The 72,089-nt window shown below is 37.3% G+C and overlaps 1 protein-coding gene across 2 annotated transcripts; it reads left to right on the forward strand.

Moving 5' to 3' along the window:
* The first annotated feature begins 7,838 nt into the window (after window positions 1-7,838).
* Window positions 7,839-30,326, forward strand: LOC114262741 (serine carboxypeptidase II-2). Of its 2 annotated transcripts, XM_082920362.1 has the most exons (9): window positions 7,839-8,652; window positions 9,504-9,611; window positions 11,192-11,287; window positions 13,844-13,936; window positions 14,774-14,862; window positions 15,529-15,911; window positions 17,113-17,205; window positions 28,163-28,271; window positions 30,046-30,326. In XM_082920362.1, the coding sequence occupies exons 1-9, from the start codon at window positions 8,172-8,174 to the stop codon at window positions 30,175-30,177; spliced, it is 1,584 nt and encodes a 527-aa protein (XP_082776488.1). In that variant the 5' UTR covers window positions 7,839-8,171; the 3' UTR covers window positions 30,178-30,326. The 2 variants fall into 2 exon arrangements, with proteins under 2 accessions (XP_082776488.1, XP_082776489.1); XM_082920363.1 differs by lacking the exon at window positions 13,844-13,936.
* Window positions 30,327-72,089: the final 41,763 nt, after the last annotated feature.

The raw sequence follows: 72,089 nt of genomic DNA on the forward strand, positions 1-72,089 counted from the left end.
AGATAATCCAACCATATTATATGAAGATAATGCTGCATGTATCACACAGATCAAAGGCCGCTATAAAAGATATGCTTAAGTGATAATCTAGCGGATCTATTTACCAAAGCACTACCGACTACAACATTCAAAAATCAGGTGCATAATATTGGGATGCGTCGACATAAAAATCTATTATGCAATATTGAAGGAGAGTCATCTATTTAAGTAGATTTGTGGATTGTACTTGTTTCCTTTCGTCTAAGGTTTTTTCCCATTGGGTTTTCCTTAACAAAGTTTTAATGAGGCAATCTAAACAACTTACATACAAGAATATTGTACTCTTTTTCTTTCAATACTGGTTTTTTCCCACTGGGTTTTACTTGGTAAGGTTTTAATGAGGCATATTCTTAATATATGGTTATCCAAGGAGGAGTATTATGAAATATTTGGAGGACCATTAAAAGTGATATTATTTTTATTCAAGATAAGAAGATGAGAGTAATGAAACATGGTGGAATTTAGTAGATGAGGTTGTGCTAATTTACCCATCTCTCTAACCTCCACAACTCCTCCAACCTTACCATTTTCACTTACTTCACCAACCTCTTATCTCTACGAACTTCTCCAAATTCACATGTTGTATCTATCAAAATTTTGCCTATATAAGAAAATGTTTGCTTGATGTTTTGAGATGCATAAGATTGAACGAGAAGTAATATTTACTCTTTTGATTCTAATTCTTTGCTATTCTCTTTCGATCTCATTTTCTCTTCTATTGCTTTAATTTTTTTAACAAATTTTGAGTTGTTCATTTGCTCAGCCAGGCCTTGATTGGCTGAACAAAATTCAAACACAAAAATTCTTTTTCCAAAAATGCCATCTTTGATACTAGTGTATGAGGAGGGCGTGGGCAGGGAGGGGCTAAGATAGGATGGTGTTGATAGTGGGTGTGAGTTAGAGCTTAAAAGATTAAGGAAGAGAAGATGAAGGTTTTGAATGATATTATTTTTGAAATTATAAATAAGATAAAGAGACGTAATAAAAATTTTAAAATTTTGAAATGAGTGTAAAAAGGAAAAAAAAGTGTAAGGAGATTTTGTGGTGTAAATAGTAACTACTACTATAAGTGGGGTTCAAAGTAGTAGGTCACATTTTTTTGATAGCTAACAAAAGAAAAATTTTATTAAAGAAAAAGAAAAAAAAAAAAAAAAAAAGAAGAAGAAAATACAAAACGTGGAGGGTCCACTAAAAAGAAAAAGACAAAATACAAAAGAAAAACTTACAAATGGTTATACAACTCTATAATTTCTACAATAGTTAAAAAAAAAAAAAAAAGTATCTTTTTAAAAGTAGCCAAGACCGACACCCAAAAAGAGGAAAGAGTAATAGGATAATGTTTACTCTCCTTTATTGAGTGAATGAATTGAAAATTGGGGAGCCCAAGTAAAGAATAAAACCATTTTTGTGGGTTTTCCCCTCAAAAGTGAAATTGTGTGCAACACATTGACTCAATCGGATACGGGGATGTTGTTGTGTCTTATGACACGGTAGTTCTGCTGTAAGGTTTATTGGAAGTTTTTTCAGACATACTTTTATAATCTGAATCGTTCATATTATAAGATTTGTTAAATATAGTATCTATAAAAAAAAATTAAATTAATCGAATACCAGTGGTTTCATGATCAAGTCCTCATTGTTTTTTAAAAAATTATCAAAATATGTTAACTATTTATTTTTTAAAAAACAAATATAGTCTTGTTATAGGGTTATAGAAATTCAATTAACCTGATTTTTATCTGGGTGATCTACTTGACGAATCTACAATCTAAACGGTTTAGATTATCACAATATACCTAGGAAAAGCTCTCAATGAGCCTCACAACAGGATGCTGTGCCATAAGGCACAACAATATCCCCAATTCCGCCTTGATCCCAAGAAGGTTCGATCCCATTCCAATTGCCCACAGTTTTTATTTGTGAAAATCTCTCTATCAATAAAGAATAGAAATTGTTGAGAATTATTTTGTGTAATAGAGATCAAACAGATGAAGTATGGAGTTTACAAGTAAAATGAATTTTAACTATTGATTGTTATTTTTAGATAGATTTTGAATAAAAAATTCTAAATTTATAGTCCCTCACATAAAAGATACATTGAGAAAATAAAGATTAATATTACTTATTTTATTATATTATCAATTCAATATTGAAATGAAGTTCAATGAACTATAATCTAATGAATAAATTATACTTTACTCCCTTTATGTTTGGTCATTTTTTTACTTCAAGCTTTGAAGGTTTTTTTTTTTTTTTTTTTTGGTGACCTTTCATGATTCAAATTTTTTACAATTTACTCCTAAAATTAAATTCTATTTAACATTAGATAAAAAAGTCATGTTAGCTATCATATGACATAGAAAATATATTATTATATTAAGATTTGAGTTTGTGTCAGATGTGTGAGTTGTGTATAATAAAATATTTTATGCCACATGATTGACAATGTGTTATTATTATTATGTTTTTTTTAATCTAATTTTGGACATAACTTTGCTTTTAGAGTAAATTAAAAAAAAAAACTTAAAATATGAAAAAAAAATAACACTCAATTAATACACATTTATATGTGTTTGAGAGAAAAAAAATTGGGTACATGAAAGGGTAAAGTAAAATGAAAAAAAAAAAATTAACTACCAAAGTAAAAAAATAATTAAATATAAATGGGGCAAAGTATAATTTATCCCACATAATTAATTTAAAGACTTTTAAAATGTAATAGAGAAAATCACACAAATACACGAAAAATTATACTTATAACTAAGTTTAGAGATTCAAATCACTAATTTTCTATTTTGGGCAAATTACACAAATAGTCCCTATAGTTTGGGACTTGTATCACTTTAGTCTCTAACTTTTCAATTGTGACATTTTACTCTGAATTTTGAATGTTGTTCTAAATAAGGACAATTAAAAATATCATTGTTTAATTTCAAGGGTAAAATCGTCAATTTGATAAAATATAAACTAATTTGACAAAAATAAATGTCAAGAAAATATTTTTAAATTTTAAAAAATTATTTCTACCCACTAAAGATAAAATTATGTAAAATTAATAAACCTCTTAGATATTTTTTTTATTATTTACTTTTACTAAATTAATTTTTATTATGTGTTTGGATGATGATCATGTAATGAGTGGTTATTTTTATTTTCATTAAATTAGTTTCTATTTTTTCAAAAGTCAAATATAATGATAACTTTGATATTACTATTAAACCAATCCATTAAATCAAAAAATTCAAAACTAAAAATATTTCATATATTAAATATATCGATTACACATTAAAATCCTAACAACCATCCATTACATGATCATTATTTAAACACATAATAAAAATTAATTTGGTAAAAAAATAAATAAATAAATGTCTAAAAGATTTATTAATTTTACATAATTTTATCTTTAGTTGATAGAAATAATTTTTTAAAATTTTAAAATATTTTTTCGATATTTATTTTTGTAAAATTAATTTATATTTTATTAATTTGATAATTTTACCCTTAAAATTAAGCAATGATATTTTTAATTGTCTTTATTTGAAATAAGATTTAAAATTCATAGTCAAATATGTTACAATTGAAAAGTCATGGATCAAAATGACACGAATCTCAAATTATAAAAACTATTGGTGTAATTCGTCCTTCTATTTTCTTAGTAAGGTGTAAGGACTGTGACCAATCAATTAACCATTACAACCAGGATTAATCGAGGTAAGTCTGAAAACAACCACAAAAGAGAGAAAGAAAGAAAGAAAAAAGGTTAAGGTTGAAAGAAAAATGAATAATATTTGATGCAGCTATAATGATGTGGAGAGTGGTCAAGTGAGGCCATACTCCTCTTTCTATCTCTCTCTATTCTCTCTTTCTTTCTTTTATCCCGCTAGAGTTTTATTTAAAATTTTAGTATTAAAACTATATATCATTACTAAAAAAAAGAAGAAGAAAAGATTGGTAATTTGAATATTCAATGGGCTACTCAAGTAGTGTCGTGACATTTGTCATCACATATCATTACTTTTATGGCGGGTTTGGTTAGAGGATTTGAGGAGGGATTTGGAAAGGGAAAGGAAAAAAGTGTGTAAAATTATGTGAAATTTAGGCATTTTTATTCATATTTCACCTACCTTTTCCATTTTCCTTTCCAAATCCCTCCTCAAATCCCTCAACCAAACACAACATTAGAGGTGAAATAACATATAAAGAATAGTTCCGTTCCAAAAAAAAAAAAAAATCGATATAAAGCAAAGCGTTTCTGAAACGGCAATAAAGAAGATGCCAAACACGGCACCAACAGGACAGGCACTGTGGCTCTTTCCTGTACTTTATGTTTATTTTATTTTACAAAATTATTTATATTTATAACTTATAAAATAAAAATAGTTTAAATAAGTTTACTATTGCAAAGTAGAAAATACCAAACAAACTCTATCGACCTATTTTCTAGCATTTATGTTTATAATTATTTATTTATATTTATATTTATAAAAAAATTAAAATTTTTAAATAAAAACTCATTTTGTATTTAATTTTGCTTATAGTAATTTATAAGTTGCTTAAATTTTGTAATATTCTTTTTATTTTTATTTTTATTTCTTCAGTCTTCTCATCCGTTTTCCGTCACGATCTAGCACTCATCACAAGGCGTCCCCCTTGCCTCTCTATCCACCATCATCGATAATCACATCTCATAGTCGATAACTATTTTTGGCCAGTACCGACGACCTAAAGGTGACTGAAGCCTACTTGAGATCCAAGATGAAAAATTTAAATGGGGCATTAATAAATTTTTTATATTGTATTTTTTTTATACTACCGAAAAAAAAAAAAAGAAGAGGAAGAGGAAAATGCATACTAGGGGTGTAACTTGGACATGCTCAACCCAAGCAACCCGAACTTAGTCCAAATGTTTTTAGGAATTAAATTTAGACGGACTTGGGTAAAGATATCAAATAACTTGAATAACCCGAATTATACGTATATAAAATATAAAAAATATATATAAATTATTAGTCATTACATGATATTAAAGTAATTTAAATTATTAAATCATATTGAATATATATTATATATACAAATAACATCTTTTTTTTTTTTTTTCCACTTATAAATTGTAAAGACTATTATAGCGGTATCTCTCTTACATTATATAAATTATTTGTTTTGATAGTATTAATGATTTTCTATATATAAAAAAAATGTAAATAGAGTCAAATTTTAATAATTTAATAATGTAACTGAAAAAAAAAAAATTTACAATTTGGGCAACTCGGGCAATTCGGGCTTAACTCGGATCAGGGTTGGGCATGCAATCTTGGCTTACAATTCGGGCTTGGATGGGCCTGAGCAGATCTCAGCACAAGTTGGGATGGACTTGGACAACCTCCCAACCCGACCAAATTTGCCTGAGTTGCACCCCTAATGCATACAGTGAGAATGGCTGTTTTGTTGTAATTTTCTTAATAAGAGAGGGTACAAACTCACATTTTTATATGTATAAATATAATGGCACAGAAAAATATATATTCTAAAATATCAATTATATAATATTCGTAACAATTTTTCTTTTAACTGGATTGCGAGAGAAGAGCGAACTTTTTATTTAGTGAGAGTGATTCCATTTTGAGAGTACAACATAAATTTGTTTTTTGATATGCCAAGAATTTGTAATTTGGTTGTAATGTAGAGAGAACTTGCCTCAGAGAGAGATAAATCATTTTCGTTTTGACTTAAAAGAATGAAAGATGTATAGATGAGTGATGACAGATGGTAATGACCCTCAGTTATCACCTCTTGGAGGAAATTATCTCATGCTATCATCTCGGCCCGTTTGCAATGACTTTTAACCATCACCTCTTATTGAAAATTATCCTTGTTCAATCATTTTTTGATAACAGATTCTCATCTCCAATTATCGACAATCACTTTTGACTGTCACTTTTTTCGTCCAACAGCCACCTCTATCAATCAATAATTAGCTTTGGCCATCATTTATAACCGCCGACAATTATTTTCAGTCACAAATCACTTATTATCAAACAAGTTTTTTTTGTTGTTGGTAAGATTGGATCAAACAAGCTTTTAAAATAGGTATGTCTTACATATTTTTTGTTTTTATTAGAAATAATATAAATATATTTAATATGTTTTATAAATAAAAGGAAAATGAGTGGGAGCACTAATTAGTGCTACCACTAATGATGTGGCAGTAGGCCCCACTATGAATGATTTGATATTTTGGCCTTGGTGTTATATTTTTTTTCTTTTTTTATTGAGTGCCATGTCATTAGTGGTCTTTTTAGAGTTCCAAAATTAGTGGTCTCTATCATTGTTGTAAATAAAAAACTAAAAATGACTGTGAACTTTAGTGGCACCTATATGCCCCTCTTTTTGGCAGAGGCTATTTTTTGATTTTTTGAGTTAAAATTCACAAAAAAAAGAAGAAGATAAAATAAGTTAAAATAATTAATAAGACAAAATATCATATCAAATCCATAATCATTTTACTTTTTTTCACAGAAACATTACATTTAGTTACAAAAAAATCTAACTATTTTCTCAAATATAAAAATTTTAACCTATTAAAATAGTCAAAAACTAAAATAATATATTAAGACACTAATTTCCCAAACACTCACTGTATAGTGCGCTTCTGCTCAGCAAATGTTACTCATGTTGGGTGGGCACGCTAACCACAAGATGAAAAACGTTCTAGCTTATTTTGTACTGTCGTGTTTGGAATGAATTCAAATAAAATAGAATCGTTATTCGTTATATAAATATATATTTTTATAGAATGATCAATTTTTTTTTTTTGAAAACAGTAAAGATGATTATATTTATAATATATTTGTCATTATTATTTTTAGTTTAATTATACATGAAAATATACATTTTGATAGAATGTTTATTTTATTCTACTTCATTTTAATGAATCAAATATTACCTTAAAATAATAAAAGTGCTTTTGAAATTAATAATTGAGTAAATAATACTCATCTTTCTTATAGATTCAAAAAAATATAATTAGTTTTATACTTTTAATATAATTATATTAGTTTCTCTTAAAATTTTAATTCACATTAAAATTAGATTATTTTTATTAATAATTTGTTAGCCGTATGAATGAAAAAAATAATATTATCATTTATTTTTACCTAAAATATATATTTGTCTTTATTTAGTTTAGTATCTATTTATTATTAATATTAATTTTAATTTTTTTTAAAAAAATCATAATAATTATAAAAAAAATATGAAATTAATTATATATATTAGAAAGGAGTATATTTCCCGGTTGCAGTGTGAACTAACAGCACTGGTTTTAGGTGGAACCCAAACAGCGCATGAAACATACTTGATTGAATTCCCCTAGAGCACGCTTTTGATTGAACTTTATATCCTCTCTAAAATGGTCAATTGACCTTACCCTCAATCACTTTGTATATGTATGTAGTACCTTTTTTTTTTTTTTTAATTTTTTTTGAGAAACCAAAAAAAAAAAAAAAAAAAGCACATTAAAGAGCTTCTAAACACTAATCAAAATTTCTTTTCACACTTGCAAGTATTTTTTTTTGAGGTCACAAGATTAATGCAAGTAATAAATGTAAGCAAAATTAAAGTGAGTGTATTTAGAAGTTCCCTACATACCAAATGACAGTACTACCCTCTAATTTATGTTGGAACAAAGGATAGTCATTGGAAAAGCTAGAAAATTTATCCAATAAAAAATGCTATATATTTATAAAAAAATACCAAAAAAGCTGGTAATTTAAAATAAAGAAATGATATTTGATGATATCAATAAATGAGCACCATTTGTCATTACTCATCTATCTTTTTCATTCTCTCAGTCAAGATGAAAATTAGACCAATATTTCAAACACAATGATGTGATAATTTATTAGAATATCTAAAATAACTCTCTTGCTCTTTCATATTTTCTTTAGTTATTAACCATTCATCTCACTTATGCATTATTAAGTTTAAAAAACGGACTTATTTATCAATTTTCTTAAATTTATGCCTTAAATTTAAAGTACGATTGTAATTCACATATTTCAAATTGTGAATTCTTTTTTAATTTTAAACTTTTTTGGGGGTCTACTCTTAACTGTTTATCATTTAATAGAATGATTGAGATAAAGAGATTACTAGAAACTATAAAAGAAAAAGTAAATATGATCGACTCCAACACACATTTCTGGCAATTATCAACAACAATGGGGAAGAAGAATGCAAGCCTCAACCTGTTAATGCTGTTGATGACTGTCATGGTGATGTTCCAGGCCTGCATTAGCCATGGCTATCCGGCCAACCAAGCGGGTCGACTCAGGGCCTTGTGGAGGGATAAGAAGAAGCAAACTGATCAGAATCTTGATAGTTCGGATGATGTGTGGTCGAGTATAGGAGGAGGTGGTGGTGGTGAAGTTGGAAAGATGGAAAATGATGAAATTAAAGGTGGGCTTCCAGGGCAGCCAACAGAGGTGATGTTTAAGCAGTATGCAGGGTATGTAAATGTGGATGAATTCAAAGGAAGAAGACTTTTCTATTATTTTGCTGAAGCTGTCCATAATCCATCTTCTAAGCCTCTTGTTCTATGGCTCAATGGAGGTGATCTCTCTCTCTCTCTCTCTCTCTCTCCCACTCTCTCTATACAAATTAATGTGATGTGTTTTGAATGTAAACTTTTAGATGATGATTGAATTTGAAAACCATTTAGCTTATTTACTAGAGGTAGAGTTTTAAATTAACCAAATTATAATTAAAAAAAAAAGAGGTGTGAGCAGTTAACAATTTTGTAAGCATTTTTAAAAGAAAATAAAACGTGATGGAGTTTAAAAAAATGTTCATATCATATCAAATGAGCTGTACACTTCATATATAATAGAACGGATATGTATGTGTCTAACTGTGTTTGATGGTTCTTAATATCAACAATGATAGCAACCGAATTTTTCTTGAGGAAGAGCTCAATATTTAAAACATATCAATCAAATTTATCTCTACTCTGTCCCATATCACACCAATTTAAATCTACATATGAGACCTTCAAGGATAGAATTTTCGGATTCCTACCATTTCTCTTAAAATATGCCAATATAGAACATTTATTTTTGGGCATCCTGATAACGATATACTATACTCAGGTATATCGGTAAGAATGAAAATAACATTCATATTGGGTGACTTTTGGTAAGTATAGGTTTATAATCAATTCACCATTAGATTCACAATTGATATTATCAATTCTATTACTATGAAAGTTAATTTCGCAATTGATAATTTTTAAAATATTATGTTTTTCAGTATATATTGCTCAATACTTTTAATACCCACCACACCATAACTAATACCGATTTGTCTCCCAATAATACCATTTAAAATCATGGTGCATTTGAAAGTTGTTAATAAATATATAAGGTGGTAAAAAGACTAATATTATTTATGAATGCACAAAACAGGGCCAGGTTGTTCATCATTTGGGGTGGGAGCCATGGGAGAGATTGGACCTTTTGGTGTAAATTCAGACTGTAAAACCCTTTATCCAAGAAAGCATGCCTGGAACAAAGGTTGGTCAAATTCTTATTCTGCTATTACTCATTACAAAGACCAAATCACTCTGTTTGATTTTTTATTTTTAAAAATACTTTTTGGGTTATTTTTAATTTTTTATGTTTTGTTGTCTTTAGTGAATTTTTAAAAATATTTTTTTAGTTATTTATTTTTTTAAAAAGTACAATATTTGTGAAGAAATTTAAAAGGAATTCAACATATACATAAAAATATGAAAATATATTGATTTATATATATATATATATATTTTGTATTTAGTGAATTTTTTAAATATTTTTTTCACAAATTTTATACTTTTTAAGTGTATCCAGATTAAATGAATTTAAAAAGTAAAGGAAAAAAATTGAAATATTAAAAATATTTATTTAAAACTGAAAAATAATTCTGTTATATATATATACACATCTTCTAAATTATGTATCATTATTTATGGAGCTAGTTGGCATAATTTTTCCGGAAAGATAATCAAGTTTTTGTTTAATAAATTTATTTATCATTTAACTGTTTACCTTTCCCTCTAGTCCAGTAATTGCACTAAAAGGTTCAAATGGAGAGTTGAGCTCATTCCGAATTCATCTCCTTAATTTAAATTATTCAGCTGTTAATTTTTTTTTTGGGTGTGAATTGTTTATACAAAAAATTAAGTTGATCGGATATTAACAATAATTTAATTGAATTATGTTTGACTTTAAAAAAGGACAATAAGAATGATTTCGAGAATAAACTATATATTTTTTAAAAACATGTGATTATAGATATTTGTTTAATTTTATTTTTTATATAGAAATCTAATATTAAACTGAGTATTAAAATATAAATGATTTGAATCACCTAGTGGGCCTAGTATGAGCTCATAAAACAACCCCTTCAACTAATCCCTCCATTCCAAGGGGTGTTTGTTTTACCTTTTCAAAACTAACTTATAATTTTTAGCTTTAAAAAAGTTATTTTGGACTGTTTGGTTAAACTTATTTCAATCAGTTTCTGATTCTAGCAGCTTATTTTAATTCAAAAAAGTTGATTCTGAGAAGCTGCTTACCCCTTACTTCTGATTATCAACTTCTGCTGTGGACATGTTAATATATGGTTATACTCTTAGATTTTTTTATTTTTTATTTTTTTAAAAATAGAAAAAGACCCAAATGGACTATAGATTATTATTATTATTTTTTATGAGAAATGTAGACAAGTAGTAAATAACAAAAAATAAAAATTAATTGAAAAAGCTATTTTACAACTTATTTAACAAATACTGCTCAGCAACTTAAATCTATAATCCAACAACTACACCAAACAGATTAACAACTTCTGATTAAAGTTATAATCTATAATCTGTTAAGCTATAATCTATACGCCCGTTTTAACAGCCACACCAAACAGAGAAATGTCTGACAGTAGGAAAGGCTGTTCCGTTTTTTTATATGTGGCTCTCAATGTAGTAGTAACACTTTGAAATAATAAGTAAATTTAATAAAAAAATTTGATAATTATTACATTAATTATCGAATTACTTATTTATCAATGCATGTATACTTATTTCACTGAATTAGATTCTTCGTGCTCGTACATTTTGCAGTTACAAATATATTATTTCTGGAGTCCCCAGCAGGCGTTGGATTCTCCTACTCAAACACTACATCTGATTACGACATGTCAGGAGATAAAAGGACTGGTAAAATTACAAACAAACCTTCCGCCATTCCCACACCTAGCCATGCATGCACTCACACAAACACACGGGAGAAATTATTCATTGCTACATGCAACAATATCGAAAAAGGCATTCACACAATCAATTAGTGTTATTATAATCTCTAATGAAAAGTATAATTGCAAAAACTCAAAAAGTGTTGTCTAGTCGAAATTGAAGCTCTCTAGAGTCATTCCTAGCAAAATGTCTCGTTTTGCCTTTAACAATTTATGGAGTAATGAATCGGGAAAAACCTTTTGATTGTAGGCGTGAATGCCCTCTGTAATATTGGTGCATGAAGCAAGAATAATTTTTGCGTTATATGATCTCATTTGAACTGTAAAGATAAATTGATAGAGAGAGATACAGAGAGAATGAATTATGTATTGATTGATATTATTGATGTATTGTATGTACATTATATAGGAGATGTGAAGTGGAAGTGGAGTGGTGGAGTAGGTGAAGTGGAGTGTGTAGTGGAGTAGGTGAAGTGGAGGTGGAGTGGTGTAGGTGAAGTGGAGGTGGTAGGTGGAGAGTAGGTATGTTTACAATTTACATTAACAGCCCCCCTCAAACTCAAGGAGGATAGGTACTAGCTAACTTGAGTTTGGAGAGAGTAACAAAACAGAAAAATAAGCTGACAAATAAAATTAAAATAGGTAGGAGACACTGTATGGTCGTGTCAGACCGTTGTTGAAGACACGGTATGGTCGTGTCGGACCGTTGTAGCAGGACAGTTTACGAGGTCATGCCGGACCGATGTAGCAGACACTGTGTGGTCGTGTCAGACCGTTGTTGTAGAAGCTAACCGGAATCAATGTCGGGACAGTTTATGGGGTCATGCCGGATCGTTGTAGAAGCTGACCGGAATCAATGTCGGGACAGTTTACGGGGTCATGCCGGACCGATGTAGAAGCTAATATCAATCAATGTCGGGACAGTTTACGGGGTCATGCCGGACCGATGTAGAAGCTGACTGGAATCAATGTCGGGACAGTTTACGGGGTCATGCCGGACCGATGTAGAAGCTTGTGGTGGTGCACCAAGGGGGCGACTTAGGGAGTGCGCCATGGGGTGGCTTGGGTGGTTCGCAGGGTGTGCAACCGTGCTCACCATGATATATGTATAACCCCCCCTCAAACTCAAATAGGTGTGAAGATAGAAACCTATTTGATGTTGAAACAAAGGGATTGATAAAGTGGAGCAAAACAGCTCAACACAGAGTGAAATGTGCAAGCAGGATGGCAAGAATGGTACAAGGTTGTTAGAGCAGAAAAATCAGTGAGGTGGTGTTGAATTTGTGTTTTGTTTTGTGCGCTTTTTTTTTTTTTTTTTTTTTTTGTGGTTGGTTTGGTTTTTGTGGAGAAGAAAATAAAATAAAGATAAAAAAAAAATCAGAAGTGATTTCTGAGGCCTGGTGGGGTAGGATAATATATAAATATATATATATAAAATAAAATAAAGTAAAAAGCAGAGGAGGCTGGGTGTGTTGGGAGCTGTGTGTGTGGGGAGAATGGAATAAAAAAAAAAAGAGTGGTTTTGTGTTTAAAGAAAAGAAGAGTCGGTGGGCAATATTAAAATAAAAAGAAAGGAAAAGAGTGGGTGTAAAGTGAGAGAGAGAGTCATTGGATGCATGTCTCAATGTGTGCTGTCCGTGTGTATGGTGATGTCCCATGTACCTGTGTGTGTATGGCAGCCTTTTTTTTTTTTTTTTTTGGTACTCCAACCCTCTGCCGAGAGAGAGAGCTAGAGAGAGGGAGTTGCTGCCATGCATATGTGTGTGTAAGTGCTCTGTCTGTCCTCCCCCGACCCCAAAGAGAAGTGTATGTCTGTGTATCAGTGTGTATGCATCTGCTGGGTGTCCCTCTTGGTGTGTATGGATCTTGAGAGAGAAGAGTGTGAATGGTGTCTATGTGTGGCTGGTCTGTGTTGGGTGTGTCTCGTGAGAGACCCAGCTAGAGAGAGGAAGAGAAGAGAGCTAGTGTATGCATGTATCTGTGTGTGATCAGGGAGAGGATTGAGCTGCGGCTATGTGCAGAGGATTGAAACCAGACGCAAGGAAGGCCGGTGTCGCGACGGAGCTTCGGCAAAGGGACATCGACGTGCAAGCTGCGGCGGTCTCCGGCGACTGAACAGTAGTGCACTCGGCAGGTTGAAGAAAGGAAATTTCAAGGTATGTGTAGAAAATTCGAGCGGACTAGGTTGAGGTCCGGCGGGCGACCAAGGCGAGGTTGCCGCCGCCCGCTGGAAGGCGAAGAACACCAAGATCTTTAACCTATAGCTCTGATACCATGTAAAGATAAATTGATAGAGAGAGATACAGAGAGAATGAATTATGTATTGATTGATATTATTGATGTATTGTATGTACATTATATAGGAGATGTGAAGTGGAGGTGGAGTGGTGGAGTAGGTGAAGTGGAGTGTGTAGTGGAGTAGGTGAAGTGGAGGTGGAGTGGTGTAGGTGAAGTGGAGGTGGTAGGTGGAGAGTAGGTATATTTACAATTTACATTAACATGAACACTGTTTGTTTTTCAGCTCGCGATGCATATGTCTTCCTCATAAATTGGTTTAAAAGATACCCGCATTACAAGGCCAGAGACTTCTATATAACCGGTGAAAGCTATGCAGGTACTTACAAGCATGATTACAAGGAATTAGAATAAAACAAACATATAAAAAATTTGGGTTAATTAAATTTTTTGTCCCAAAAGTATGAGTCTTATTTTAGTTCCCAACGTTTAAATTATGCCAATTTGGTCCTAATGTATAAAATATTTCAATTTGGTTTCTAATGTTAAAAAATTGTGTCAATCTGGTCCCAATGTATTGAAAGTGTTTCAATTTTAGTGCTTCAAATGTTTAAATTACGTCTATTAATAGAATTAGATTGGGATTTGGGAGGACTAAATTGAAATTGAATTTTTTTTTATATATTGAGGATCAAATTGACACAAATATTAAGTGAAACATTTTTATACATTAAAAATCAAATTGATATAAATTAAATATTGGAGAGTAAAACGCCATAAGACTCGTAGTTAGAGAATCACAAATAAAATTAACCTAAAGAAATATGAATTGTCCTCTAATTGGGCCTACTTTGAGTATTATTGTATTTGGACAACAGGGCCTACTATGTGTATTGTTGTATAGGGACAACATGATTTGGTCTTTCAATACGTTTAACATGGCATGGGCATACATGCCACTTTAATCAAGGGTCCCCTTGTTATCATCATTATGTGTTTTTTTTTTTTTTGTTGCTGCCATCCAACTCATGAATAATTTTCTTACAATAATGTTAGCAACTTGGAAAATTTCCTGGAATTGATGCATGAAGTAAATTGTGGACCCATTCAAGCTAAAAGCAGTGTTAGTAACACATTAATCCAAAATAAAAATAAAAATTATGTTCCTATATTTTGATATTGTTAAGATTTTTTTTTAATATATTTTTTTTTATAGGATTTTACATTCCAGAATTGGCAGATACCATTATCAAGCGAAACAAAGAGGCAGACTCTACCTCCACCATCAAACTCAAGGGAATAATGGTAAAGAGTCTCATTACCTAGTAATACAATCTCTTGATAATTAGCAAATGGTGTAGGGGTATGGAAAGTGGTTGTTGTGCATTTCGCACAATAGGTATGTAGCTATTGAAACTCATTTTGGGTTCTATTTTAATAATTTGAACTATTCATTTTTTAAGATACATTGAGTATAATATATTTGTCAAAAATTAAATTAATCAAACATTGATAGTTATTTCATCAAACCACATTTGTATATGAAAAAATAAATAATAAATATGATTTTAAGAATAAAACTGAACACAAATATAATCAATAATTATTTTTCATGTTGCATTAATGCTAATAATCAATAAGTCTAAGGCACACAAATAAGATAGTGGTCACAAATATTATGATCCGTCACAAAAGACAATTTCAATTAAGTTGTTTCATCTATATTTTGTGTGATTGGTTGTGTGGTTTGTATTGTATTGGTAGATTTATTAAGCTTATAATTAACCATTTGTTTTTGAGGAAACTACATATCAGTGTAATTTAAAAAAAAAAAATTCAAATCAATGAAAAATCTTATAAATATTAATAATTAAATTTACAAACTTTTTCATTATTATGTAAATATTTTGTAAAATTTCCACTTATATGTAATTTTCCCTTTGTTTTTTCTGGTGGCATATGTATATGTAGATAGGAAATGGGATAATGAATGATGAAACAGATGCTAGAGGAACGTACGATTACATATGGAGCCATGCATTGATATCAGACGAAACTCATAGCGGACTCATGCACCACTGCATGTCTTCCTCCAATTACACCCCACAATGTGAAGACTATGCACAAAAAATGAACTCAGAGATTGGTAACATAGATTATTACAACATCTATGCCCCACTGTGTTTGGACATTATTACCTCAAACTCATCCAAAAAAAATAGTAAACGCAACAGAGGAGGAAGGCATGATCCCTGTGAAGAAGCTTATGTTCAGAGATATCTCAATCTTCCTCAAGTTCAGAAAGCTTTGCATGCCAACACTACTCAACTCCCCTACACTTGGGAAACTTGCAGGTCCACATTCAACTTTTTTATTTTTATTTTTATTTTTTATAACTGTGTATGTGTATCTGACTCAATAGATCGACTAATCCAAACCTGTTTGATTTTGAAACTCATTAACTATTTTTGATTTTTTGTTTTTTTTTTTGTTTTTAGTATTATAATTATATTTTAAATTTAGTATTTTTTTTTTAATTTTTTAATCTACTTCATCTATATGCACTTAAAATTTAAAATATTTGTGATGGAATTTAAATAAGAAAAAATCACTAAATATGAAAAAGTACAAAAATAAAATAAAAAAAATACAAAAGAATCAGTAAATTTTGATATTTTGTTATATTTAGTTAAAAAAAAAAGTAGAGATTTTCAACTATTTTACTTTTTAAGTGCATCTAAATTAGGTGCATTTAAAAAGTAAAGATATCTGATTAAAATATGATTTTTTTTTTTACTAAAGACAGAAAATAATTCACTATCTATTTGTTGAAATGTGGCACCTGTTAATCATTCAACATACTGTCGGTTAAATATTATACATTTCTTTTTCTCACTATTATCGTCAGTTGCTGAGCGACTTGTCTAACGATTTTTTCGACATATCCTTGTCACCAAATAAGATTTTACCCTCTTTAAATTAAACTTTTCACCAATTTTCTCTTTGTCTAATTTATTATTATTTTTATATTATAATTTTTTTTAAACATTTGTTTTTATTGGAAATCAACTTGAGTAATTAAGATAGGCTTTTCCACCTTTATCTACTGGCAAGAAGAGTTTTTATTTTGTTAGACATTTGGACAAAGAAATTGTTTTTGATAGGTATTTGAAAAAAGTACTTTTAATATTTAAATTTTTTGATGTCTTGGGTAATTTTAATTTTTTTGAACTCTTAGATAAGAAATTTATTTATTTATTTTATTGGATCTTATACAAATATTAAAGAGAATAAAATTTTTAGAGTTTTGAAAAATTAAGATTCTTAAGTGAGCGCCTAACTTGCTTAAACAACGGTTAACCTTGTATTCTTTGTAATTTTAAAAAATGACAATTTTTTCAAGATTTGCAGTATTAGAATATTTTAATTAGCTTGGCTAATAATTTTATACTTTTTATCATCACACATTACAAAGTATATAATTTAACAGTTTGAATTAAAATTAAATGACATTAAAATACACGTTCACTGATTGATTCTATCTCTCACACACAGTTTGGTGATTAGTGATTGGAAGGATAGACCGTCAAGCATGTTCCCCATATATAAAAGGCTCATTGCATCTGGGCTTCATATTCTTCTTTTCAGGTAGGTACTTCAACCTCTTTTTTCTTACATTAGTGGTCTAACAATTATCAACACTAATTTGCATTTCCATGCTAAGCTTAAATTGTTAACTGCTCCAGCCCACGTGGAGGAGTAGTTAGAGGTTGGCTGGTTTGCTCCAAGTCAAGAAGTAGGAGGGGAGATGGCAGGTGGCAGCTAGCCCAATAATTCCCTTTCCTTGACTTTGTTTCCTTCTTTTTTCTATATAAATTGAGGTGAGGAGGAAGGGAAACATAACACACAGATAGAGGCAACAAACACAGAGTGTATAATCTATATAAAAGAGTGAGAGTGCTATAGAGAGAGTGATGTGTGAGTGTTGTAAACTCCCTCCGGGATAATTCTGCAGTGATATCTCTTCCGTGGATGTAGGTTATTGCCGAACCACGTAAATCTCTTGTGTTATTGTGTGTGATTGATTTCTGGTGTGCCTTAATCCTAACAAGTGGTATCAGAGCCGCGTTGGTCGATTTTCGAAAAAACAGGGTGTGTTTTTCAGAATTGCCCAAAAATCGAGTTGCTTAAAATTCATTTTTGAGCATACTGAGAGGAAGTTCTCGACGAGAGAAGGCATAACTGTAAAGCAGAGCCCCTGATGAGCCACAATGCGCCTTCACGCGCCACCTGAAGAAGACGCGTGAGTCCCAGTCTTAGACACGCGCCACACGCGCCGTTTAGTATATCGGCACGTCATTCCAGTCGCATACACGCGACCCATACGTGGAGGAAGGAAGAAGGCGACTGATCCGCGCGTGATAATGATGTCATCGCCATGCCAGCGATACATCGCTGACACATCATCGACATGTGTCTGCCAAGTTAGCGCCACGTGTCTGCTACGTCAGTGATACATGTTTTCCACTTGTCGGGTTGACCCGACCCAGAGACAGAGAAGTTGCGGCTATAGTACATCTGCAGATCTGAACCGTTGAACATATTTTGGCTAGATCTAAGCCATTTGAAATCTGATTTTGGTGATCCAATAGTGGTTTCCAACTATTTGGAGTATTCCAGAGTGATCCGTACGGTCAAATTTTTGAATCAGAGTTTTTGTAAAAAGTAAGAAGATGATAGAGGTATTCACATCAACTTTAGGATCCATGATCAAGTTGAATCCTTCCAATTATGCAATTTGAAAGTTGCGGATGAAAGACATCCTATATTATAAAGACATGTTTTACGTTATTGCTCTAAAAGGGGTTAAACCGGTGGAAGTGAAGGATGAAGACTGGATAAAGATGAACTGGAAGACTGTCGGCTGTATTGGACAATGGATAGACCACAGTGTGTTCCACCGTGTCACCCATGAGACAGACATATATGTCATTTGGACAATGTTAGAAGGAATGTACTAGTCAAAGACTGCCAGAACAAAGCCTTAGTGATGAGAATGCTTGTAAATCTGAAGTTGAAAGAATGGTGTGTCTGTTGTCGAGCATACCAGTGAATTCAAGAATCAGGTGAATCAACTTGCAACCGTCAAGATGCCATTGGATGATGAATTGCAAGCCGTTCTACTGCTCAGTTCTTTACTAGATAGTTGGGAGACGTTAGTGGTTTCTCTCAGCAACTTTACACCAGAGGAGAAGCTGACCATGAGCATGGTCACAGACGCCATGTACAATGAAGAGACAAAGGAGAAAGACATGGGAGGTAATCAGTCCTATGCTCTTGTCACAAAAGATAGAGACAGAGACAGAAGTAGAGGCAGAGGCAGAGGAAGAAGCAAGAGTAGAGGTAGATGGAACAACAGGAGTAAATCCAGAGACAGTAAAAGTCAAGGTAACTCTAGCTTTACTTGCTTTCACTGTGGCCAGAAGGGTCACATAAAGAGGAATTGTCCAAGCCGGAAAGATAAAGGCCAAAGTAGTAAGTCAAAGGGAGATGCAAAACACGACAGCCACTACAACTGATGAAATACTTCTTGTAGTTGGTGAAGAGAAGGATTGTGTTCGCGTGGTTGACCACCACTATACAAAGCGGGTGATAGACACAGGTGCATCTTATCACGCTACTTCCTACAGAGAACTCTTCAGTTCGTACAACGTCGGAGATTTTGGCACTGTTCAAATGGAAAATTCTAGCTATTCCAAGATTGTGGGCATTAGAGACATTAGCATTCAGACTAATGTCGGACACAAGCTAGTTCTCAAAGATATAAGGCATGTTCCAGATTTGCGCCTCAATCTTATCTCTGGAAGTGCCCTGGACCGACAGGGCTATACAAGTACATTTAGAAATGGCTGTTGGAAGTTGATAGGAGGAGCTTTGACAATCGCCAGAGGTGAGATGTCTTCAATACTGTACAAGAATCAAACGGAGATCTGTCTAGGAAGTCTTAATGCAACAGAAGACAAGGAGACACCAAACTTATGGCACAGAAGACTGGCTCACATAAGTGAAAAGGGATTGCATCTGTTGGCAAACAATCCAAGATACCCTAATTCAAAGGGAGTGCCCTGAAGCCTTGTGATCATTGCCTTTATGGCGAGTAGCATCGAGTATCATTCAGTTTAACGAGCAAGAGGAAAATAGAAGTGCTCAGTATGGTATACTTAGATGTTTGTGGCTCAATTAAAGTGGAGTCACTTGGCAGACGCAAGTATTTTCTGACCTTCATTGATGATGCATCAAGGAAGTTGTGGGTATATTTCCTGAAGACGAAGGATGAGGTATTCCAGCACTTTCAAGAGTTCTATGCAATGGTGGAAAGAAAGACCGCGAAGAAGTTGAAGTGTCTTCGCACAAACAATAGTGGTGAGTACACTTCCAATACTTTTGAAGCATATTATGCTAGCAGAGATATCCGGCGTGAGACAATATTTCCCAATACCCCACAACACAATGGTGTGGCAGAGAGGATGAACCGCACTATTATTGAAAGAGTCAGATGTATGCTCAGAATGGCAAAGTTGCCAAAGTCATTTTGGGCCAAAGTTGCCCGTACATCCTGTTATCTCATCAATAGGTCGCCTTCAGTGTCGTTGAATTTTGCGATACATGAGGAAGTCTGGTCCGGAAGAAAGATATCACATTCTTACTTGAGAGTCTTCGGGTGTAAGGTGTTAGCACACATCTCCAAGAAAAATAGATAGAAGCTTGATGACAAGCCCACTCTATGTATATTTGTGGGCTATTCAGATGCAACATTTGGGTATAAGTTGCAGGACCCAATGAACAAGAAGATATTCAGGAGCAGAGATGTTATGTTCTAGGAAGACCAGACAGTAGCAGATTTTGAAAAGTCTACAAAGTCTAGAGATGTCATCACTCTAGACATGTTCCCATCTCCCGAGCCATCACAAAATGCTAGATGTGATGATGTGCAACAAGAAATGCCAGAGTTGCAGGATCCTATGCCAGAAATTGAGGATTCAGAGGAAAGACATGAAGACTTGGATGAAGAAGGTGTTGAGCAAGGGGAGCAACCCCCTCAACCAGAGGCAACTGGGCCTCAGTTGCAAAGATCTGGAAGAGTTGCCGTGTCATCAACCAAATATCCCGCTTCTCAGTATATTCTGATTACTGATGAGGGGGAGCCTGAGAGTTTTTCGAAAGTAAAGAGTCATACAGAGAAAGATTGCTAGATACAAGCCATGAAGGGGAAGATGGGTTCTTTGCAAAAGAACCACACTCATGAGCTTGTTTCACTTCCAAAGGGCAGAAAGGCATTGAAAAACAAATGGGTGTACAAATTGAAGAAATATGGCAACGGTAAAATATTACAACATAAAGCTCGCTTGGTGGTCAAAGGTTTTGGGCAGAAGAAGGGAGTTGATTTTGACTAGATCTTCTCTCCAGTTGTGAAGATGACTTCCATTCGAGTAGCTCTGGGATTAGCAGTTCGCTTGAATTTGGAGGTAGAACAAATGGATGTCAAGACTACCATTCTCCATGGTGATTTGGAGGAAGAGATCTACATGGAGTAACCAGAAGGATTTAAAGTTAAAGGAAAATAGAATCTAGTCTACAAACTGAAAAAGAGTCTCTATGGCCTGAAGCAGGCGCCGAGACAATAGTACATGAAGTTTGATTCATTCATGGTGGATCACGAGTACACAAGAACAGTAGCAGACCAATGTGTATATTTCTGAAGGTTTTCGGATGGAAACTTTATCATGCTACTGTTGTATGTCGATGATAGGCTGATCATCAGACATAATATTGCTATGATTAACAAGTTGAAAAAGGTCTTGTCACAGTATTTTGACATGAAGAATTTAGGCCCAACACAGCAGATTTTGGGTATGAAGATTGCTCGTGACAGGAAAGCTAAGAAGATATGGTTGTCACATGAGAAATATGTTGAATGGGTGATTGAAAGGTTCAACATGAAAGATGCCAAGCCAGTCAGCACACCACTGGCCAACCATTTCAAGCTGACAAAGCGTTTGTGTCCCACGACCAGCTCTGAAAGGAAAGAAATGGAGGCAATCCCTTATTCTTTTGCAGTAGGAAGTTTGATGTATGCAATGGTGTGTACCCGGCCAAATATAGCTCACGCAGTTGGCATTGTGAGCAGATTCCTCGCCAACCCAGGAAAATAGCGTTAGGAGGCAGTCAAATGGATTCTTCAGTACTTGAAGAGAACTTCAAAGATGTATCTATGTTTTGGGGGAGCTGAACCAATTTTGGAGAGTTTTACATATGTCGATATGGCCGGTGATTTTGATGGTAGAAAGTCTATATCAGGATTTTTGTTCACCTTTGCAGGAGGAGTTTCAAGGCAGTCCAAACTACAAAAGTGTGTTGCTTTATCTACAACAGAGGCAGAGTACATTGTTGCCGTAGATGCTGGAAAGGAAATGTTGTGGTTAAAGCGATTTCTCCAAGAATTGGGTCTACAGCAGGAAGAGTACAAGGTACATTGTGATAATCAGTGTGCAATTGATCTGAGTAAGAATTCCATGTACCATTTCTGTACAAAGCACATTGATGTCCCGTATCATTAGATACGAGAAGTGATGGAAAAGCAGTTGATGAAGTTGGTGAAGACTCACACGAACAAGAATCCTTCTGATATGATGATCAAGGTTATTACCAGAGACAAACTGAAAATTTGCAAGAATCTGACCGAGATGGACTTCAAGTAAAGAAGTCAGTTATCCATATGGGCGTAGAGGGAGAGAATTGTTAGCTGCTTCAGCCTATATGGAGGAGTAGTTGGAGGTTGGCTGGTTTGCTCCAAGTCAAGAAGTAGGAAGGGAGATAACCTTGAGGTGAGGAGGAAGGAAAACATAACACACAAATAGAGGCAACAAACACAGAGTGTATAATCTGTGTAAGAGAGTGAGAGTGCTATAGAGAGAGAGAGAGAGAGAGAGAGAGAGACTGAGGTGTGAGTGTTGTAAACTCCCTCCGGAATAATTCTATAGTGATATCTCTCCCGTGGACGTAGGCTATTGCCGAACCACGTAAATCTCTTGTGTTATTATGTGTGATTGATTTCTGGTGTGCCTTAATCCTAACATAAATTAAACCACAGCATGAATTACTAAACAAAATTTCTCTATCTATTTGTTTCAAAATACTCACAATTATTAAATCATGTTTCAAAATTCTTATAATTAAAGATTTTCATATAATCTAATAGTTGTGTTTGTTTTGAAATAAAAGACAAAGATTTTGAAACAGACATACCATTCTGTGTGTGTAAATTTTCGACCACACTGTCAATCAAGCACTCAGCTGAAGAACACTGGCAGAATAGATTAAGCCCGAACAACCTGTCATAAAGAGAAGATTCCGGCGGTGGTTCGTCCACCTAGGGGCACTCCGACAATTAAGTTAGTTATCTCTCAAAGATAGCAAAAGTGCTTAACTCACTATTCAGAACATAAAAAACATACCTTACACCCATGGGGGTGCCTCTCTTTTATAGCTAACACTTACCTAATCCCAATAGAAGCCTAGCTTCAATGGACTTAGGATTACTGCTAATCTTGGACTCCCAATAGGATTGGGATAAACTCTCTAAGAGTCTTATCTTTATCCAAACTGAAGTCCTCTCCTATTCTAGGACTCTTGTCCCTTATCCGTTTATTCTGGATTCCGGTTTCTTTACAGATAACCTCGGCCTAGCTGAGATCATCTCGGTGTCATGACCAAGACACGTGATACCTCGGTTGACACTTCGGTGTCACCTCGGCCTACGTGTTGTCATTCAAAAATTATGTCCCCACAACTGCCCCCTAGGTTCTATTACCTCGGTATCCTGAGGTGATGGAACCTATATCATTCCTTTCATTTAGCACATCAGCTAAGTTCGCTTTATTCTTCATTACCGAGGTCATCATTCGTCGGCTCAAATATGACCAAGACTTAGTCTGTTTTCATCAATGCCTTAGAACTAAAAAACCAAGTTTTGTTCAAGTTTCACAACCGAGATCGTCCTCCTAGTCGAGGTCTTGCTCCGTTAAATTAAGAACTCCAAGAGTTTTATCACGCGTATGAGCTGTCACGCACAACAACTCAACCGTTTTTTCCATGCGTCTTTCCCCTACTGAGCTGTGCCTAACACGTGCATTAAGTTGCATCGCACTTGCATGCACCGTCTGACAAACACGTCGTCCTAGGCACACTACATGCGTTTTTGCCCTCATTTCCTGTGTTTGATCAAAATCACTTCTCTCTCTTCGTCTTTTCACTTTTGCATCTTCGTCTTCGTGCAAGCTTTCTCTCTCTAACTTTCTCTAATCCTCTTATTGCTTCAAGCTCTAACGCTCTCTGCAATCACCGTCGTTCACCTCCTTCGGCGAGGTTTTTGCTAATCCTTTCCGTTTGCTGTCATCATCTGACTTCGGCGTACTCAACACCGGCTTCATTTTTCTTCGGTGAGTTTTATCAGTCTGTGTTTTTCTTTGTACCTTGTACTTTTTTCTTACTTTTTGAAACAATGTAAGCTTTAATTTGGCTGACGTGCCATTTTTGTAATCTAAACAATCATTCTTCAATGTCAGGCCGGGGTGTCTTCTTTCCTTATCTGAATGCATATACAACTTTTTTCCTTTTCAAGTGCTTTGAATGTTTGTCTTCTTTTTACTCTTGCATGATTCTATACTTAAAATAATTTGCATGTTTTCAATGTAGACCTTAACTGTGCAACCTCCTCGGGGTGGAATACCTCGGTTAAACCACTATCAGTTTATTTCGGCAAGTACATAGGTACTTCTTTTCAATACAACCTTGGCTTAACTTGTAAATTTTTCTTAAAAATTTCAACAAGTATTTAAACCAATCTTCCTTTAACATAACCTCGGATTTATTTCAACTTGTAGATTTTTCATAAAATTTCAACAAGTGTTAAACATGACCTCAGTTTAACTTCAACTTGTAAATTTTTCTTAAATTTCAACAAGTGTTAAACATGACCTCAGTTTAACTTCAACTTGTAAATTTTTCTTTAAATTTCAACAAGTGTTAAACCGATCTTGGCTTCAAAATTCCAACTCCCAAGCATCATTCTCCAGTCCTCTGCCCCCTAATGTGAACTTAAGTTCCACTTGGGTTCTCATTAAGCATGTGGCTCTGACCTTGTTGCCGAAGTCTATATTTAAACAGAGACTAGCCGATGTTCTCAACCTTAGTTCTTCTGTTAATCTTACCCAAGTGCACTTAGTTTCAATCTGTGTTTGACTCTGCCGATATGGCAAGTTCAGGTTAATTCAACTTAGTTCAACTCTATTATATACAAGTAGGAACTCTGCCATATAATAAGTCTAAGTTATTCGTCATGTTTCAATCAGAAACATCGCCAACTTAGTTCAACTCTATTATATGCAAGTAGGAACTCTGCCATATAATAAGTCTAAGTTATTCGTCATGTTTCAATCAGAAACATCACCAACTTTGTTCAACTCTATTATATGCAAGTAGGAACTTTGCCATATAATAAGTCTAAGTTATTCGTCATGTTTCAATCAGAAACATCGCCAACTTAGTTCAACTCTATTATATGCAAGTAGGAACTCTGCCATATAATAAGTCTAAGTTATTCGTCATGTTTCAATCAGAAACATCGCCATAGGACTGATCGGTCCTATCGCACAGATTTCAAATTCACAAAAATCAAACTAGCACTTTATTATTACTTCAGCCGATATGCTCCATTGCCAGCAACTGAGATGATTCTATTTGAGCCAAGTTTGGCTTCCCCACGATCCTTCTTATTGCCGACAACCTTTCTCAGGATGAGGTCCCTAACTTTGAACTCTTTTAGGCTGACCTTGTTGTTGAAAGCCCTAGCAAGTTGTTTGTTGGTATGCCCCCAGCCGAATTGCTGTTCTCTCGCACGTTGCAGGTGGATTTCAACAACATTTTCACGCTTTTTTACATAGGCTTCAGCTTCTTTTGCATGTAAGGCCAAAAGAATCCCTGCGATATTGTTCTATGGAAAGGGTTCTGCCCCCTGCATGACTTCCACCTACTCCTTTGTGGACCTTATATAAAAAGTCTTTAACTTAGGCTGAGCTTTTCTCTTCTCAGACTTAATCATCTAGGCCGAGATCTTGTCTTCTGAAATTTGGGATCTGCTCACTTAGGTTGGAAGGATCAGTTGTGACTGCCTGTACAGCCCTTAATCCTGTCTCTTGCTTGCTGTATCCAGTGTTACCCTGGCCTCGCTTCGGCGAGCCGTTTCTCTATCTTGTGTTGACGCCTTTGTCCCCGGTGTGTCTTCCTCGGCCCTTGCATACTTCTATATTCTGGCCATGAGTTCCTCCATACCCTTTGGCAATGTCTTTGCCAGTGATTTTCGTAGCAGACAGTCATCTTTCAGGCCATTCTTAAAGGACACAACCGCTGCCTCTTGGTTGCATCCTGGTATTTGGTTGAACACCTCGTAATACCTCTTGACATAAGCCTTAAGGCTTTCATCCTCACTGATTCTCAGGGCCATCAGGGAGTCTACCTTTAATAGTTGTAGTTTGTTTGTCACAAACCTGGCCACGAACATCTCGGCTAGGCCTTCCCAGGTTTTTACAATTCCTTTCGGTAACTTGTGAAACCAGTCTGATGCAATTTCCCTAAAGGACGAGGGGAACACCTTGCAGAGCAACGGCTCGTTCCCGGTGTATAATGCCATCGAGTTCAAGTACAAGCCGACGTGAAAGTTCGGGTCTGACTTACCGTCGTATATCTTGAATCTCGGCATGTGGAACCTTTTCGGGGCCTCAAATTTGTCCAACTCTACCGAGAACGGTGTCCTCGGCTTGACCGGAGAGGTCACCTCGGCATCTTGTCGCTTTCTCTGGAGGTAATCCCTCAAATCCTCATTGGTTCGTCCAGGAGCTTGGCTATCTTCTGATTTCAGTCTCTTTGGTGCACTACTTCCAGTGTCATTGTGAGTTCTTTTGGACCTCCCTCCATTGGTCGTGTCGAAACAGAGTTCCTTCCCCTGAACATCCCGATGTTATTTGGTGCAGGTTTCTTTTGTTCAACGTGTCTTCTGGGATTCTCCATACCCAACCTCCCACGAAGGCCGATGAGAATGTCCCTTGGCCCCGCCATGCTGAGGGACTGCAGGAACTGTTTTCTGCCCCCTTTTTGGGCACCTTTCTTGGCCACTAGAATCGGCGCATCTTGTAGCGGGAATGGTGGTTGCATGACGTTGTTCTGCATCATGAAATTGACGACCGTTTGCAGGTCCGCCAATTTGTCCGCCATTCTCTTTATCTTGTCGTCCCTCCGTAGGCATCTATCTTTCCATACCTGGAGGTCGTCCTCGTTATAATACCCGCTCCGATCCGATTTCTTCGATACGCCGCCTTCCTGGCCGGCATCATTTCCTCCGTGATTCTTATCACGAGTCTCTTCGTTGCAGTTGTCGTCTTCGACGTCAAGGTCAATATGTTTCCCACCCTCAATAGGGGTGTCATCCCTAACATTCTCTTTCTGTCCCTCGTTGGCCATCTATTCTCATTTCTTTCTCATAGACGGCGCCAAATTGTGTGTGTCAATTTCCGACCACACTGCCAATCAAGCATTCAGCTGAGAACACTGACAGAATAGATTAAGCCCGAACGACCAGTCACAAAGAGGAGATTCCGGCAGTGGTTCGTCCACCCGGGGGTACTCCGACGACCAAGTCAGTTATCTCTCAAAGATAGCAAAAGTGCTTAACTCACTATTCAGAGCACAAAAAGCATACCTTAGACCCATGTGGGTGCCTCTCTTTTATAGCCAACACTTACCTAATCCCAATAGAAGCCTAACTTCAATGGACTTAGGATTACTGCTAATCTTGGACTCCCAGTAGGATTGAGATAAACTCTCTAAGAGTCTTATCTTTATCCAAACTGAAGTCCTTTCCTATTTTAGGACTCTTGTCCCTTATTTGTTTATCCCGGATTTCGATTTTTTCGCAGATAACCTCAGCCTAGCCAAGATCATTTCGGTGTCATGACCAAGACACGTAATACCTCGGCTGACACTTTGGTGTCACCTCGACCTACGTGTTGTCATTAAAAAATTATGTCCCCACACATTTTTATCTTTTATTATCTATCAATAAACTAAAAGGGTCTAGTGCAATGATTTTAGATACTTATTTATTTGAGTAAATCCATATTTGCAAATAAAATTTCCATATATATAATTTATAGTACTTTAATTTCAAACCACGACACTTAATTTATAATTTTAAAAACGAAAATGATCCGTAGCTCAAATGCGTAGAGCTCGAATGGCTCGAATGGTACGGAAAATATTATCTTACCGGTAAGAGAATAAAAAAAAGTCCTAAAACGACGTCGTTTTGAAATTTTGAGCCATTCGAGCCTTTGATATTTGGAATTACGTAACGGAGTTGTTTTAAAAATACTAATGTCACATCACTTTCGTTGAGTTTTTGTATAAAAATTTTATTTGCGGATAATTTTTCAGTTATAAATTTTTCATCTCTTAAATAAACATATGAATTTTTTTTTTTTTTTTGTTTCAGTGGGGACGTGGATGCAGTGGTTCCGGTGACAGGCACTCGATATTCCATAGATGCGTTAAACCTTAAAGTAATCAAACCTTGGAATCCTTGGTCAGATGATTATGGACAAGTAAGTTTCTGGGCCAGTATTTTTTGTTCTCACACACTTTCACACTTTTTTTGAGCTAGCTTTAGAAACTAATGCTATACAAATACAAAAAAAATTGTTCATAAAATTAATATGGAATATTATTTTTAAAAAATTTACACTGTCACATTATTATAATCTTAAATTTTGTTTAAAATTTATGTAAAAATATTATTTTTTTTACTTTTTATGATATGTTTAAGTTTATAGTTTGAAGGAGAGAGATTAGAACCATTGATCTCTTATTGTGGTGCAATGACTTTGGCCAACTAATCTAGTGCTAGTTGGTTTTATTTGTTGTAGTTGGGTTTATTTTCTTATAATTTAGAAAAATGCTATGAACCTTATCTTACAAATCCCGAATGTATCTTGAATGAGAGTTGTGTGGTTGAGATTGAATTTGTTTAGTGTGAGATCGATATGTAGAATAAATTTGAATCACAAAAGGACAATTCTGGATAATTTTTAGATAATTAAGTCTAAATTTATAGTATTACTGAATAATTTAAGCTTTTTGGAGAATAGTTGATTTACCATTGTTGAGGTGCAATGACTCTCTATTTGCATTTCTATCTTTGATTTCAGATTTTTTTAAACTTACTTCAAATTTATCCGTTTCAACTAGAAGTTTCTAAAAAGTGAAAAATAAAAAATAGGGGGGGGGGGGGTCTATACTATTATCCTTTATATTTTACCATACTCAATTTCAAGATTCTACTTCAAGTTCACAATTATAATTCAAACTGTTCATAATGTAAATCTCATAATAAAAATAATCTGTACAAAAAAGTAGCTTTAATGGATATCACACATGTAAATAAATTATATTTTATTTTTTAAAAATGGACAAGAACTATGAGCTTAAACTATAAAACAAAATGTGATTTGTTTATTGATTCATTGATATCCAATGAAATTAATTTTTTACACAAAAAATTTACTGTGATATTTACTAAATAAACAGTTTGGATTATTATTGTGGGTTTGGAATGAAACTCATAAAATATTGTCCATGGGGGATAGTAGTATAGAGAGAAGCCATTCATCGATATTCGATGAATTTAATTTTTTGCACAAATGATTTTTACTACAAGATTTATAAGATGAATCGTTTGAATTATTGTTGTGGGCCTGAAATGAGGCCATAAATAGAGTATGGTGAAGTATGGAGGATAGTGGTATGGAGATGAGTCATTCTCGTGTTATCACAGCACCCATGTTGTGACGGCTCATCGAGTTTATCCTAAATTTATTTTGATGATCTGAATTATTTTTATTTTAAATTTCATCGAGTATATCATTCATATGAAAAATGAGGTTAATTAGACGTGCATAACCCGACGATTAGGCTCTAATTGTTTTGTAAAAATTTATCAAAAATCATGCTAACTGTTTATTTTATTTAAACATAAATGTGATCTTGTTTTGAGATTATATATGTTCAATTAACTCGATTTTTTTCATGGATGATTTACTCGATAAACTTTATAATAAGAACGGTTCAAATCATTAACATATATTCAAGACACGCCCCCGGTCTCGAAGCATGGGTGTTATGCCTATCTGTACTTGTTTTTGGGAAAATTGGTGACTTATAGGGTGTTATTATTTTTCTTGATTCATATAATTCTGTTATTTCATCAGCAATTTTCAGGTCAATTGGTGACTTAACAGGTTTAATATATCATTTTCTTGATTCATATATTTATGTTATTTTTTATTTTTATTTCGTAATTAATGTGGGTAAGTGGTGCAGGTGGGAGGATATAAAGTAGTTTATGAAGGATTAACTTTCACAACAGTTAGAGGTGCTGGTCATCAAGTCCCACAATTTCAGCCTCGCAGAGCTTTGGCCTTACTTAAGATGTTTATTACTGGAAACTATTAATGCTCTGAACCTCCTTTAAACTAAGCTAAATTTGCTTGTGATCAAGTCAAAATAAGTTCCAAATATTTCTATAGATTACAATTTTGAAATTGTAAGATTGAAATGTTCGATTTGAAGTAATGTCATTTCGTCATATATGTTAGAACCTAGCGGTTTTTTTGTGTAATTGTGTGTGTAATATAAAATAAAGAACAGAATGAAATAATTCATAAAATAATTTAATAAATTAAAATATGAATTTAATCCTTCTAAAAAATAATTTAATAAATTAAAATCTGAATTTAATACTTACAGCGCGTACAAATAGATAACTTTAAGTCGATGTTTGTGTTGGAAACAATCTGCTTAAAGTAGATTTCACACTCGCTCTGGTATTTTGAGATTTACCGGTGTCTATTTCTTAGGATGCAATGACTAATCTTGAAGTTGTAGCACTACAATTTAAAGCCTAACGAGCTAAATCAGTGTTGTAATTCTCTCTTTCTCACAAACTCTTTTTAATATCTAACTTGCAGAAATTACGTAGAACAAAAGATAGCGAAAATAGGAAAAGGAAGAAACGAAAATGAAAGAAATCTGGAAATGATGAATAAGGATTTGAGGAAATGGAGCAGGTTATTATGGCCTCAAAAGTGCCAGTTTGGAATGGCCGGAAAAGGCAACCGGTCCACATGGTAGCGACCGAAAAATTTAAATTTGAATTAAAATTTTAGCACAAAATGAATTTGAAATATAAAATTCATGCCAAAAAAAAAAAAAAAAATGAACCTAACCTTGGCTCAACCGGCTGCGCATGTATGTGGTCAATTTGGATTCAAACCATTTTTGTTCATAACTCATCTCATACAAGATACGTCTCAGTTCTTTTTTAATTTATTTTTGAAAATTTTAAAATTTTTAAATCTTACGTTTATGCTAAAAAATTATATTTAATTTTGTAATTGATTTAAAGGTAGGTAATGTTAGAAATGGTTGGGAAAAATTCTCGAAAATAGAATTTTTTTCCTAACTTTGGTATATTATTTAGGAGGGACCTGTGCGCCAAATTTGGCGGGTTTAAGTGGTGACGCGTTCTATGCCGCGTTGTGATTCACGTGGTATATTTGGTTGCTCAAAACCATTATCGAGTGAATGGAAAATTGAAGCCAAAGTGTGCTCCATGGAAATAGAGCTTTGGTAGAAAATCCTAAAAGTTTGAAAAATGGCTTGTCCCACATTGATTTTGTGGGAAGTTTTGAGTGAGTTTATAAGGCATGAGATTGAAACTTGAGGTGTGCCCCAAGGGGTAGACAAGTTTTGTAGAGAGGGGGTTATATTGGACCTAAAAATCACCACACGCGCACCACCGTCTACCCGGGCGAGCGGGTTAGGCTTGGTTGTGAGGTTGGGCTTGTTCGGCCCAATACTAATTTTTTTGGGCAAAACACATTTGAATTTAATTTTATTTTTTGAAATAAAATCTGCCCAATAAATTTGAAATTAATTCCGAATATTTGTCCAAGTTAATTTTAATTTTTGAAATTCAAAACAGTTTGCCCTCTATCTAACAGATCCGAATCTGTTACAAACCCAGAGCCAGTTTTGTTCAAAATTCAAACCCAAACAGATTCATATCTGTTTGAATTCAAGCCTAAACAGTACCAATTTCAAACCAACAGGTTCAGTACCTGTTCAATTCAAAATTAAAAGGTGCCACTACATCTATAAATAGACTAGCCCTCATTTGATGAATTCATTGAATATTTTCGTCCCTAATAATTCTACCATTATTCTCTTCACATTGCTGCATTAGTTTTCTGTGAGAAAGAGTATATACACTTAGTGTGTTCATCGTACGAATAAATTGTAGTGCTGCATTTATTCGTTAATTGATTATTTTATCCTGGGAGATAGACGTCCGTATTCTGAAAGCACCGTAGAGAGGACGAATCTGTCTTAAGGACACAGTGTTGAACACTGGACTTGATTAGTGTGGGGATATATTTCGGAGTACCAACACGTGGCAAGGTGACGCCGATGTGTCAGCCGAGGTGCCACGTGTCCTGGTCATTACGCCGAGGTGATCTCGGCAAGGCCGAGGTTATCTCCGAAGATATCGGAATCTGAGATAAACGGATAAGGGACAAGAGTCTTAAAATGAAGAGGAGACTTAGTCAAGATGAGAATAAAGCTCTTAGGGAGTTTATCTTTATCTCTGGAAGAGTCCAAGGTAAGTACTGAACAGGAGTCCATTGTAGTTAGGCTTCTATTGGGACTAGGTTTATGTTGGCTATAAAAGAAAAGCACCCCCGTGGGTCTAAGGTACGCAATTTATGCTTTGAGCAGTAAGTTTAGCACTTGATTATCTTTGAGAGATATACTGACTTGATCGTCGGAGTGCCCCCGGGTGGAGGAGCCACCGCCAGAGCCTTTTCTTTCTGTTGCAGGATAACTGAAGCCATCTATTCTGCCGGTGCTCTCTAGCTGATTACTAAGCGGGCAGTGTGATAAAAAAATCACTTACACAATCAGAATATTATTCAAGAAATTAATTAAGTAAGTTGGTTATTTATTTTCTGTTTGTTTTTATTTATTTAAATCAGATTTTAATTTTGTTTTGTAACAAAATAAAAATATGCTTTTATTTATTTTATTTTATTTTTCTGGTTTGATTTTTGTAATCAAATAATTTCTCTCATTTTCTTTTATTTCTTATATATTCTATTTATTGTTAAGTACACAACATAATTTATTTTTCAAATACATGTAAAAGAACGGGATGATCCCCGAACTTTTGGCAAGGAAAGAAAACTATACTTATTTGACATGATTAGGACAGGCCCTGCCCAAGAACTCTCGCAGTCTAACCAATTTGTATTCTATTATTAATACGAATTATATATGATAAAATGAAATAAAATATTGATTACTTTTTCACAATTTGAATTAAACTATTTGCAATGTAATATATTCACAACTTGATACATATAACTGAAATTAGTTTTCATATTATGCTTCATGTGTGTAATTTATAGGGGGAATTATCATTCAGAGCTAAAAGTTATTACAAATTTATAAAAAATAATTAATATTTTAATTATTAATATTTATCATCTATTTAAAATTATTTCTTTGAAATATCACCGCCGTATTATCTGCCCTAATTTATATATATATATATATATATATATATATTCAAAAAATACAATACATTAGTTTAGGTTAATTGAACGGATAATGCTACCATATGTAAGTTATACAAATGTCACAACTTAATCCTATAGGAGTCCTAACTAAAAAAAAAAAAAAAAGTTATAACCAAACACCACTTAAACCTTCTTATATAAAAACTGACTTTTTTGTTTTTACAAAGAGAGGAATAAAATGGTCATTTTACCTCTAATTTCTTGGGATTATATTTCAATGTTGCCTCCCACGTGGGATTGCTAGTCCCCTCCTCGAAAGAGTTTCACAGTCCCGTGCCCGTTTGTTTTTAGAGTTAGATTGGGTGAGATTATTAGTGTGACAATTGTTAATAAGGAGATTCTTAGTGTAGGAATTATTAGTAAGGGGACTAAGAAAAATTGTATTTATTTGATGGCCACTACATCAGCAAGAATTCATGTTTGTTTTGTCATTCTATGATGTGATGAACTATATGAAATTTCATAAATACCTTTGGTATTTTTGATATATTTTAATATTAACAATATATTTTATAAGGGTATGGCTTCTGTCCAGTCCGGGATCAGACTGGACCGTGTTGTTGGGCCTGTGGAGGCCCACCACGAGTCCCGTTTTGATAATCTGAGCCGTTCAATGTGTAGAAATCGTCGAGTACTATATGCCTGTAAAAAATCACTTTGATCGGATATCGATAGCTATGTGATCAAAATAATTTCTTGTCAATCATTAATTTGTTCACCGTCTAATTTTTTAATACGAAACTGATTTGATCATATAGCTATCGATATCCGATCAACGTGATTTTTTTACAGGCATATAATACTCGACGAGTTCTACACATTGAACGGTTCAGATTATCAAAAAGAGACCCGTGGTGGGCCCCCACGGACCCAACAACACGGTCCAGTCCGATCCTGGATTGGACAGAAGCCATACCCATTTTATAAATATTAAAATTATATTTCATAAATATATGTTTTTGGTACTATATTATTTTAATATATTATTTCTTTTATATAAGCTTTTTTTGGGTATAATTTTATTATTATAATATTATATTTTCATATTAAAAATTATTTTATATTAAATTATTTTGATATAAAGAATGGTGGGAGTAAAAAAATGGTGAAAAAAAATGTGGGGGAAGGACTATACTAACCAAGTGGAAAAAGTAAATTAAGTAGGACAATATGAGGGTAAAATAGTATTTTGAAAAATTTACTCCTAAATCCCATATGGGGGAATGTTGATCCATTTAATCCTAAGAGTTTTTTTTATGAACCAATTAGTCGTTTTTGTTTTGGAAAGTTATATTTATTTGATTTGATACCATTTGAGTTTAAGTGAATGCCTTTTCGTGATTTATATTTCCAATTTTGTGATTTATTTTTGGGATGAGAATGGAAAGGGGAGGTGTGGAAGATTTTTTTTGGAGAGATTAGTAGCTAAAGTGTTGGTTGTTGAGCATGAAAATCTATATTTCTCTTAGTATGATTTTTTGGGGTTATATTAGAGTGCTATGTTTGAGAAAAAAAATACACTAAAGAGTTTTTATGTGCTACATTGATTGGAGTGTTACGTTTGAAAAAAATACACTAACACTGTGTTTGGTTGAGGAATTTGGAGAGGGATTTAGAAAGGGATAGGGAAAATGTATGTGAAACTAAGTGAAATGTAGGTATATTTTATTCACATTTCACTTACCTTTTCCATTTCTCTTTCCAAATCCCTCCTCAAATCCTCTAACCAAACATAAGGAATTTTTTTGAAATATTACGTTATTATGTTCAAAAAAATACACTAAGAAATTTTTTAGTGTGTTATATTGAAGTGTTAAATTTTTGGGATACTTACGTGTAGGTCCTAATAAGTGGACTTATTGTCTAATAGGTCCTATGGAAAAAATTTGTCAAAAAAAAGTCACTAATTGTAAGTTTTAGCAATAATTTATAAAAATCATGACAAAAAAAGTCACTAATTATTAATTTTAACGACGTATGTAAAAAATTGTCACAAAAAATTATTTTTAGCAACAATTTTATTAAGACTTATTTTTAATAGGACTTGATGGGAATTAAGTCTAACTATTAGGACCTATTGGTAGTTTACTCTAAATTTTTCAAGTGTCACTTTTAGAAAAAATACACTAGGAAATTTTTGTATGTTACATTCATTGGAGTGTAATGTTTGAGAAAAATACACTAAGAAATTTTTTTAGAATGTTATTTTGTTACGTTTGAGAAAAATACATTAAGGAGTTTTTTAATATGTTACATTGGAGTGTTATGTTTGGAAAAAATACACTAATGTGTTTTTTAAAGTGTTACGTTTAGTAATTTTAATATTATGAGAAAATCTATATTTGTCCCTCAATACATAATATACTCACATTTATGTTTGGCTGTTTATGTAATTCACACAAAAATGAGACCTTTACGTCCATAAGAAAAAAAAGAAAGATCAAACAATTCATAAGATCATTATTTTAAATTTATTAGTGTTTCACCTTGATATTTTTCAAGCTAATCTCATGTGATTAAATCTCAATAATAAAGTCTCATTGACCTTTGCTAATCCCCTTTATCCATGAAATTCATAATCTATTGGGACTACCAATCCATTGGGATTAATTGTAAATAAACACAATAATAGGGAGTCCGATCTCGTTTGAGAACATACTATTTGAGTATTTTTTTGAATTTTTACGAAAAGAAATGCAGAAAAGTAAAGACAGTTATGTGACAACTTATAACAACTTTTTGAATTTTTAGCTAGAATGTATAGTTGACAAACAAAATCTACTCACTATTAGTCCCAATCCCAAATTATTAGTGTGGTGGGATTGGGTAAAGTGATTAAGAAAAATTGTATTTGTTTGATGACCATCAGATTACTGAGAATTTTGTTTTGTTTTGTCATTTTATGATAGAATTAATTATATGAAATTCCATAAATAGCCTTGGTATTTTTTATATATTTTAATATTAAAAATTATATTTTATGAATACAATATATTTTTGAGTACTAATTATTTATATATATATATATATATTGGTATAAATATATTAGTATACTATTATATTTTAATATAAAAAATTATTTTTATATTAAATTATTTTTGTAAAATGGGGGACAAAATAGTCATTTCACCTCTAATCTCATGTGATTGGATTTGAATACCACCTCTCTCATGAGACTGTTAGTCCCCACTTCTTGGAGGGGTTTCATAGTCCCATAAGATTGTTAATCTAATGACTAGGGGTGTTCAAAAAACTGAATCACTTGATGAAACCGATCAATCCGAACCGAACCGATTGATTATCATCGGTTTCGAAAAACTTCATGGGTCGATGTAGACACCCCATTTTTGACCATCCTCAAGACTTGGACGTCATCGATTGTGTACTCGATGATTTTGATTGCATGTTCTTGTTTTAGTTCCCGAAGACCTCGGCGGAATGCCCTGTCTTTGAGCTTCCAAACCCTGTCCATTCAATGCCTTATTTTGGACCAAAACCTTAGTGCTTCAATCCTCAAAACCCTGAGACCTGCAAGCCTCCTTTGATGGGCTGCCAGCTACCAATTGTGCCCTGTCGACCACCCTTGTGCCTTGCCGGCCAATGGTGTGGCCTGTCGGCCATCATTGATGGCCTGCCAACCACATTAGTGGCCTGCCAGCCACCAGTGTCTTTTTTGCAGATATTTTGTTGACAGCTGTTCCAGCTGTTGGTACAATGGGCCTCATCTCCCTACACGTGTAGGGAGAGATTTATCTTAGTCAAATGCATGTTTTTTTTATATATAGGGGGTCTCCTCCCCCATTTTTTTGGGTTAGAATTTTTGGAGCAAAAATTATCTCTCTCTCTCTACATTTCTCTCTCTCTCTCTCTCTCTCTTGCAAATTTGTGCACAGTAGTCTACATACACCACATTTTTGCCTACACTTCCTTAATCAAAGTTGATAATCTTTGAGCTGAGGTTCCTTGAGGCCTTCTTGGAGCTCTAGAAGGTGGTTTTGGCTTAAATTGTTGCCTAAAGTTGATCTTTACTTCAAGAGGTATAATACTTCCTTTTTTAACTTGTTTTGCATACTTGTTTTTCTATCTCTTTCCCCACTGTTTTTGGGCTGTTTTTGAACTGTAAAAACTCTATTTTTGTGGGTTGAAATTGGTGGTTCTAGGCCATTTAAGGTTAGGGGGTGATTCACCATTCTTTATTCCTTGTTAGTAAGGCTTTTCCACATTTGTTTCCCACTTTTAAACTATCTTTTTTTAGGCTTTTGAACACTGAATTTTAAAGTGTTTTTAGTGGTAAAAATCATATTTTGAAGTCCAAATTTAGAGGGGTTAGCCTCCCCTTCTCATGTCTTGTTTGCTAGCCTAGTTAGCTCTATATGTCAACTTATTTTTCTAGCAATTTGTAGCTTAATTCCAGCATGGTTTAGGCTCTATTTTGAACCGTTTTAACTCTATTTTTGGTTGGTTGTTGCATTTGAGTCTTGTTTTGCATGGTTGTAGTGTAAGTGTCCTCACAAGTTTGGTGTTTTAGGGCTTTAAACACCACTTTTTTGAGTTGATTGCATGTTTTAATGCTTTTCTCATTTAATTTCAGCACTTATTGATTTCTGTAACCTCCCTCATTTCGTGACTTTTTTGTTTGCTTTGAGGGTTGTTTCAACCTTAGGATAGTTTAAGCTTGAGATTGAGGTTCATGCCTAATGGTTTAATCCTCTTTTGAGGGTTCATTATCAACGGCATGACACTTCTCTCTTGTCTTAAATTACCCTTTGTTTGACATTTCCTTCTCTTTTAGAGGACTTACTCACCAATGGACTTAATTGGTTAAAGAATAGAATGGTAAATTAAAATGAGTAAACAAAAATAGAAACTACAATTGTGCAAAGATTTGATTGTGTTTTGGTGTGTTCAATCGGACGTTAATTTAACATAAAGAAAATTGGGGCATTTCATACTCAAAGTGATGAAATGTGCCAATTTTTCTAAGGTCTTTATTGCCCTTGATCATGCATGATAGGGTGGTGGTTTTTGGTCTTATTTGTGCATTTATCAAACTTGTACATCTTGGTTCCTTAGCCATCATGCAATGAAATTGCTTGATTGATGGTTTGAGAACCAAGTGTATCACTCATTTGAGATGTTTTGATGATAAGGAGGGATACACAGTATAAACAATCTGTGAGAATACCCTTTCTTTGTCATGTTTGTTCTCTGTTGCAGTAAGGAGTAGTGCATCATTAGTGGCCGGTCGGCCACTGTTTCTGGCTGGCAGGGCATTAGTGTTGGACGACAACCCCCCAATGGTGGCCGGCAGGCCGGCCACCACTTTTGGCTTGCTGGCCACCAATGAATTTTGAGCAGAATGTTTGTGAAGAAGAGCAGTTTTGATCTGGAAGTGGAAAATCAGTGTAAGGGTTATGCAACAGAAGCTTCCGAGGGCAGGCAGTGGATGTTCTTTGGGTGGAAAAACGAGCATGCATGGGCTTCCCTCGCTTCCTGGAAATAGTTAATTAGTTTAATTAGCATTTAGCCATTTATTTGTTGTACTTAATTAGTTGTAGCTATTTGTGTTGTAACTAATCAGTAGTTAGTTGATTAGTTGTTTAATTAGTTAGTTAACTAGTTAATTAATTAATTCATTTGTTGCAATAATTAATTAGCTTAGAGTAGTTTGTTAATTTATTAATTTGTTTTGTAATAATTAACTTAGTTTTAATTAGTTAGCTAATTAGCTTAGTTCATTCGGCCTCTCCTTCGTGAGAGTGCAATGTTGTAATAATGTGTATGTCTTCCAACCCCACGTCTTTTTTCTTTTTATTTTCTTACTTATGATGGTTAGATTAGAAGCATCATGTTTCAATTAGCATATCAAATGCTTACATCCATTCATTTGTATTGCACACACTGAAGCTCGGTTCATCATTCAAACTGCATTGTCATTTCAATACTTTGGTAAATACGTGCTTAAACCGCATGCTATTTAAATTGATTCATATGCCATATTAGTAGCCGAGTCTATTAATTACAAATCCATGTGTTGCATTAGCCATCTTGTATAGTTAGGAATCATGCATATTTTTTTAACTCTTTTGTCTTATCTTAGCTTAGAGTACTAGGTGAGTTTTTAGTGTTTTAGCATACTTGCATATGTGTAAGTGATTACCATGACTAGCATGCTTGCCATGAGGCTAAATGCTTACTTGATTAGACTGTTTGAGTGCCTATGATGAAGGCCTGTTGTCTGAATTGGAATGATTCAATGAATGTACATTTTAAGCACACTTTGTCAAGTGGCAAAATTCACAAACTTTAAGCCCAGTTTATTAAGTGGCAAAATCAAACAATTTTGCAAAACAAACATGAAATTGAATTGTTCCAATTTGAGCAAAGTAGTCTATACTTGCTTGTGTGCGCATCACATAGTAAATGCTAGACTAATAAATCAGAACAAGAGCATTTAATGTTGATAAAAATCATATCATGATTAGTAGAGGCCGATCTTTGATTGGGCGAGCAGGGGTGCTCAATTCATGACCTTCCCCTCTTGTACCTAAATTCCCGAGCCGAGGCAACTTTGGTGATGACGGACACGTGGCCTTTGGCACGAGTCATTGGTTTCCTAAATTTCCCCAAAATAAAATATTTAGATGGCGACTCTGTATCTGGCAAAGCAGTCCATTTTTGGCAATTTGATTCAAAATCAATTTTTTAAAAAATTTGTCGGATTTGGACTCTTTGGTGTTTATCAATTTCACATTGCATTTGTGAGATTAGATTTAGAACCGCGGGAGTTCGAACTGTAGGGCGTCTTTCGAGTTTTCGAAAGGGGACGCGAAAAAGCCGATTTACAGTTTCTAGCGAATCTGCTAGAGATTTAGAGAACTTGACTCGAACTCATGATATGAAATTTTATCTACACTTATATGTTTCTTTGCATTGCATTTGCATTGGTGCGCGTAAGTCATTGTGTTTGCCATTTGCTATTCCTAGGCGGTTTGCCGGAGGCTTGCCTGAAAGTTTGCCAAAAGGCTGACCGGTCGCGGGCTCTGCCACGATAGGAACACAACCCTTGGATCTAGACTACCGCTGTACCGTTTGATCATCTTTTCACTTCTCAGTGTTAGGTGTGAGAGGTATATTAGGTAGTCTTGCTGAGGTACCCTTTTTGACTATTTGGCCTAGTTGCATATCGGAAGCCATAGAGACTGTTCCAAACTAGGACAGGTTGCTCACCCGAATTCAGGCTTGTATGAAACCACTTTGCTTGAATAGCTAAACCTAGCTCCTGACGAAACTAGGACAAGGTAACCCTACTGTAGACACCCCATTTTTGACCGCCCTTAAGACTTGGGCGTTGCTGATGTTTTGCTTGGCAGAGAAAGGTGTGCAGGGCAAATGTTCAGTTTCTTCGGCAAGGAGAGAGGCAAATCCTTCAAAACACTTTGTTTAGGGGTTTGGAGTTGAAGAAGAGAGGAAAGGAGAGGAGAAAACTAATTTGGGAGAAGTTCGGCATGAATCCGGGTAGAAGCGAGTCGAGCAGCCCTCGCTGAATCGGGCTTATCTGTTTGTACGCTTGGAGTTTAGCTATGGGGCCACCACCGTCGGAAAGCTTACTTCTGGGGCTTCATTTTGCACTCAAGAATCTCCTAGAGCCAAGTCCGGGTGGGGGAGATATGGTCAGTTGAAGTCGGGCATCATCCCGGTTGGATTGAATCTGCGCGGCTTCACGAAAAAGGGCATAACTTTTTTGCACAGAACGAATTTTAATGCAAGGTTTGCGCCATTGGAAAGCTAACTTCCGGGGCTTCAATTTGGATACCCACCGGCCATTTTTTGACATTAGAATCATCTATCGGCAATCTATTTTGCCGACCGGAAAAATATTATGCCGACCGGCACTTTATTTTGGCCGACGACCAAATTTTCTGGCCGGTTTGCACCATTTACACCCTCCAAGCCTGGTGCATCCCAGCTGTGCCAGTTGGAATGCACCAGCACACTCCCCCATGCATATATGTTTCTATTTTGAACCCTTGACCACCTTTAGACCCCTCTTTTGCACCCTTTGCTCAAGGCTTCTTGAGGAAGCCTTGACCCCTTATCTTGGCTTCCTCAAGAAGCCTACCAGCTGTCCAAGCTTCTCCAATAAGCCTTGACCTCCCCTTTAAACCCTTTTGACCCTTTGAAGCTTGCCTTAGAAGCTTAGTATTGCCTATATAAGGGGCCTCTCCTCCTCCATTGTTGAGGTTGGATTTTTGGAACAAAAAACCAGAGATATATAGATATATCTGATATATACATACATATATCCCTTCATCTCTCACTATATCTCTCCCATTCAACCATCAAACACCCTTGTTCTTGGGCCATTTCTTCATCAGCTCATAGCACAAGGCATCCAACGCCCATTCCAGCAGCTTGAGGCTGTTCTCCAGAGCTTAGGAGCACCTAAACTTGGTCCAAGAGGTGCTGGTTTGCTGGTCTTCAAGGGTGAGTCCTCCTCTTCCATTTTCTAGTCTTTTCTTGCTTCATATCTAAGCCATAGTTGCTTGCATTTTTGGGCTCCGACCCAAACTGTAAATCATCATATTTTGAGGTCCTCTTCATGTTTGATTGAGGACCTCTTGCTGTTTGAGGACAGTAGCTTGCACTTGCTTCAATATCCTCCTTGAATGCCATAATCTTGCATAGAATTTTTGGCTTGCGTGTGATCTGTTTTAGAGCCTGATGTAAACTGAAAATAGGCTTATTTTGAGCCCCTCTTCAACATTGAAGAAGGGCTCAACACTGTTTGGGACCTCCATGTTATACTTGCCTTTATATCCTCTCTTTGGTCCCCATTTTTGCATGCTTTGGCAGCCTATCATGCTTCTGTTTTTGGCCTTTTTACAGTTCTGTAAATATGCTTATTTTTGGTCCCTCTTCAATTTTGTAGAAGCGAATTTTTCATTTTGGGCTGTGCACATACCACTTGCCTCTTTGGCCACCTTTTGGCCCTTTTTCTTGCATAAGAGCTTAGCCATATCTATGTTTGTTTTTAGGGTTTTTACAGTTCTGTAAAGTGGCTTATTTGTGGCCCCTCTTCAATGTTGTTGAAGGGCCCTAACATGTTTGGGGTCAGCAGCTGTGAGTTGCTTCATAATCTCACGTTTAGGGCCGTTTTTGTATGCCATTTTAGCCCTATCTTTGCTTGCTGTTTGGCCATGTCATAAACTGTAAAAATGCTTGTCTCAGAGCTGTCTTGCTTCTGCCTTCATGCTCCATGTCCATATTGTGCATGCTTTGTATAGCTGTAAGCCATTTCGGGTGCCAAAAGTCCATGTTTCGGGACTATTCCATGCATCGGGTGTGTTTTCGCCTCATTTCGGGGCTGTTTTCCCCCACATTTCAGTGCTGAAATCCCATTGGCATGTTTGCATATCATTTTCCATGCCATTGCATTGCATATGCCATTGCCTCGGTTTGCGTGCCCGTGTGCACGCATTTCGAGGCACTTCATTTTCATCCATCGGCCTCTCATGTGAGTGTGGCTGAGGCTCTCTCATGTTAGTATAAGTCCATGTTGCATTCTATATGCCATTTTAGCCATTGCATTACATATGCCATTGCCTCGGTTTGCGTGCCCGCATGCACGCATTTCGAGGCACTTCATTTTCATCTTATGGCCACTGATGTGGGTGCGGCTGAGGTTCACTCACATTGGTGTAAGTCCATCTTGCGTTGTGTATGCCATGTTTCAATACGTTGCGCATGTTATGTTGTTAGCATTGTGTATGCCATGTAGTTGCATAGCATGCTTATATTCTTGTTTGCATGCCTAGGTTGCATTGCATTGGCATGCACGCCTTGCCCCTTGATCATGTGATAGAGGTTGGGCTTTATGTGTTTGTTTGGTTCGCATGACATTTGAAATCAAAGCGCATACTTGGTTTCTTGGACCATCACGCATCGAAATGCGCAATTGGTGGTCCGAGAATCAAGGAACATACCCCTTTGAGTCAAAAGCATGATAAGGGATGTGTTGGTGCACACATTTGCTTGAAATTTCATGCCATACACTGCCTGTCCTCTGTTGCTGTCAAAATTGTCTTCTGCAGGAAGTTTCTGCCGACCGGCAACATTCAGTGCCGACCGGCTATTTATTCAGTGCCGATAGCTTTATCTCCAGCCGATGGATATTGTACACGGCCGGTGGCTATTCCTCCCAGCCGATGATGTTCTGCAATGCTCATAGAAGGTTCTCTGGGACTTTGACAAGTTTTCAGAGAAGAAAAGGCAGTGAAAACAGAGGCAGTAGTGCTATGGCAACGAGTTTCCGGGCAAGTTGGATCGAACGTGCATTATTCACGCATCCCAAGGCGGGGGCTGCGGCCATCTTCCCTTGGCACCTTTTTTTGATTAGACTAGAAGTTTTGTAATAATTATTCGGGCTGTATTATTATTTTGGTCCCTCCGAGTGAGGGCGTGTCTGTAATAAGTGTGTGTGCGTGGTGTGCATGTCTTCCAACCTCCACTTCTTTCTTCCCTTTTATTTACCTGCTTATGATGGTAGATTAGGGCACATTTATTTTAGCATACCTTATGCTATGCATGCGTGCATTCATGCATTTGCTGACATGCACCGGGCTCGGTACATCATACAAACTACATTGTACTTTTCAATTCCAAATTGAATACATGTTACTTGTAGCATTTCATATGCCATTTTAGGGTTAGCCGAGCCTGTTTAGATTGCATCTTTGCATGTGTTGCATTAGCCATTTTTAACATGAACTAGGATCATGCATATGATTACTGACTAGTTTCTGTTTTGGCTCGGAGTACTAGGTAAGCTTTTATGCTTTAGCATATCGCATGCGTGTGAGTGTTGCTATGACAGTATGATTACCATGAGGCTAGCTGCTTATGTGATATAACTGCTTGAATGCCTGTGGATGGAGGTTGAATTACCTAAATTGGAATAATGCATTAAAACTGTGAGTTTTAAGCCCACTAGATAGTGGCAAAATCATCTTTTCTAAAAGCCCACTTGAGGGTGGCAAAATCTGCATTTTAGCCTACTTACGAGTAGCAAACCATTTTCAAAACAAACATGAAATGTTTTGTTCCAATTTGGGCGATTTGGTCTATACTTGTTTGCTGCGCGCACAACATAGTAATTCTAGGCTAATAACCGATTTAAGAACACATAACGTTTTCAAAATTGGATATGACGGTTAGTAGAGGCCGGTCTTCAGACCGGGCGAGAGGGGGTGCTCATAGCTGACCTTCCCCGATCGTACCCAAGTTCCCGAGCCGAGGCAACTTTGGTGATGACGGACACGTGGCCTTCGGCACCGAGTCAGGGTTTCCTAAATTTCCCCATTTAAAAATATTTAGGTGGCGACTCTGTATCTGGCAAAGCAGCCCATGTTTGGCACTACTTTTTCAAAAATCTGTTTCTCAAAACGATTTGCCAGATTTGGACTCTTTGGTTCAGATTAAGAACCGTGACACAAATCGAGTCCGAACTGTAGCGAGGGCCTTCACGGGCGCATCTACACCCACCCTCTCATAGGGGTGTTTTGGTTCTCACTTAACTGGTATGTGCTTTTAGAGTAAAACTCTACAAGAACGTGCATATCACTTGCAAGTTGGGTATTAGATTTGGGGGCAGAAATCAGTGTTGAGTACAGTTTTGCAACTTTTGATTACATCTATGTATAGTTAACATCTGAGCTAAGGTGTTGTGCGGTTTCTGATTTTTACTTTCCTTTTTGCTTTATTTCTTTTTAGTAGGTAGTTTATCACAATTGCTTCGGACAGTTTGGTTACCCTCTAGCACTCTGGACTTGTGTAAGGAGACTTTACAAATCCGATGATCTTGTTAGGGGACAACTTGTGTTTGCTTCGCTCTCGCTGGTTACTAGACGTAGGAGAGTTAGGCACAATTCACCAGTTCAGCAATCACCTGCATCTAGTTAGGCTCAATCTTCTACATCTAGGCTAGCAAGAGATTACTCGCCTATTCAAATGACTCAGTACCCTTTAGGTATGGAAGACTTGATCCGTCATCTCCAAAAACAGTGGAGACCATGCAGCAAGATGCTGCTCGCCAAGCTAAAGTTACAGCCCACCAAGCCGATGTGATAAACAGGCTGCAGCAACAACAACTATAGTCGGTAGCGGCTTTTGCTTCCCATCCACCTCCTGCAGGTATCCTAGCACCCGGAATCACTGCTAATGTCCAAGAGAATCTGGGCAATCTGGTAGACCCCATCCCACCACAAGCCTCCAAGGCACCAGTGTACCAAATTGAGGTGCCGTTTGAATTTGAAGTTGACCCGATTGTACTAAAGGCCAACAAGCTAAGAAGCTTCTCAAGCGGGCACAGGGTGTGAACTCAATCCTTGACATTGAAGATGGATACACCAACTCCACAGCAACTTTGTCAGACCGGTTCAAAATGCCACATATCGACCGGTTCGATGGCTTTGGGGATCCCATGGTCCATTTACGGTTGTTCTCTGATATCCTACGGCCAATGGGCCTTATCAGACTTCAAAATTTGTCACTTTTGGACCGGACCTTGTCAGGAATAGCGGCTATCTAGTATGCGAAGCTGGAGGATTTATTAAAGTGGAGCTCAGAAGAAATGCTTAAGGCCTTCATTGCATAATACTTATACAACACGCAGATCGAGGTCACAATTTGTGATCTTGAGGCAACCCGTCAAGAGCCAAAGGAGTGTTTCTCAGATTTTGTAATGAGATGGAGGGCCAAGGCTTCGATGATGACTACCAGGCCATCCGAGAAAGATCAAATCAGGATGGTGGTCTGCAAGGGAAATTATTACAGAAGATGATCATCTTACTGTTGTTTACATTCACTGAGCTCCATGAGATAGGGGTTCAGATTGAAGATGCAATGAAACAAGGGTTGATAATCGATGAAAAGGAGCATGCCAAGAGGCCATTTTCACACAGTTCTAATGCAACCACTAGTGGATGCACAACTGCACGACTATCTAATTTGAATGTTGTCACCACTACAGCCAAGACCGCCAATCTTTTCGCCAGCACAACTCCACAAACCTCAAACAACCAAGCCCGATCCTAGAGGACCTTCACCTCACTCTACATGCCTTTATCCCAAGCCCTGAGGGTGTTGATAAAAAAGGGGCACCTCAAGCTGTTAGAGTCCCGCCCACAACCTAATCCTTTTCTACCTAAACATAACCCAACCAAATACAATGCTTTTCACCAGCAGCACGGTCACGACACCGACCAATACTTCAGGCTGCGTTATGAGATTCAAGATCTCATCGACAACAAGGTGATAGCACCACCCCGGAAGCCAAATGTAACTACCGACCCTTTCCCGACCCACAAGCAAGTTCCCCCACCTTGGAACTTAAACCTAATACATATACTGCCCATCCCCTATGACCCCAGCATATATATTACCCTTTCTCACCTACCTAAACCGACGCTGTTCATCCTTGAAAGCACATAATTGTGCATGATGGACACGTCCACGCTTCAACTTCAACCCGTGGTGGTGACAATAGTAGAAGGAGGAAAGTTGGCCTTGGAGGAAAATGTCAGTCCATTGCCTAAGAGCTTTGCGGACTTATTTGAGGGGGTGTATGACTCGTGCTGCTTCATTGTGCCGACCGATCAAGCCAAACCAGAAGTGTATTGCTGACAGCAGCGGACGTCAATGTGGTCAGAAAGGATGGCCCAAGTCAGGGACTGGATGATCTAGCGGAGCTAGAGGAGGACCTAGACAATCTGCAGTTCTATGACGAACAGGATCAGGGGGACATGTAGATTGGCTGGTTTGATCTGAATGGGTTAACAAACAACTCTGGGTGGCTTAGTGATGAGCCTGACAAAGAGGAAGGAACTGAACCAAAACCTGAAGAAAAGGAAGCAAGAACAGCTGCAGTGGCCGGAATGGCCGAGGAAAAGGAAAAATTGTCGGAGAGCACCGGTATTAAGAATTTAGCTTAGGAATTATGCACTGTGACTACCGCAGATACAGAATAGGAAGTCGCATTGAAGCGGTTTGAACAAGAAAGGGATTAAGACAAACAGAAAGTGGGAACAGCTCAACTCCTTACGGGGAAAACTTGTGATGAGAGAATGATTAGAATGGAACCGAACAATTTCTTGTCGGTTGCCAGAGGTGTATGGTAGGAAGATGATGATCTACATCTGGCCCACACCGATGAGGATTGGGACGAATCCCTGCCAGACAATACTTGGTACTCTGAAGAGATAGGCCATATGACTAGAAGTGGGTGGTATTTTAAGCCGAAGCACTTGAACCCAGCTAAAGCCTCCAGGAAAGATAAAGAGGTTGAGAAGCAGAAGGAAAAACAGTTGGAAGAGGCGGTGCTCAAACAGCTAATGAAAATTCAAGCCGATATTTCAATCTGGGGTCTGCTTATGGTTTCTCAAGTGCATCGACAGGCTGTATTATTTGCAATGGCAAAGTCAAACTGTCCATTGACACCACTCTGGAACAGCTTGTGGGGTTGGTTTTTCCAGGAGGCACTGCACTAACTTTAACCTTCTTGGACAAGGAACTTCCATTTGAAGGCTTAGCACACAACAAACCTCTTTACATATTAGTAGAGTGCAGAGAAAAAAGGGTGGCAGTGGTGTTGGTCGATACTAGGTTGGCTATCAATGTTTTTCTGTCACGCACAGCTTATGCTATCAGTCTGAAACCAGCAGATTTTGTACTTACAGCCCAGGTGCCTCGGGTGTATGACAATACGAGCAGAGAGGTTATGGGCACGGTACATATCAGAGTTCAAGTGGGCCCAGCTCAACAGGATATTGAGTTTCATGTCCTGGATGTGCTGGCCACTTTCAATCTATTACTAGGGAGACCTTGGCTACACCAGGTAAAAGTTGTCTCTTCTACTCTCCACCAAATGCTGAAATACCCTTACGGGAAGAGGGTGGTTTTTGTGTTCGGAAATTCATCCATACATCCTCTGCCAGAGGTAACTACACCTGTGTTGGAAATCAATCATGGCAAGGAGGATGTATTCCTTTCAGGGTTTACTCTAGCTGAGGTCCGGGCAGTACAGAATATCTTGGTAGTTAATGAGGAGGGCTTGTATGTCAGCGCCTAATGAATTTATTTCATGAACAAGCTCCAACATGTGCCAGGAATGGGGTTGGAAAAAGGTGGCCAGAAAGGAGTTACAGCATTGGTCGATGTGCCGCATAATCCACATGCCTTTGGTCTTGGTTATACGCCCACCAAAGAGGATTAGGTCAAGAAAATAAAAGAGATAGTAGGCAGAGCTAGAGCCAAGCTGCTTGGGAAACGCTATGAGCTTGTTCACAGGCTGATCCAGGGAACACTGAATGACTATTTTGCCTAGAAAGAGGAAGACTTCCCATTTTACGGCTTTCTTGAGCCCTAGTTGAATTCTGAGAAATAACCTGTTCTTGGCTTCGAAATCTTCTTCGACCTCCAGTTACAAGATAGTGACATAGAGGAAAAGGCTGAACGAACTGCTACAGCTGAGAAGAGCATGGAAAATGACTCGGACAATAACGAACTTCAAGTAGGGACAGCACTGGCATGTCTCCTTTCGGACCCTCCGGCCGACTCAGAGAGCTTGGGGGATAACCTGACCATATCCATGATCGAAGACCAACTGGGTGTGGACCCATCTAGCAACATTTTTGATGCATCTGACGCACCATCTCTCGTTTGGCAGCTGGAGGAGGGACAACTAGAGGAGGGCTACCTATCTAGTAGTTCTGAATCAGGTAGTGAACCAGAATCTGATTCCACAGTGTGGAGTCAGAATTAGATTTTGGTTCTTCTGAGCCAGAGTCTGGTATTCCTGGGGGTGATAACCCGGATGCCAAGGTCTTGTCCAGGTCGTCCTTTTCTTTTGCTTTTGAGTTGGTTGTAACCGAAGAGCTGGATGAGCTGGACTTTATGAATGAGAATGCCACTGCGGATTCTGAGTATTTCTCTGTACTGCTTATTTATTGCATTGACCAAGAATTTCAAAGTTTTAATGAAAATGATGAGGAAGGAATTCCTCTGGTTTTGAAAAATTTGATTAATCGGGAGGATGAGAGATTTACAAAACCCCTTGCTGATGAAATCATTGCTTTTAATATGAGTACTGAGAAGGATCCATGTCTGGTCCAGATCGGGTCCACGTTATCTTCAAAGGAGCACGAGTGCTTAATTGCTTTATTGAAAGATTTCAAAGATGTTTTCACGTGGTCTTACGAAGACATGCCTGGAATTGATACTGAGATTGTACAACATCGGATCCCTCTTGACCCCGAGGCCTGACCCGTCAAGCAAAAGTTGCAGAGAATACGTCTAGATTGGGCTTTGAAGATTAAGGAAGAAGTTACCAAACAGATCGAGGCAGGGTTATTGCTTGTGTCTGAGTATCCAACGTGGTTGGCCAACATTGTTCCAGTCCCAAAGAAGGATGGCAGAATCAGAGTTTGTGTCGACTTTAGGGATCTGAGTAAGGCTAGTCTGAAGGATGATTTTTCCCTACTACACATTGATGAATTGGTAGACTTCACTACGGGCCATGCATTGCTTTCCTTTATGGATGGATTTTTCGGGTATAACCAAATTCTGATGGCACCCGAGGACAGAGAGAAAATTGCCTTCATTACACCGTAGGTAGCCAACTGCTACAGAGTGATGCCGTTTGGGCTGACGAATGCCGGAGCTACTTATCAATAGGCTATAACCACAATTCTGCATGATATGATCCATAAAGAGGTCGAGGTGTAAGTGGACGACATGATTGTCAAGTCCAAAGAAAGAGAGGGCCACTACACCGCCTTGAAGAAATTCTTCCAACGGATCAGAGAATACAGACTGAGGTTGAATCCGCAAAAGTGTACTTTCAGTGTAACAACCGGGAAAATACTGGGTTTCTTGATCACACAGAGGGGCATCGACGTAGATCCTTCCAAAATCAAGGCCATCCTAAAAATGCCACCACCAAGGACTGAAAAGGAGGTGTGAGGCTTTTTGGGTAAAGTGTAATTCATAAGATGGTTTATTTCCAAATTAACCTTGACTTGTGAACCACTATTTGGTCTCCTAAAGAAAGGAAAGAAATTTTAATGGAATGATCGATGTTAATTTGCTTTTGAGTAGATCAAGCAGTACCTTCAGAATCCGCCCGTGTTGTCACCGCCAGAGCTGGGAAAGCCTTTGATTCTGTATCTGTCAGTAACGGACACCACAATGGGATGCATGCTTGCTTAGGAATTTGAGGATATGGTGGAGAAAGGCATCTATTACTTGAGCAAGAAAATGCTGGATTATGAGACTCGTTACACTCCGCTGGAGAAAGCTTGCTTAGCCTTGGTATGGGCTGCTAGGAAATTGAGGCACTACTTGTTATCTCATTCCGTAATTCTGGTTTCGAGATTAGATCCCATTAAATATTTCTTTGAGAAAACAACGCTTACAGGTAGGCTAGCCCGTTGGTTGCTTCTCCTATCTGAATTTGATCTGAAGTATGTCACCTGCAAGTCGGTCAAGGGGAGAGCTGTAGCGGAGTTCTTGGCAGACCACCCAGTAGAAGGAGATGAAGCGGTAGAATACATGTTCCCAGATGAAGCCATTTTACAAGTTGAGAAAGAGACTTGGACAATGTACTTTGACGGAGCGTCTAATCAGTATGGTTATAGGATAGGTGTGTTGCTGATAGTACCCGACAATTCTCATATACCTTTAGCCTTCAAACTCCGGTTCAAGGTATCTAAAAATGAAGGAGAGTATGAGGCGCGTATCGCTGGTTTGGAAGCCGCCCTAGAACTAGGGGAAAAAAGGTTGGATGTGATTGGGGACTCAAACTTAGTTATTTCTCAAGCTAATGGAGACTGGAAGGTCAAAGAAGAAAAAATGAAGATCTATCACCAAACCCTGGACGTTCTGATTCCTAAGTTTAAAAAGCTGACTTTCATACATCTACTAAAAGAGAACAACAGGTTCGCTGAGGCCTTATCAACTCTATCTTCTATGATAGACATCCCACTTGGAGTTCAGATACGTCCGATCATCATTGAGCAGAGGTATACGTCAACCTATGAGACTATCGCCACAATAGATGAAGCGCAAGATCAAAACCTTTGGTTCTATGATATCTGGAACTTCTTGGAAAATGAGGTTTATCCACCAAGGGCAAATGATAATGACAAAAGGGCAATACGGCGGATGGCCGTTCAATTTATCATCTGCGGAGGTAAACTGTAGAAGATGGGTCATCTAAGAATGCACAATTTGTGTGTTGAAGCAGAGGAATCAAAGTGCCTGATGGAGGCCATCCATGGAGGAGAGTGCGGAGCGCACATGAACGGAGTGATGTTAGCCCGGAAGATTCTCAAGCAGGGTTACTTTTGGTCTACCATGAAGGAGAATTGTATTGGTTTTGTTCGGCGATGCCACAAATGCAAATTCATGCCAATCGCATAAATATCCCGTCGTCAAAACTGTATAGCATGACTTCACCATGACCTTTCTCAGTCTAGGGAATTGACGTCATTGGGGTGGTCACACTGAAAGGGTCGAATGGGCATGAATACATTCTGGTGCCAATTGATTATTTCACAAAATGGGTGGAAGCTTAGTCGTATGCAATGTTGAAAACAACGCATGTGGCTAAGTTCATCCGAAATAACATCATTTGACGTTATGGGGTCCCAAACGAGATCATTTCAGATAATGGTTCCCATTTCAAGAAAGAAGTAATCGACTTGTTGGAGAAATACAATGTGACTTTTCACAAGTTATCTACATACTGGCCACAAACCAATGGAGCTGTTGAGGCCGCCAACAAGAACATTAAGCATATTTTACAGAAGATGGTTGAGACCTATAAGGATTGGCCAGACAAATTGTCATTCACACTCTAGAGCTATAGAACTTCAATCCGGACGTCTATAGGGGCAACTCCTTATTCTCTTGTCTATGAGATGGAAGCTGTTCTGCCAATCGAAATAGAAGTCCCGTTGCTGCGAGTTATGGTTGAGTGTCAAATAGCAGAGGCGGACTGGCAGCAGAGTAGGTTCGATGAGTAGATACTGTTTAACGAAAGAAGACTGAAAGCATTGTACCATGTTTAGGGCTATCAACGCAGGATTGCTAGGGCTTTTAATAAGAAAGTTAAGTCCCAGAATCTTAATGAAGGGGATTTGGTGCTGAAAAACAACCGAGCTCCCATCCATGACCCTAAGGGCAAGTTTAGACCCAATTGGACTGATCCTTACATCATCAAAACTATCTGGTCGGGTGGAGCTGTTATTCTCATGGACTTGGATGACTTAGAATTTTCCCAACCGATCAACATGGACAAGTTGAAGAAATATTATCCCTGAGAGGCTCGGTAGGCCGAAAACCCAGAAGGGCGACCTAGGCAAAAGTTAGAGCACAAAAAATTAAAAATAAAGAAAAACTGAGCTCGCAAGGTTGAAAAACCCTAAAGGGCAGCCTTGGCAAAAGTTAGAGCGCAAAAGGAGAGAGTTAATACTCGAGTGAACCCGAACCGAACTACGTAAAGCCTGATTCCCATCTTCGGGATACATAGGCAACTTCATCTTGAAGTCTGACCGTAAATACCTCCAATTTAACTGTCCTGTCCATGTGCTTGATCAGGTCATCTTTGTTCATTCTTTACCTGAGGGTTCGGTTGTGATCTTTACTCTGAGAGAAAGCTGGTTACAATGCTAAGCAGTGGTGTTCAAACAAGGGGCAATTTGTGATCTTTGGATTCAGGGTCGTACATCTTGAGGATTGACTCCTTTTGTGTCGAGTGGTGATCTTTTTCAAAAATGGTTTTGGGAAGTTTTAATAAAAGTTGATTTTTGTTCAAGTTTTACCTTTTACAACTCGGATCATTTTTGGACCGAAAGGAAAATTCTCAATGCTTACAACTTTAATTTCATTGATTTCAATACAAAGTTCTCCAACTTTTGATGCAAATCAAAGTTGTTTTTATTACATTCAAAAAACTTATAAAGAAGGATTAAAGCAATAAACTAGGGGCATAGATGAGTCAGGTGTTTCTGCGCCGTCGCTCATCCTCGTGGAAGTTTCTGATGCCAAAGAAGGCCCGAATTGTGCCTCATCCTCGAGCCAAGCCAAACACTCATTAGAAAGGGTGCAACTAAAACTAGGGGTAGGGGCTAGAAGCTCTCTCGTCCTCCACGCATTGAGGTACTTAGCCAAATGTGAACCTCAGATGGGGAATGAAATCGGGTACTCTACCCCCTCCTCTGGACGGATCTGGTCATGTCCAAATTGACGTCTGAACCGGAACGAAAAGTAGAATACATAGTGTGTCAGGCCGATTAGTTGTATCCTAGGTTGCCGAGTCATGCTGTAGCTCATTTCAGTTAGGTTAAGCCAAGGGCAACGCCAAGCAACGTCAGCAGCAGACTTGTTGCACATCCAGTGGCACCACCACCTCTCGTTGGGAAAATCTACTAGCTGTTGGGATAAGAAGTACGCTTGAGCTGAGTATGCAAGGCAAGAGTCCACTACTTTCAGCTTATCCAGAAGCCATACCTAGGAAGGGATGAAAGAAAAGAGAGATTAAAGAATAGAGAGATGTATGCAGAGAGAAAAGAGAGAAAAGGGTTTTGAGAGAAAAATAGAGCATGAGTGCTGAGTGATGTGAAAGAAACATATATGAGAAAGGGTGAGAAACATTACTTGCAAAAGTAGTGGACTCCCCATGAATTTGGTAGTTTCCCGTCGATGGAAGGCGTCTAAGCCTATCAAAGTCTCAACTGGCACTAAACTAATGCAACTCTTGCCCTCTTTCAAACCTTGGGCCACTTCAATTAGCCAAATGCTAGACCCACCGAAATTTGAGGCGAGAAGGAAATGAGCCAGCAAATATAAGCAAAGGGCGTGTTGTCGAAAACCCTGCCAAAAAAGGTCGCCTCGGTCACCGACGTTAGAAAATCAATGAATCAAGCTAGGAATATCCAGCTCTCTGTTGTGAACCAAAGATCAAGCCTCGCGTAGAGTGAGCCCACACATTTGTCCCAATGCTTGGATATGGCCGAAACGGGGCTGGGGTATATTTTCTTATTATGCCGGGATTCCATTAGTGCTTGAAATTCTTCGATTGTCGGGGATATCTCTTGTCCCCCGAAGCTAAAGACATGTGTAATCGGGTTCCAGTATCTAGTTGTGGCATGAAGGAAGGGAAAATAGAGTGGAGCCTGACTCAATGGAAAAAGTACATTTATGCCGAAACTTCAAAAATTCACCTTTTTCAAGCCGTCCAAAGTCGCAATCCAATCCGTGAGGTTTTGGGCAAGGAATGGCTCAATTTGTGGCAAAAAAGCAGCTGGAATGGGTTCTGGAGAAGAAATGACGAAGTTGAAGCTTTTGTAGAAGATAAGGCAGTGAGTGGAAGCCAGCTGTCAACAATCTGGAGGTTCTGCACATTGGTGGCCGGTAGGCCACTTTTATGGCCGGTAAGCCACTGTTGGTGGCCGGCAAGGTTTATCCATGGCCTGCAGATGGCCATCAAACCCTTTATGTGGCCGGCAGCCTTCTTTTTTGTCTTTTTGTCCACCTATGTGCTGAAAATGCTGAAGATATGTATCTTGTTCTTCTTTTTACGTTTTTTTTAAAGTCATGTTTTGAGTCCTTTCGATTTTTAGCAAGTTTGTTGAATTGTATTTGAGTTGTTTTGTTTATCAAGTTGTTGTTATTTTGTTTATCGAGTTGTATGTCGTGTTTTTGCATTTTGGTTGTTGGGTGGTTCATTACCCAATTAAGCATTTTGTTTTAATTAAACACTATTGGCCATTCCAATTCCTTATTCATTTCATATATAAGGTGCTCATGATGGAAAAATGCCAACACACTTTTCATAAAAAAATGCGAGTTTTTTCTAATCATGGCTTTTTACAAAAGAGGAGTACAAGTTTTAAAGCAAAACATAACTTCCTAAAGCTATTCATGTGCTAATGCTACTAAGGTGCTCATGGCCATTCCAATTCCTTATTCATTTCATATATAAGGTGCTCATGATGGAAAAATGCCAACACACTTTTCACAAAAAAACTGCGAGTTTTTTCTAATCATGGCTTTTTACAAAAGAGGAGTACAAGTTTTAAAGCAAAACATAACTTCCTAAGGCTATTCATGTGCTAATGCTACTAACAAAAAGAAACTAGGAAAAAATACAAATAAATCAGCGCCGGTAGCCTCATGCTCTAGAGGCCCTCTTCGTCCTCTTCCTCGGAGGAGAGGACTCTGGGGCACTGTCTCTATTAGCGCCGTTGTCTGAAGCAGAACCTGAACCAGAACCTGAGCTGATGTCATCTCTACTCTTCGCTTCAAAGCTTGCCTCGGCGTCACCTCTGCTTTAAAAACCTGAGCTAGCATCGTCTCCACTTTCAAATGACTCGGAATGCTGACTCACTGCCTCTTCAGAGTTGTTCATCTCAGGATCATCATCACTTAGAATGGACTCTGACGGACCGCTCTCGTCTTGGGAGATCGTCTCTCTCTCTTCCCTACTTCTGGAGAAGGTACTGCTGGTGCTGTAGCTGTAGCTGCCGCTGGTGCTATCGATATGGGTGGGATATGAAAAGATAGTTTTTACATATCAGCTACAATATGTGTATCAGATGCAAGCATGGTATGCAGAATGAGTGTATGTAGAAATCAGATACAGTGTATAAATACATTGTGTGAGTGCAGTGCGCCAGATACGATGTATCAGTGCAGTTTGGGGAGTTTTCAGTTGAAATGCCAGTCTCAGTGTGTCGGTGGAAATTTGAAGCCTAGAGTGCAAACTAAAGAACTACCTGGATACCGTAGAGACTGGGCATCGCCTCTCTCTGCTATACCATGCCCATTAGGGAGGCTATCAGCTCGAGAGCCCCTCCTGTGTACTCGATGGATACCTGCAAATGCATTTGAATGATAAGTGTTCGCAGTGGATATATCTGAAATGAAATGTGGGTTGTAAATATAAAGGATGGTTTATACCTGAGTCGGGCCTCGAACCTCGACAAGCTCATGTCCAGCCGCTGTAGGCTCAATTGGAACCTAGTAAGGATCCCAGTATGCCGCCAGCAAGTCAGTGTGGTCGGAAGCTCTAGCCAACCGGTCCTCTACCTCGCTTGGGAAGCCCCTCTACTATGGGCCCTGGTTGCCTAGGTCACTCTAGGCACCTCTCGCACAGCAGAAGCTCTCTCCTCCTCACCTCTATGAGCATTGGTCAAAGGTGGCATGAGACGTGTCTGGATGAAGGTCGCATAATCTCCCTTCCCGAGGAAGTAGTCAGCGTCCAAGCCCCCGGTGAACTGAATCATCTCCTGGAAGGAGAGGTTCTCTGTAGTCCTCATAGATGCTGTAGGCATCATGGGAACTACCGGCTCAAGTAAACCAATACTCTGGCGCACGAACCGCTCGCTTAGAAACTAGGTTCGACAAATTGGGCCCTCTAGCAGAAGCCAAAAATGGGAGGCCCCTCAAGCTCCGGTGTACTGGTCTCTAACTCCAGCTAGCATCGTCGCCCAAGGCTGCTAAGTAATCTGCGAATAGGGAATATACAGATTGCTAGTCATCGTCAATTGTTGATAAAGTAAAAATAACTGTGAGTTTGGGTTACCTCCTCCTCAGTCACTGTGTCGAAGTACCGGCGGAAGAATGAGAAGGTCTCCCGGGTCCTCCGCAGGCATCTGCCATGATATCGATGAGAGTACGATACAACAGGGGGCATCTCCACTTTCGGCTTTGGAGCAAGGGTCGAGAAATATGCATATACCCAAAGCTGAAAGCAAAAGGCAACAGTGAGTATACAGAGTACAGATACAGAGAATGCAGAATGCAGAATGCAGAATGCAGAACGCAGAAAACAAAAGGCAATAGTGAGTATACAGTGTATAGATACAAAGAATGCACAGTGCAGAAAGCGTAGTGTATAGATGTAAAGAATGCAGTATGCAGTGTACAGAAAGTGCAAAACAGAAAACATAGAAATGGAAGATGGAAAATGTAAAGCAGAAATGTAAAACATACCTCCTAGGCTTTCTAATAGCCTCCGACCCTATCTCCTCTCTTGCGGGATGTCAAGCTTATATAGCTATGTAGTGTGGCAAGGCCAGCTCCTTCCCAGTCATAAAGCAAGACCTGAGGTAGGGTCACCAGAGCGCTCAGTAGATACAACTCCACGGTGTTCTACCTATTTGCAAATAAGGTGGTACCGAAGAGGAACATCAAAAAGCCTCGGGCATAATGCTCAGTCTGCTCTGGGGTCCTGGCTCTCTCCCATGAAAGTTCTCGGTGAGCTAGCTGTATCAGACCATGGCCGGCCTAAAGAGAGGTGGGCACACTCTCAATAAGTGTATCCATGCGGCCTCCCACTCGTCCATATTCATGTCATAAGGGATTGAATCACCCCATACTTCTACGCCGTGAGCATAGAGAAATTGTAGGGAGTCATTGCCATCTCTCTAGCGGTGGAGAAGTGGAAGGAGTTGGTGGTATCCCACCACCGCTCCCCCAACGCACCAAGAAGTGGTCAACTCGCAATATGGCGCGATAGCCTAGTGTAGAACAAGCTGAAGCCAGTCTCGTCAATGATGTAGCATACGCCAGCAGGGAGCTCCAGATACCAGTCCGTCACTGTAGACACCCCATTTTTGATTGTCCTCAAGACTTGGATGTCATCGTTTGAACACTCGATGATTATCCATGCTCGTGTTCGTTTTGAGTTCCCGGAGGCCTCGGTCGCACGCCTTGCCTCAGGATCGCTCAACTTGCCTGTTTTGTGCTTGGTTATGAACCAAACACTTCTGTTTTTGCTTCTGAGGGAATATGGTGGCTTTTTGGCCATCCCTACACCCCATCAGCCGAGGCTTGAAGCCATTGGCCCCCTTTTCTTTCCATCAGCCAATAGTGTTGGCCGATCGACACTATATTTAGTCAGTTAGCCATTCTGTTGGTCGATCGGCCTTTTTTGCTGGCCGAACCATGTTCATTTGCTTTATGCAGATATTTTGTGCCACAATTAACCCCCTCCATACGCGTGTATGGAGGGATTTGTCTCTTGTTTAGCTTCTCTTAGAAGCTTTAGAATTTGAGCCTCTATAAAGAGGGAGCTCCTCCTCCTCCCTCCTCAGGGGTGCAGAAAAATTGTTCTTGAGAGGATAGATATAGTGTTGTATCTATTCTTCTTGTTTTAGCTTTGTTTTGTACTCAAAAGTGTAGTATTGTCTTACTATCGTACACAAACACACATTAGAACACTATCCATGGTTGCTGAGGTGCTAGGAGGTTGATTTCAGTGTTCTTGGGTTGGTTTAAACTCAGAAAACCTGCTAGAGCTTTGTTCTTGAAGAGGTTCTACAAGGGTGAGCTTCTTACCTTTAGATACCCTTTTCTTGCTTAAGCTTTTAGCCTATCTTGCATCTTTTTTTAAGCTTAACTTATAACTGATAAAAGTTCTTTTTTTAAGTGCTTAAAATAGTTTTTTAAGATCACTTTAGTGTTTGGGATTGTTTATCCCCTCTTAGGCCTTGTTTGGCCTCATTTTGTGCCTTTTTTTAAGCTCCGGGGCCACCTTGTATTGGCCTTCTCACCACTGATTTCAGTGGTGGGGATGATGTTTTGAGGTTCTAAGAAGGAGAGGGTCATCCCCTCTTCTTGTTGTTTTCAATACTTGCCATATTTGCCTCATATGTGAGCACCTTTGTTAAGTTCATGTTCGCCATGTCTTAGCTGATATTTGGTGTTATTTTGCCATGATTTACCTCTATCCAAAGTTGGTTTAGTGGTCTCTTGCATGCACCATATACTTGTCTTGTAATCCCTTGATTTGCCTTAACATGCATCATGTTGTAACATATCTTTTTAGCATGATTTTGGCTCGACTTCAAGAAGCTTTTATCCATGTTTTGGTATGCTTGAGGTCTGATTTTGGTTGTCTTGGCCATCCATGACTTTCTTTGTATAGCTACCATACAATCTAGCTTGTAGGCTTCGAGTGTTGAATCCTCTAGCATGCTCTACTTGGATCATTTCAGTGGTTTGGCATCACTTATAATGTTATTTCAGTCCATATAGTATGCTTGAATACATGCATTTACCGCTCCTTTGATGCTTTAAAGGGTTCGTGTTTTGTGCCTCATGAATGTGTCATTGCGTATGCCACCATGCTTAGGCCTTTGGGGTGCCATCTAAGTGGGTTTTTGGGCTCATTTTGACATGCCATAACTCTGTTTTTGGTTGCTTAAATCATACCATGTTTGGTTGTATTAGGTGTAGTGTAACACCTCTTTGGTGGCCTTGCATGCCTCATGATTTTCCCCCTTTGTCTTAGCTTGTTTTGGCTTTGGTCATTGCATGTTTTAGGCTTACTTTGCCATGCTTTAGGACTGTTTTGAGTCATGCTCGTCATATCCCCCTTGTTTTGTGTAGCTTTGGTTCAAGTCCCTTCACTAGCCTTAAGCTTTGGGCCTTCTTGCATGCTACACTTTTTTGGTTTAGTTGATTTGGCATCACTCCTAGCCTCTTTTCAGAGCATGTAATGTTGCTACATTTGCATGCTTGTCATTCTTTTTAAGTGCTCTTGAAAGTTGCTCTTTTATGCCTAGGTGTTAGGCCATCAAATGTGCATGTTTGTATATGTACTTCATGCTTTTGTTTCATCATTTTGGCCACTGATTTGGGTGCATTTGAGAGCTGCCCATATTAGTTTAAGTCTATCTTTGCATGTTGTTACATGCTTGCCTTGCATGTTGTTGCATGCTTATCATTGGTATTGTTGTTGCATGACTATTACATTGTAATGCTTGCATGATTATGCTACTTTGTTAAAGTTCATCATGCATGTATTGCATTGGTCTAAATATACTTGTCCCTTTACATGTTGTCACATGTTTGCCTCACATGTTGTTGCATGTTTGTCATTGGCATCGTTGTTACATGCCTTGTATGTTTACTTGTTTAGATTGTATGCCTATTGCACATTGCTTGCTTACATGCTCATGTTGCATTAGCTTGCTTGCATGCCTAGGTTGCATAGCATTATGCATGCATCCCTTGCCTCTTGATCACACATGATAGAGGTTGGAGGCCCTTATGTGTTTTTGTGCATTCCATTTGATATTGAATTGCACGCTTGGCTCCTTTGGCCATCATGTATTGAAATGCGTGATTAGTGGTCCGAGGGTCGAGGGCCATACTCCCTTGAGCTCATGACATGATAGGGAGTGTGGTTGTGCAAACATTGTCTTGCAAATGTATTACTATGCTCTGTTTGTCCTCTGCTGCAGCAACACAGCATTCTGCAGGAAGAGATGGTCGACCGACCATGTTCAGTGCCAATCAGCAATAAATATTTGGCCGAGAGCCCTATTTTTGGTCGATGACCAGTTTACTTTGGCCGATGGCCTCATCTTTTGGCCGATGGCCTTACAACATGCCCACAAGGTGGTTCAGAAGCATCCTTGAGACTTGTGCAGTTTTCAGAGGAGCAGAGCAGTGCAAATAGAGGCAACATGTAGCATGGCAACGGATTTCCGAGCGAAGCCGTCCGAGCATGCATGCATCCCTCTTCTCGAGGCCTCTTTACTACTTTTGTAATTTGATTAAATTGTTTAATTAGTTAAAGTTGTGTATTAATTAATTAGCTTGTTAGTTAGTTAATTAGGTGGTTTGTATTATTTATTCGGACCCTCCGTCGAGAAGGCGAACTTTGTAATAAGTGTGCGTGCATGTGATGCATGTCTTCCAACCCCCATTTCTTTCTTCTTTTTACTTAACCGCTTACGATGGTTAGTTTTAGAGCATATTTCATTTAGCATCCTTATGCTATGCATGTTTGGATCATTCATCTGTATTGCATGCACCGGGCTCGGCGCATCATACTAATTGCATTGTATTTCAATTCTAAATTAAATACATATATCAAGTATTGCATCTCACATGCCATCTTAGAATAGCCGAGCCTATTTCTAGTAGCATTTTGCATGTATTGCATTAGCCATCTCAACATGAACTAGGATCATGCATAATTTCTAACTAGTTTCTTGTTTTGGCTCGGAGTACACTGTAAGTGTTTATGCTTTAGCATCTTGCATGAGTGTGAGTATTGCCATGATAGCATGCTTGCCATGAGGCTATTTGCTTATGTGATATAACTGCCTGAATGTCTATGGGTGAAGGTTGGATTTCTTGAATTTGAACAATTTATTGAAATCCGTGTTTTAGCCTACTTGCGAGTAGCAAACTTCAAACCATTTTCCAAACAAATAGGTATGCGATGCTTTGTTCCAAATTAGGCGATCTAGTCTATACTTGTGTGTTGTGCGCATCACATAGTAATTCTAGCTAATTAACCGGAATAAGAACACATATGTTTTCAAAACAAAATATCATGCTTAGTACAGGCCAATCTTCGGATCGGGCGAGCGGGGGTGCTCATAGATGACTTTCCCCAATCGTACCCAAGTTCCCGAGCCGAGGCAACTTTGGTGATGACGGACATGTGGCCTTAGGCAACGAGTCAGGGTTTCCTAAATCGCCCAAAAATAAATATTTAGGTGGCGACTCTGTATCTGGCAAAGCAGTCCATGTTTGGCACTTCTTTCTTAAAAATCTGTTTTCCAAAAACGATTTGTGAGATTTGGACTCTTTGGTAATTCATCAGTCTTGCATTGCACTTTACAAGATCTGATTAAGAACCGTGACAAATGAGTCCGAACTGTGGTAGCATAAGCCTCGAGGGCGCGCCCACAGTCGCTGACATGGCTCTGTAGCCCCTGATGGAGTGAGAGTCCTTCAGTGGTCAGAACAGTAATATATAGTGATATGAGAACAGGTAGATGAAAAGAAGTGTAAGAAATACAGTGTAAGAGTGTGATTAAGGCAAGAAATGCAATGTAAGCATAAAGTTGAAGCAAGGAATACAGTAAGCAAGAAATGCAACGTAAAGTGAGGAAAGCACAAGAATGCAGTGTGTACCTCGGTGGCACCGTGGGACAAATGAGAGTCCGGTTCCCACAGCAAGAGGTCCTCCGGCATGCGTCGTGCGAACTCTCTGAAATGCCTAATACCCTCAGGTGGCAGTACGTGTGTCCGAGGATGGTATGTCGCCGGATCGAAGGGGCGTACTCCCAGCGGTAATATCTTAGGCTCAGGCTCGGCCTCCATCTCTGCCAGAGGTGATAACTAGGGTGGAATCTTGAGGGGAGCTCCGTCATAGGGAATATCGTCCGCCATCTAGAAAGAAGATGAGAAAGCGGTCGAAAAATGAAGAAAAACGGAGAAAATAGGGTAAACTTGGAAAAAGTCAACTATAGGAGAGAGAAAATGGAAGAAAAAGTCAAAGCCCGGGAAAAGGCATAAAACCTAAGGGAAACTTGAGGGGAACAAGCCTCAAGTGGTGAACCTTCCAGAAAAATCACCAAAATCAAATTTCAATTGGTTCAAAACAAAGGAAACAAAGAGGGTTTAGCGAACAAACTTCGCGTGGGGCGCGTTGAAAAACGCGTAGAAAGCCCAAATTTAGAGAGAAGAAATGTCTAGAGAGAGAGAATGAGGAATTTCGGGCATGAGGAAGTGAGGAAACGAGCCCTTGAGTCCTATACTTAAAGACCCGTGCGTGAAAAGACTAAAATGCCCGAATTTGTCACAGGTGGCCGGCAGGCCACTTTTGTGGCCGACAACAGTATTTTAAGGCCGGCAGGTGGCCGAAAATCTCTTCCAGTGGCCGGTAGGTGGTCTAAGGCCTTCCTCTGAGTCTTGATGCTGTTTTGTGTCCTTGATTCCCAAGAAGTGCAAGGGAGATTCACTGTTGAGTTCAGATTGTCTCTACGGAAGCTCAAAATTGTGTTTTGGTGCACAATGTTCGTCACTTATCAACGTGAACGGGGTGTATCCTTTAAACATATTGTAACTCTTCTGAGAAGTAAATCGGAAGTTGCAAATGAATTTGTTTTTGTCAAATTATGCCTTTACTCCTTGCATAGAATATGTATTTTACTTTGCTGCAGAGAATATGTACGTTGTTGTATAAGATATGCATTTCATGAATATTGCATGCGCATCTAGCGTCTGTTATGAATCACGCATAGAATATGCTTCCGTTCTTGTTGCACGCATGAAACATGCCTTCAATTTACATTGTATCTCGGTTGTTTGTCTTGTATAAAACATGCATTCTTACTGTATCGCAATTGTTAAGTTTCTTCCTTACACAGGCAAAACGATATTGTATGTATGATTCATTCAGAGGAGTTCCGGGTCAATCATTTGTGCCTTGGTAGGAGAAACTGCATAGCTTTATAGCTAGCATCATTAGTGCATCTATCGCTCACATTCACTTGCTTAGTGCATCTATCACACTCTTTCATTTTGTGCATCTATGGCACTGATTCACTTTGTACATCTATCGCACTTGTTCCCTTTGTGCATCTATCACATGCATTTACTTTGTGCATCTATCGCACTTGTTCGTCTTTGGTGTATCTATCGCACACTTCTTTGTTGTTTTACCTCATGGCGCACGAAGTACGCGCTCGAGTGGTTGTTTCTCAAGATGCGCGAAATGCGGCCCTGGGCGGGTTTTACCTCGGGAGGTATGAAGTACGCGCCCGAGTGATTGTTTCTCAGGACGCGTGAAATGCGGCCCCGGGCAGGTTTTACCTCAAGGCGTACAAAGTACGCGCCTAAGTGGTTGTTTCTCAGGACGGGTGAAATGCGGTGCTGGGCGGGTTTTACCTCGGGACGTACGAAGTACACCCCCGAGTGGTTGTTTCTCAGGACGTGTGAAACGCGGCCCTAGGCGGATTTCATCTCAGGATGTGTGAAACACGACCCCGAGTGGTTGTTTCTCAGGACAGGTGAAATGTGGCCCTGAGCGGATTTCATCTCATGACGTGCGAAGCACAAGCCCGAGTGGTTTTTGTGTTGTGCCTTGGGACGTGTGAAACGTGGACCCAAGTGGTCTTCCTTGTCTCTTAGGACGTGTGAAATGTGGCCCTGAGCGGTTTTCAGTTTCTCAGGACGTGTGAAACACGACCCCGAGCGGTTTTGTTCTCAGTTTCTCTTGATGCGTGAAACGCAACCTTGAGCGGTGTTTTCTTTCCTCGTCTCTTGTTTTGGTAAGGTTAGAGTGTGTTTTATCTCTTGTATCAAAACCTGTGTTGGTTTTAAGCTTGAAGTCGCTCATTCATATGTTTTTATCTTGCTTCTTGTATTCATTCTTGTTTATCGCATTTGTTATCGCTTATTGCATTATCTCGCATGATCATGAGTTTTCAAAAATAGTCGACTACGCGAAGCATGTAAGTCCAACCTTCAAAATTGCTTTGCATGCATATCATTTGCATCGCCCCAGAACTATGCTGGTTTGATTCCTTGCAAAGAGATACATAGGCAGCCTATGGGTGCAACCATTTATTTTCTGTCTTGTTTGTTTGTCCAAGTCTTCGGCTTTGTCAAAATGGGTCGTCTTCGGGCTTTGACATTCACTTACGTCATTTCATGAATTCCGAGTTCTGTCAAAAAAGGGCAACTGTACACACTCTATTTTTGACCGTCCTCAAGACTTGGACGTCATCACTTGTGCACTTGATGATTTTGATTGCATGTTCTTGTTTTAGTGCCCGAAGACCTCGGCGGAATTCTTTGTCTTTGAGCTTCTAAACCTTGTCCATTTTGTGCCTTATTTTGGACCAAAACGTTAGTGCTTCAAACCTCAAGACCCTGCGACCTGCAGGCCTCCTATGGTGGGCTACCGACCACGAATTGTGCCCTGCCGACCACCCTTGTGCCTTGCCGGCCAATGGTGTGGCCTACCGGCCACCGGCGTCTTTTTTGTAGATATTTTGTTGACAGCTATTCCAACTATTGGTACAATGGGCTTTATCTCCCTACACGTGCATAGAGGGATTTATCTTAGTCAAATTTATGTTTTTCTATATATAGAAGGTCTCCTTCCCCATTTTTGAGGATTAGAATTTTTGGAGCAAAAATTATCTCTCTCTACATTTCTCTCTCTCTCTCTCTCTCTCTCTCTCTCTCTCTTGCAAATTTGTGCACATTAGTCCACATACACCATATTTTTGCCTACACTTCCTTAATCAAAGTTGATTATCTTTGAGCTGAAATTCCTTGAGGCCTTCTTGGAGCTTTAGAAGGTGGTTTTGGCTTGAATTGTTGCTTAAAGTTGATCTTTGCTTCAAAAGGTATAATACTCCCTTTTTAAACTTGTTTTGCATACTTGTTTTTCTATCTTTTTTCCCACAGTTTTTGGGATATTTTTGAATTGTAAAAACTCTATTTTTGTGGGATGAAATTGGTGGTTTTAGGCCATTTAAGGTTAGGAGGTGGTTCACTCTTCTTTATTCCTTTTGGTAAGGCTTTTCCACATTTGTTTCCCACTTTCAAACTATCTTTTTTTAGGCTTTTGAACACTAAATTTCAGAGTATTTTTAGTAGTAAAAATCATGTTTTGAAGTCCAAATTTGGAGGGGTTAGCCTCCCCTCCTCGTGTCTTGTTTGCTAGCCTAGTTAGCTCTATTTGTTAGCTTATTTTTCTAGCCATTTGTAGCTTAATTCCAGCATGTTTTAGGCTCTATTTTGGACTATTTTAACTTTGTTTTTGGTTGGTTGTTGCATTTGAGTCTTGTTTTGCATGCTTGTAGTGTAAGTGTCCTCACAAGCTTGGTGTTTTAGGGCTTTATACACCACTTTTTTTTGAGTTGATTACATGTTTTAATGCTTTTCTCATTTAATTTCAGCACTCCTTGATCTCTGCAACCTCCCTCATTTTTTGACTTTTTTGTTTGCTTTGAGGGTTGTTTCAACCTTAGGATAGTTTAAGCTTGAGATTGAGGTTCATGCCTAATGGTTTAATCCTCTTTTGAGGGTTCATTATCAATGATATGGCACTTCTCTCTTGCCTTAAACTACCCATTGTTTGACACTTCCTTCTCTTTTAGAGGATTTACTCACCAATGGACTTAATTGGTTAAAGAATGGAATGGTAATTAAAATGAGTAAACAAAAATGGAAACTACAATTGTGCAAAGATTTGATTGTGTTTTGGTGTGTTCAATCGGACGTTAATTGAGCATAAGGAAAATTGGGGCATTTCATACTCAAAGTGATGAAATGTGCCAATTTTTATAAGGTCTCTATTGCCCTTGATCATGCATGATAAGGTGATGATTTTTGGTCTTGTTTGTGCATTTATCAAACTTGTACATCTTGGTTCCTTAGCCATCATGCAATGAAATTATTTGATTGATGGTTTGAGGATTAAGCGTATCACTCCCTTGAGATGTTTGATGATTAGGAGGGATGCACAGTACAAACAATCTATGAGAATACCCTCTCTTTGCCCCATTTGTTCTTTGTTGCAGCAAGGAATAGCGCATCATCAGTGGCCGACCGGCCACTGTTTCTGGTCGGCAAGCCATCAGTGTTGGACGACAACCCCCCAATGGTGGCCGACCGGCCACCACTTCTGGCCTGCTGGCCGCCAATGAATTTTGAGCAGAATGTTTGTGAAGCAGAGCAGCTTTGACTTGGAAGTGGAAAATCAGCGTAAGGGTTGTGCAATAGAAGTTTCCGAGGGCAGACAGTGGATGCTCTTTGGATGGAAAAACGAGCATGCATGGGCTCTCTCACTTCCCGGAAATAGGTAATTAGTTTAATTAGCATTTAGCCATTTATTTGTTATACTTAATTAGTTGTAGCTATTTATGTTGTAACTAATTAGTAGTTAGTTGATTAGTTGTTTAATTAGTTAATTAACTAGTTAATTATTTAATTCATTTGTTGTAATAATTAATTAGCTTAGAGTACGTTAGTTAATTTATTCATTTGTTTTGTAATAATTAGTTTAGCTTTAATTAGTTAGCTAATTAGCATAGTTCATTCAGCATTTCCTTCGTGAGAGTGCAATGTTGTAATAATGTGTATGTCTTCCAACTCTACCCCTTTCTTATTTTATTTATCTGCTTATGATAGTTAGATTAGGAGCATCATGTTTCAATTAGCATATCAAATGCTTGCATCCATTCATTTGTATTGCATGCACCGAGGTTCGGTTCATCATTCAAACTGCATTATCAGTTCAATACTTCGGTGAATACGTGCTTAGACCGCATACTATTTAAATTGATTCATATGCCATATTAGTAGCCGAGCCTATTAATTACATATCACATGTGTTGCATTAGCCATCTTGTATAGTTAGGAATATGCATATTTTTCTAACTTTTTTGTCTTATTTTAGCTTGGAGTACTAGGTGAGTTTTTAGTGTTTTAGCATACTTCCATGCGTGTGAGTGATTGCCTTGAGGCTAAATGCTTATTTGATTAGACTGTTTGAGTGCCTGTGGATAAAGTCCTGTTGCCTGAATTGGAATCATTCAATAAATGTACGTTTTAAGCCCACTTTGTCAAGTGGAAAAATTCACAAACTTCAAGCCCACTTTGTTAAGTGGCAAAATCAAACAATTTTGCAAAACAAACATGAAATTGAATTGTTCCAATTTAAGAAAACTAGTTTATACTTGCTTGTGTGCGCATCACATAGTAAATGCTAGCCTAATAAATCAAAAAAGGGCATATAATGTTGATAAAAATCATATCATGATTAATAGATGCTGATATTTGATCGGGCGAGCAGGGGTGTTCAATTCATAACCTTCCCTTCTAGTACCTAATTTTCTGAGCTGAGGTAACTTTAGTGATGACGGACACGTGGCCTTTAGCATGAGTCTTGGGTTTCCTAAATTTTTCCAAAATAAAATATTTAGGTGGCGACTCTGTATCTGGCAAAGCAGTCCATTTTTGGTAATTTGATTCAAAATCGTTTTTTCAAAAGATTTGTCGGATTTGGACTCTTTGGTGTTTATCAATTTCACATTGCATTTGTGAGATTAGATTCAGAATCGCTTGAGTCCGAACTGTAGGGCTTCTTTCGAGTTTCCGAAAAGGGACGCAGTCGACTCGGTTGTAATATGGCAAATCGTTGAGTATTACAGTCGGTCAACGGTTTTTATTTTTCAAAACCAATTAAATCTGAGCCGACCGAAAGTTCTCTGACAAAAGAAATTACCTTCACGTGATACCTCTTTAAAAGCTTGTATTCTTCAGCAAACATAATATTATAATAATATAGATATGGAAAAAATGAGTACTTGTCTCGAAAAACATGTCAAATCCTTTTAACTTGTCACATTTTCAAATGCAAGAAAAGCAGACCTATAAATACCTAGGCTTATTGCATAATAGTATAGGTGAATAATTATATATGTTTCATACATACAGGGGCAATTTGGAAACTTGGTAAAAAGCCAATTTTTTGGCTTTTTAGTTTTTTTACACAAGAAAGTCAGAAAAAAGCCACAAAAAGTCAGTTTTTTTTTTATAGTAAAAAGCTAAAAAAGTCATCTTTTTACCAACCTCCCAAAACACCACACATACATGTGATAAAATATAGGGTAAATTACAAATACACCCTTGGGATTTGCTTAAAATACAGATTGCCCTTTGTGATTTGAAAAATTACAAATACTCTCTTATTAGAATTTTTTATTTAACAAAATTAACTAAAAAAAATGAAATTCATAATTACTTTCTTATACAATAATAAAATTATCTAAGTTATTAATTGAAACATATTTTTAATATCATTAAAAACTGTTAATTGACTTGATGATTTATTAATAAAAGGGGCAATTTGTTTTGAAATTAGAAACCTCAGTAGGTGGAATGTAATTTTCAAAATTGCAGGGGTCAATTTGTATTTTAATCAAATCTCAGGGGGCGTATTTATAATTTATCCTAAAATATAATAACATACATATTTTTCCATACATACATACATGAGGAAATATAATAACATATATATCATCATCACAACACTATCCATACCCATATATAACATTATATGAATCTGTGTAGTACATATAATAGTAGTCTGTATATGTGATTATGTTGCTAACATGCTTTATCTCCATAATTTTCGTAGATCTGCGATTACTCTCCCTCTTCCTCTTCCTCTTCCTCTCCTTTGTTCCCTCCTCGTTTCCCATTTCACCCTCTCTAAACCCCTCCCTATCAACAGCAACCTTCCAGATCTCAATGTATTGATGTTCATGGCCTGAGCTATATCAAACATCAGCACTTCACAACAACATGCCTCTCATTTTCTTGCACACTCTTAAATCTGTATGTGTTTTGAGGAAGATGGTAAATTTAGTCTAGATAGAAAGATAATCTGATAACTCGATCGAAACTGACTGGCAAATTACATGGCCTGGTATCTCTGATTTTGAACAATGCTTGGGTCGAAATCGGATGCAAGTTTCTCTCACCCGTAGTGGTCGAGTTGAGTGATAGTTTAGTAGTAAAACCGAACCGAACCGACCAGTGAACACCCCTACAATGGCAGATTTCAAAACAAACATGATATTTGTTAGTCCCTCCTCATTGTTAGCTTAATCCCACCCTCTATTGTTGAAAACAAATAGGGCCTTAAGGTATAACAAAAGAGCTCTTGAATCACAGTCAAAATAATATCATAACCAACATCACAATAACTTAGAACTAACACCACAATAGCTTATAACCAAAAGTACATATGATATGTAGAATTTTCCTAATTGAATATATATACATATATACTGTGAATTTGAGTAACTCAAATTGAATCTCAATTTTTTTAAATTGGGAAAATAAATTTGGACAAAGGTTGGGTTTGAACTTGTGTTCAAATAGAATTTTGAAAAATTTATGGGTCGGATCTATGGACCGGACTTGGGGTTGTTTGGGGTGTCTTAAATAAGTGTACTTTTTGACTTTTTGGACTAAAAAGTTGATGAAAAAAAATGGTTGTTTGAGATAATTTTTTAACTTTTTACGAAAAAATGTGTATTAAAAAATTGTATAAATTAGTGTATAGGAGAATATTGGGATGGAATAGGCTGTACGGTGGGATGAATTAAGGGATAGCGTGTGCAGAGTATAGGCTAGGAAATGGTTCCCTGCATTTCGGGCACTGAATTAAAGGTGATGTTCGGCCCGTGGGTGCCCACCACGGGTCCCGTTTTGTTAATCAAAACCGTTCAATGTGTAGAACTCGTCGGATGCTATATGTTTATAAAAAATCACGTTGATCGGATATCGATAGCCATCTGATCGGATTGGTTTTTTTTTCAATCGTTAACTATAACACCATCCATTTTTTATACAAAACTGATTTGATCATGTAGTTAGCGATATCCAGTCAATGTGATTTTTTACAGGCATATAGTATTCGACGAGTTTTACACATTGACGGTTCAGATTATTAAAACGGGACACGCCTGTGGGGACGTCAGCATCGTGTTATTTGTGCATCTCGCCTGTGCAATTTTTCCAAAAAGTCAGCTCCGCCTGTGGAGACGTCAGAGTTGTTTGAAAATTAATTTTGCGTAAAATTAATTTTTTAATATTTTTTTTGATGAATAGTAATAACTTTTTAATTGTTTTAGTAATTTTTTAACTTTTTAGATTTTTTTGAATATCCCAAACCAGGCCTTAATATCCAACAAGTCATCCTTTAAACTAATAGGCCCACATTTTTATTTTTAACCTTACAACCAAACCCACTAACTCACAATTCTTAACTCGCATCGATTCTCAAAACAAATTCACTGTTCTTTTTTAATTGATTCTTAACAACAAAAAGCACAATTTTTAAATTGTTTAATTAACCTGATTTTTTATATGGATAATCTACTTGACAAATTTACAATTTAAACAGTTCAGATCATCACAATATACCTAGGAAAAGCTCTCAATGAACCTCACAACAGGATGATGTGCCATAAGGCACAACAACATCCCCAATTCCGACTTGATCCCAAGAAGATTCGATCTCATTCCAATTGCCCACAATTTTTATTTGTGAAAATCTCTCTATCAATAAAGAATGGCAAAAGCTAAGAAAACCATATTTATGGTCTTAGAAATTGTCAAGAATTATTTTGTGCAGCAGAGATCAAATAGACAAAGTATGAGTTTACAAGTAAAATGAATTTTAACTATTGATTGTTAGTTTTAGACAGATTTTGAATAAAAAATTCTAAATTTATAGTCCCTCACATAAAGGATACATTGAGAAAATAAAGATTCATATTATTTAACTTATTTTATTTTATTATATTATCAATTCAATATTGACATGAAGTTCAATGAACTATAATCTAATGAATACATTATACTTTACCCCCTTTATATTTGGCCATTTTTTTTACTTTGAGCTTTGAAGATTTTTTTTTAATTATTTTTTTTACACTTTGACCTATCATGTTTTAAATTTTTTACAATATACTCCTAAAATTAACTTCTATTTAAAATTAGACAAAAAAAAGTCATGTTAACTATCATATGACATAGAAAATATATTATTATATTAAGATTTGAGTTTGTGTCAAATGTGTGAGTTGTGTATAATAAAATATTTTGTGCCACATGATTGACAATGTGTTGTTTTTTTAATCTAATTTTGTACATAACTTAGCTTTTAGAGTAAATTAAAAATAAAAAAAACTAAGTACGAAAAAAATAATACTCAATTAATACATATTAATGTGTGTTTGAGAGAAAAAAAATTGGGAATATGAAAGGGTAAAGTAAAATGAAATAAAAAAAAAAAAAAAATTTAACAACCAAATTGAAAAAATG

Source organism: Camellia sinensis, chromosome 3 (assembly GCF_055761805.1).
Source record: "Camellia sinensis isolate YWXY chromosome 3, ASM5576180v1, whole genome shotgun sequence".
NCBI lineage: Eukaryota > Viridiplantae > Streptophyta > Magnoliopsida > Ericales > Theaceae > Camellia > Camellia sinensis.

Bases quoted from the DNA above. Each gene is read 5' to 3' on its own strand.
- LOC114262741 (XM_082920362.1), top strand. From the start codon at position 8,172: ATGATTGAGATAAAGAGATTACTAGAAACTATAAAAGAAAAAGTAAAT. The intron at 9,612-11,191 runs GTTGGTCAAATT...TACATTTTGCAG, and splicing joins AAAGCATGCCTGGAACAAAG to TTACAAATATATTATTTCTG. The intron at 11,288-13,843 runs GTAAAATTACAA...TTTGTTTTTCAG, and splicing joins GTCAGGAGATAAAAGGACTG to CTCGCGATGCATATGTCTTC.